At 36.3% G+C, this 72,089-nt stretch overlaps 1 pseudogene; it reads right to left on the bottom strand.

Annotated features, from left to right (window-relative positions):
- Positions 1-31,304: 31,304 nt before the first annotated feature.
- LOC123787785 (glyceraldehyde-3-phosphate dehydrogenase pseudogene) lies at positions 31,305-32,153 on the bottom strand (annotated as a pseudogene).
- Positions 32,154-72,089: the final 39,936 nt, after the last annotated feature.

Here is a 72,089-nt window from a genome sequence, read left to right as displayed (position 1 = left end):
ATCCATTGATACAGATAGAGGTGGGATGATGGATGTTAAGTCTCTTTGGGGATTTTTTTGTTAATGATTTAGCCTCAGCCTCATTTACCTGTGAAATGTGACCACACTCATCACAGTTCTTTGTTCTTTGACTTCATGTCACTCCCCACATGTGAGGAAAATATACTAAAGGTTTCAACAGGAAGCTTTATATAAGACCTATTAAAGCACAGGGTTCACACAGAACTGAGTCCCTGGGATCAATATTACAGACAAGTTAATACTAAAAGGTGAGGCCCAGATGTTATTTAATGTAATCCTCTCATTATTTTATTCATATTTTATTTTATCTAACCAATATTTCCTTCTCCTCTGGAGTATTTTGTACAGGCCACTAAAATGAATATGAAACTGTCCTGGGTCCACTCTGTGCTAAGTGGTCAGAAAGTGAACTGAGAGATCAAAGTCTGGTATCCTCTTATGGAGCCTAGAATGAATTGCAGTATCATGATGTTTCTTGAGCTTTACACATTCTGCTTTGTGGTTATTCAATGTTCTATAATTTGTGTTATATCATATAATAGTGTATCAGATGATGATACTCCATGGCATATGTGTACATTTTAGAATAGAACAGAAATGTTTTCCTTTATAGTTTCTTTCAGTTTAGTTGCACTTTTCATCCACTTTTGGTTGTTTAGGGGGCTGAATTTTGCTTGAGTACAATGCTTAGCTTGATACTCTGCTAACTTCTTGTTCTTTCACACCTTGGGATGTATTCAACTTAGAGTTTAGCTATTTATCTATCACTTTTGTCAGATCAATTTCAGAATCTGTCTTTTTTGATAAGAATGATTGCTAATTTCATGTTGATAATAGCTTCCACAACCTCCAATAACAGTTCTATCCACTCTATTTCAGCACTGCTATGAATTAGTTATATTCTATAATAGCAGCATTTAGCTTTTAAAGTGTTAAAGCAAAATCATTAAATTGAAGTGTTTACCTTTGCTCAGTCTAGCTTTTTTTTTCTCCAGTAGTTTTGGAAGTTTTTGATGACAGAGTTCTGCTGTTGGTCTGGATGCAGTGCTCTTTCTTTTGCAAGCTGATAACTAAACACTGATAATATGGCACTTGTATAAAAAAATGAGACGATTCAACCTGTGTTGCCTCATGCACTGTCTACCATCAATATTTACTTGAATGATTGATTTAAGAGTGACTCCACTTTCATGAAACTGATATTACATAAAGCCTGGCTTGCTGGTAGGACAGCATTTTAGACTGGTTGCAGGCAAGCATGCTCTCTTGAATTTATCATTATTTTTTGTACAACTAACTGGCTGCTGGTTTAAGTCGACCACCACCTTCAAAGGTCAGCAGAAGTAATATTTTCCCTTCACAATTATGAAAATGTGAATTACTCACAGCTGCCACAACACACACACAAAAAACAAGGATAACAAAACCTGTATTTTTTTTATTCATCTCTTCATTCCCTTGGGCTCTTGCCTCAACCTGAATTCCCAAGGATATACCTGTTTTCTATTTCTTTTTCCTAGTGCCTAAACAGAACTGTGTCATGTTGCATAAATATCCCTAGGTGGTGAAGAATATAGTAATTTCTCTGGAATATGTTTGTAACAAAATAAAATCTATAGCAGTGAGTCAGGTGTGTCTTAGCCAATTATTCTAATTATCTTGGGCTAAATCTTATAAATCAAGTGAGAAATAGGAAAAAATACAACTGCAATTTTTACTGGGATTGTGCTTTATAGATTAATGAGAACTGATTTTTTATTGAGGTATAAATGACATATAACATTATATTAGTTTTAGGTATAAAATGTAATGATTTGATACTTGTATACACTGTGAAATATTCACAATAAGTCTAATTACTGTCCATCACTATGCAGTTACAATTTTTTAATATAATTTGAACTTTTAAGGTTTACTCCCTTAGCAACATTCAAATATATGCTATACTATTATTGACTATAGTCACAATGCTGTATATTATATCTCATGGATTATTTTATGCCTGGAAGATTGTACCTGTTGACCCCCTTCATTCCTTTCACCTAACTCCTAACCCCCTGTCTCCAAGCAACCACCATTCTGTTCTCTGTGTCTGAGTTTATTTTGTTTGTTCTTTCATTTTGTTTTTGAGATTTCATATATAAGTGAGACTGTATGGTGTTTGTCTTTCTCTGACTTATTTCACTTAAAACACTCAAGGACCATCCACATTGTAGCAAATGGCAAGATTTCATTCTTTATTTGTGGCTGAGTATAGTCTATTATGTGTGTGTACATCCTCTTTATCCATTCATCCATCAATGAACACTTAGCTTGTTTTCATATCTTAGCTATTGTAAATAATGATGCAATAAACATAGAGGATGCGTACATCTAGTGTTTTTGTTTTCTTTGGGTAAATACCTAGAAATTGAATTGCTCAATCATATGGTAGTTCTATTTCATTTTTTTGTGGAGCCTCCATACTGTTTTCTGAAGGGACCGCACCAAATTACTTTCCTACCAACAGTACACAAAGGTTCCCTTTCCTCCATATCCTCACCAACACTTATTATTTCTTGTCTTTTTGATAATAACCATCCTGACAGGCATGAGGTGCTATCTCATTTTGATTTTGATTTGCATTTCTCTGATGATTAGTGATGTTGAGCATCTTTCATGTGTCTGTTGGCCATTTATATGTCTTCTCTAGAAAAATGTCTATTCAGGTCCTCTACCCATTTTTATAACAGAATGATTGTTTCTTTCCTATTGAGTTATATGAGTTCTTTATATATTTTGGATATTAACCCCTTATCAGATACATGGTTTGCAAATATTTTCTCTCATTCAGTAGGTTGCCTTTTCATTTGGTTGATGGTTTCCTTTGCTGTGCAAAAACTTTAAATCTGTTGTGTTTCTATATATTAACAACAAAGTATCAGAAAGAGAAATTAAGAAAAAAATCCCATTTACAATTGCACCAAAAAGAATAAAATACCTAGGAACAAATTTACACCAAGAAAGTGAAAAACCTGTACACTGAAAGCTATAAGATATTGATGAAAGAAGTTGATTTAGAGACAAATAAATGGAAAAAGATTCTGTGCTCATGGATTAAAAGAATTAATATTTTTAAAATATCTGTATTACCCAGAGTAATCTACAGATTCAATGTAGTACCTATCAAAACCACACTAGCATTTTTCACGGAAATAGAACAAACAATCCTAAATTTGTGTGGAAACACAAGAGACCCTGAATAGTTAAAGCAATCTTAAAAATAAAGTATGAAATGGTTAAAATAGTAAGGATTCTATAAATATACTATACATATAGTATTCTATACTTTGGATGTAAGACTAAGTCTATTCCATACTCCAGGGTGTGAGATATTAAGATTTAGCTTTTGGGGGGGGAGGAGTTAAGACGGCGGAGGAGTAGAGGACCCCTTTTTCAGCTGGTCCCCTGAGTTGAACTGGATAGGTACCAGACCATCCTGAACATCCACAGAATCAGCCTGAGCTGCAGGAAGATACATCTGGATCTCTACAAATGAACATCTCCAGCAATGAGTATTGAGGTACAAAAGGGGAGCCGTGAAACCAAGAAAAGATATCAGAAGATAAACGGAAGGGGGAGGGAGCCACCATGTTCGGGCACCAGGAAGCGGTAGCCACCTGCACAGGGGAGCGGGCGGACTCATGGATGGCACCCGCAAGAAAGCAGACTGAAACTGTGAGCCAGGAAATGCACACGACCAGTCTGAGGGCCGGAGCTTTGGAGCGCCCACGAGGCACACTGAGACGGAGCTCCGGAGCGCGCGGGGGCGGCTGGCGGCTGGCAGTGTTAGAAACACAAAAGACAGAGATGCGCTGGCCCTGGAAGTGAGGGCTGGGACACCAGGTGTGGGGCGCACATCCCAGGACCCTGCAGGGTTGAGCAGCACCAACAGAAACAGAGTTAAAGTGGCCAGAACTTCAGTGGGAAATAGTCTGCGATCCTTCTATTCTGAGACAAAGGCTGAGATTCAGCTACTGCTGCTCTGACTCTCAGAAGAGGCACAGCAAACAGCCAGGGAAAGCCGCCAGAGAACAAAAGCCTGGAAATACTAGCTCACAGTGTGCCCATCCCCGTCCCCCCTCCCAGGGGACATGGATACTCTACCCAGACAGGGTTGCCTGAGTATCAGGGTGGCTGGCACCTCCCCCAGAAGGTAGGCTGAAAAATCAAGAAGACCATATCCCTAAGGTACCTATAAAACAAGTGCACAAAGCCTGGATCCTGGTCAATAATTTGGGCTCTGGACAACCCCACAACCTCTCCTCATCAGAATGACAAGAAGGAGAAATCACCCCCGCAAAGAAAAGACAATGAGTCTGTGGCCTCTGCCACAGAGCTAGTGGATATGGATATAACCAAATTATCAGAAATGGACTTCAGAGTAACAATGGTCATGATGATGTGTAGACTTGAAAAAAGTATTAACGAAAATGTTAATGAGAATATAGATTCTCTAAGGGTGGAAATGAGAGCGAATCTGGCAGAAATTAAAAATTCTATGAATCAAATGCAGTCAAAACTAGAAGCTCTGATGGCCAGGGTGAATGAGGCAGAAGAATGTATCGGCGAATTGGAGGATGGGTTAGTAGAAGAGAAAGCTAAACTAGAAACTTGGCTCAAAAAAATCCAATCTCAAGAATGTGGCTTACAGGAGATTACTGACTCAATGAAAAGTTCCAATGTCAGAATCATGAGCATCCCCAAGGGGGTGGAGAAAAACAGACGTCTAGAAGAGATATTTGAACAAATTTTAGCTGGAAACATCCCTAATCTAGCAAAGGAAACAAGCTTTCATGTCCAAGACGCAGAGAGGACCCCTCCCAAGCTCAACCAAAACAAACCTATGCCACTCACGTCATAGTGCATTTCGCAAATATTAGATCCAAGGATACAGTATTGAAAGTGGCCAGGACAAAGAAAATTTTCACGTACGAAGGCAAATGTATCAGAATGACGTCAGACCTGTCTACACAGACCTGGAATGAGAGAAAGGGTTGGGGAGCATTTTTAAAGTTCTTTCAGAGAAGATCATGCAGCCAAGGATCCTTTATCCAACAAGGCTGTCATTCAGAATTGATGGAGAGATAAAGACCTTCCAGAATCGCCATTGACCAATTTCATAAGCACAAAGCCAGCCCTATAGGAGATATTAAGGGGGTTCTATAAAAGTAAAAAGGCCCCAAGAGTGATACAGAACAGAATGTCACAATCTATAGAAACAAAGACTTTACTGGCAACATGGCATCATTAAATTCATATCTTTCAATAATCAGTCTCAATGTGAATGGCCTAAATATCCCATAAAACGTCACAGGGTTGCAGATTGGATAAAAACACATGACCCATCCATTTGCTGTCTACAACAAACTCACTTTAAACCTAAAGATACATCCAGAATGAAAGTAAAGGGATGAAATACCATCATTCATGCCAATGGACCTCAAAAGAAAGCTGGGGTAGCAATTCTCATATCAGACAGATTGGATTTTAAACTACAGACTATAGTTAGAGACACAAAAGGACACTATATTATTCTTAAAGGATGTATCCAACAAGTGGATATGACAATTATAAATATATACGCCCCCAACAGGGGAGCAGCAAGATACACAAGCCAATACTTAACCAGAATAAAGAAACATATACATAAAAATACGTTAATAGTAGGGGACCTCAACACTCCACTCTCAGAAATAGACAGAGCACCCATGCAGAAAATTGACAAAGAAACAAGGGCTTTATTGCCATACTTGATGAGCTGGACCTCATCGATATATATAGAACACTACACTCCAGAACCAAAGAATACTCATTCTATTCTAATGCCCATGGAACATTCTCAAGAATAGACCATGTTCTGGGACACAAAACAGTTCTCAACCAATACCAAAAGACTGAAATTATCCCCTGCATATTCTCAGACCATAATGCTCTGAAATTGGAACTCAACCACAAGGAAAAAATTGGAAGAAACTCAAACACTTGGAGACTAAGAACTATCCTGCTCAGGAATGACTCAATAAACCAGGAAATCACAAATCAATTTAAACAATTTACAGAGACCAACGAGAATGAAAACACAATGGTCCAAAAACCTATGGGATACTGCAAAGGCAGTCCTAAGGGGGAAATACATAGCCATCCAAGTCTCACTCAAAAGAATAGAAAAATCTAAAATGCAGTTTTTATATTCTCACCTCAAGAAGCTGGAACAGCAACAGAGGGACAGGCCTAATCCACACACAAGGAAGCAGTTGACCAAGATTAGAGCAGAAATCAATGAATTAGAAACCAGAAGTACAGTAGAGCAGATCAACAGAACTAGAAGCTGGTTCTTTGAGAGAATCAATAAAATTGACAAACCGCTGGCAAGACTTATCTAAAAGAATAGAGAAAGGACCCAAATTAATAAAATTATGAATGAAAAAGGAGAGGTCATGACCAACACCCATGAAATTGGAAGGATTATTAGAAACTTTTATCAACAGCTCTATGCCAATAAATTAAGCAATCTGGAAGAGATGGAGGCCTTCCTGGAAACCTATAAACTACCAAGACTGAAACAGGAAGAAATTGATTTTTTAAACAGGCCAATTAATTATGAAGAGATTGAGTCAGTGATAAACAACGTTCCAAATAACAAAACTCCAGGCCTGGATGGTTTTCCTGGGGAATTCTACCAAACATTCAAAGAAGAAATAATACCTATTCTCCTAAAGCTATTTCAAAAAATAGAAACAGAAGGAAAGCTACCAAACTCATTCTATGAGGCCAATATTACCTTGACCCCCAAACCAGGCAAAGACCCCATCAAAAAGGAGAATTACAGACCGATTTCCCTAATGAATATGGACGCCAAAATCCTCAACAAGATCTTGGCTAATAGAATCCAACAGTACATTAAAAGGATTATCCATCATGACCAAGTGGGATTCATCCCTGGGATGCAAGCATGGTTCAACATTCGCAAATCGATTGTGTCTTAGATTTTATCCAGAAAGAAAAATTCAAAAATCATATGATTCTCTCAACAGATGCAGAAAAAGCATTTGACAAAATACAGCATCCTTTCCTGATTAAAACCCTTCAGAGTGTAAGGATAGAGGGTACATACCTCAATCTCATAAAAACCATCTATGAAAAGCCTACAGCAAATATCATTCTCAATGGGGACAAGCTGGAAGCCTTTCCCTTAAGATCAGGAACACGACAAGGATGCGCACTCGCGCCACTATTATTCAACATAGTACTAGAAGTCCTTGCAACAGCAATCGGACAGCAAAAAGGGATAAAAGGTGTCCAAATCGGCATAGAAGAAGTCAAAATGTCTCTCTTCACAGATGACATGATACTCTATATGGAAAACCCAAAAGAATCCACTCCCAAACTATTAGAAGTTATAGAGCAATTCACTAATTTGCCGGGATACAAAATCAATGCTCAGAAATCAGTAGCATTTCTATGCACGAATAATGAGACTGAAGAAAGAATAATTAGGGAATCCATCCCATTTACAATAGCACCAAAAACCATACATTACCTTGGAATTAACTTAACCAGAGATGTAAAGGACCTATATTCTAGAAACTACAAATCACTCTTGAAAGACACTGAAGAAGACACAAAAAGATGGAAAAATATTCCATGCTCATGGATCGGAAGAATTAACATAGTTAAAATGTCCATGCTACCCAGAGCAATCTACACTTTCAATGCTATCCCAATCAAAATAACAATGACATTTTTCAAAGAACTGGAACAAATAGCCCTTAAATTTGTATGGAACCAGAAAAGGCCCCGAATCACCAAGGAACTGTTGAAAAGGAAAAACAAAGCTGGGGGCATCACAATGCCGGATTTCAAGCTGTACTACAAAGCTGTGATCACAAAGACAGCATGGTACTGGCACAAAAACAGACACATAGACCAATGGAACAGAATAGAGAACCCAGAAATGGAACCTCAGCTCTTTGGGCAACAAATCTTTGATAAAGCAGGAAAAAACATCCAGTGGAAAAAAGACAGTCTCTTTAATAAATGGTGCTGGGAACACTGGACAGCTACATGCAAAAGAATGAAACTTGACCACTCTCTCACACCATACACAAAGATAAACTCTAAATGGATGAAAGATCTCCATGTGAGACAGGAATCCATCAAAATTCTAGAGGAGAACATAGGCAGCAACCTTTTTGACATCAACCACAGCAACCTTTTTCATGACACATCTCCAAAGGCAAGAGAAACAAAAGATAAATTGAACTCGTGGGACTTCATCAAGATAAAAAGCTTCTGCACAGCCAAGGAAACAGTCAAAAAAACTAAGAGGCAGCCCACGGAACGGGAGACTATATTTTCAAATGACACTACAGATAAAAGACTGGTATCCAAGATCTACAAAGAACTTCTCAAACTCAATACATGAGAAACAAATAAAGAAATCATAAAATGGGCAGAAGATATGAACAGACACTTTTCCAATGATGACATACAAATGGCTAACAGACACATGAAAAAATGTTCAAAATCATTAGCCATCAAGGAAATTCAAATCAAAACCACACTGATATACCACCTTACACCCGTTAGAATGGCAAAAATTGACAATGCAAGAAACAACAATTGTTGGAGAGGATGTGGAGAAAGGGGATCCCTCCTACATTGTTGGTGGGAATGCAAGTTGGTACAGCCACTCTGGAAAACAGTGTGGAGGTCTCTTAAAAAGTTAAAAATTGAGCTACCCTATGACCCAGCCATTGCAGTACTGGGTATTTACCCCAAAGATACAGACGTAGTGAAGAGAAGGGCCATATGCACCCCAATGTTCATAGCAGCTCTGTCCACAATAGCTAAATCGTGGAAGGAGCTGAGATGCCCTTCAACAGATGACTGGATTAAGAAGATGTGGTCCATATATACAATGGAATATTACTCAGGTATCAAAAAGAATGATTACTCAACATTTGCTGCAACATGGACGGCACTGGAGGAGATAATGCTAAGTGAAACAAGTCAAGCAGAGAAAAACAATTATCACATGGTTTCTCTCATCTATGGAACATAAGAACTAGGAAGATCGCTAGGAGAAGAAAGGGATAAAGAAGGGGGTAATCAGACGGGGGAGTGAAGCATGAGAGACAATGGACTCTGAGAAACAAACTGAGGGCTTCGGAGGGGCGGGGGTCGGGGGAATGGGATAGGCTGGTGATGGGTAGTAAGGAGGGCACATATTGCATGGTGCACTGGGTGTTATACGCAACTAATGAATCATCAAACTTTATATCAAAAACCAGGGATGTACTGTATGGTGACTAACATAATATAATAAAAAATATTTTATAAAAAGATTTAGCTTTTGGGGGAGTATTTATGTATATTTGGAATTTTCATCTAAGTGATTATCTTCTAATCCACTTATTTATTTATCTAATAACTTGTGTCAGTGTGGGGTCCTGTATACTTATTTTATGCTTTTGATTAAAATCTAATTTTTGTTTTGCCCTTCAAAATAAATTAACTTTTATATAATAAAATATAAATATAATATATAATAATATGGAATACTCTATAATGATCTATAATGTATATTTCATATAATAAAATATAAATAATAAAATATTTGCATATAATACTATATTGTTTATTTTATTCTAATTTTGGACATCGGGAGGTCTTTCAGATTGATTCCTGTGTCCCTTTAACATGCCTCCATTCTCGTGTATCTTGAGCACAATCTTGTTTTCTGGCACTATAAGATGCTTCAAGCCGCCTTCAGTTTCACTTGCTCCACCTTTAAAATCAGCCATTTCTTCAGTGAAATCTAGTTTCTTTCATTGGAAAGTGGTATTTAGAAACCAAGATCTATGCACAGGGTATGCTTTACTACTGGGTTGTCACTGTTTCTAAGTCTTTTCAATAGACACAACTAGGAAATGTTTGTATTTATACTAACCCATGCTTATATCTTTTTAAAAACATGAGTTTAGTTCCCTGTCCCCTCTTTTCTTATTTAACTTTTTACTCTCTGGTTTGGTTGTTTGGCTTTTTGTTTGGTTGCATTTGGTTTTGGTTTTAGTTTAGTTTTGTTTTTTTCCAATATTCTTTAAAACCCACCCATGCTATACAACTATAAGTATTTTCTACTTTCCTTTTTCCTCTTCCTTTTCTTTGATTTTTTAAATTTTTTATATATTTTTTAATGATTTTATTAATTTATTTGTCAGAGAGAGAGAGAGAGCACAAGCAGGGGGAGGGGCAGAGGGAGAGGAAGAAGTAGGCTCCCCACTGAGCAAGGAGCCCAATGTGGGACTTGATCCCAGGACCCTGAGATCATGACCTGAGCCAAACACAGGGGCTCAACCAAGTGAGCTACCCAGATGTCACATTCTTTGTTTTTTTTAGATGCATAATTTTAATTTTCTTGTAATACATAACATTTACAAATTAGTTTTTTACTTTCATCTTCACCTAGGTTTTAGTCTTATAACATACACTTATGTTTTTATTATTCAACATTAGTCCTTTTGCTAAAGTTATCACTGTCATCACTTGTCTAACAATTCATCATCTAGTAGATTTCTCAAGAAAGGCTAATGGGTGCAGAATTCCTTAAGTTCTTTTAAAAAATCTTTCCATTTATACTGAGGTATAATTGGCAAATAAAAATTGTATATACTTAAGGCGTATAACATCATGTTTTGGTATATGTATTTATTATAAAATGATTGCCAGTCAAGCAAATTAACATATCTACTGCCTTTCATAATTACTTTCTTTTAAGTGGTAAGAAAACTTAAGATCTACTGTCTTAGTAAAGTTCAAGTATACAATTCAGTATTATTTTTTCAAGATTTTATTTATTTATTTGACAGAGAGAGACAGCAAAAGAGAGCATGAGCATGGGGAGTGGCAGACAGAGGGAGAGGGAGAAGCAGACCCCCCACTGAGCAGGGAGCCAGACATGGGGCTCAATCCCAGAGCCCTGGGATGACCTGAGCTGAAGGCAGATGCTTAACCAACTGAGCCACCCAGGTGCCCCTTAATAACATTGATATTTAAAGGACACTTGGCTGGATATAAAATCCTTGATTCACACTTTATTAAATAGTTTAATGTTTTAAATAAACTTTATATTTTATGGGTGTTTTAAATTTGTAGAAAAATTAGGAAAATGGTATGGAGTTCCTATAAATCCCATATCCAGTTTCCTGTTATTACATCTTTCTGTACCATGGTATATTTGTCATGATTAATGAGCCAATATTGTTACATTATTATTAATAGAAACAAATACTTTATTTATATTTCCTTAATTTTATTTAACATTCTTTCTGTATTCTAGGATCACATCTAGAGTACCATATTACATTTAGTACTCTTGGTTGTGATAGTGTCTTAAACTTTTCTTGTTTTTGATGGCCTTGACAGTTTTCAGGAGTACTGGTCACGGATTTTGTAGAATGCCCCTCCATTTTCTCATGATTAGATTGAAATTATGGACTTGAGGGAGGAAGGCCATAAGAACTAAAATGCCATTCTCATCGTATCATATCAAGAGTACCTACTACAATATAACTAATAAGTCTGATGTCAACCTCAGCCGCTTAGCTGAATTAATTTTTGTCATGGTTCTCCACTGGAATGTTACTCTTTTTTTTTTCTTTGTTGGAAAGAAGTAATTATGTGCAGTCCACACTCAGGAGGGGAGATTAAAGTCCATCTTTACACCCCCTCACAAAAATCTTGTGATTCATCTATTCAACCCTCCCCACAGTAAACCCATGGCAACCACTGATCTATTTATTATCTCTAGAATTTTGCTTGTATCCAGAATGTCATATAAATGGAGTCATATAGTATGTAGCCTTTTAAAGAGTGGTTTCTTTTACTTGGTAATGTGTACTTAAGATTCACCCATGTTTTTTTTTTTTTTTGTAGCTTCATGGCTCATTTCTTTTTATTGCTGAATAGTATTCTCTTATATAGATATAGCACAGTTTGTTTATCCATTCGTGTATTGAAGTAAAACTTGGATGCTTACAAGCTTTAGAAGTTTTGAATAAAGCTGCTATAAACATTTCTGTGTGGGTACTTGTATGGACATAAGTTTTCAAACCAGTTGAAACCTAGGATCATGATTGCTAGATCATATGATAAGACTATGTTTAGTTTAGTAATAAACTGTTGTCTTCCAAAGTGGTTCTATCATTCCATTTTGTATTCCCAATAGCAAAGAAGGAGATTTCCTGTTGCCTGTGTTTGTTCATTTTGAAAGCTTTTCATATTGTTAAGTGCTTGTTTTAATATATTTAATTCTTTTTGTAGTGTAGACTTGCAGTTTTATTGTTTTTCAAGGGTGTTTTTCAGGGTTGGTTTGCTCAGTTGAGTGAAATTTCATTCCCAATTTTGCAAATATTGCTCTATGGATATTACATTCCTCCTCCTTATTTTTATGACATTGGTGTGATTTACAAGATTCCTTGTTTAATGCTGCCCTTTATTGTCAGTCTAGCAAAGTCCAGTTTCTGCAGTAATGTTTTATTTCTCTGTTTTATTTTGTTTACTTTAATGGTAAAAGAGGGGTTTTGAGTGTTGTGCATGTTTGTTTTTAAGTTTATCTTATATTTTTCAGGACTTTAAATTTTCATTTATTTCTTATTTTTTCCCATTATCATCTAGTTGCCACAGGCTGATTTTTCCTTCCTTTTACCCTCTATTCTTCCCCAGAAGCTAAGACTGTAAAACTGTCCTCTCAAATTTTATAGATCTCTATATAGTGCCTCTGGCCCTTTAAATCAAACTTATTTTGAAATTTTCTACCTGTACTCATGCTCTGTTTTGCCTGGATACTTTATCACTGTGTTTAGATTTAGGGTTGGTTTAATCTTTTAGGTGCACATTCCAAATCACCCTTAGGACCCTTTGTTAGCACCAGTCCTCCTCACAGCTTTTCCCAGTCTGCATTTGCTCATTATAAAACTTTGTAGTGGGGCAGAGGTGTGAGGGAATGAGTGTGAGTAACTGTGTGCTAAGTATTGTTGATTTCACTTCGTTTCCCTCAGTCATTTTGAAGTTTCATTTTTCTGTCTTGAAGTAAGGCCGAGGTGTGATTTTGGTGTAAAATGTTCATAGTTCTGAAATTATTTCACATACTTAGGGGAGGAAATTTGGGGAGTTGATAACTACACTATCTGGAAGTTCCAGCTTCATCTACCTGTCTCTCAGACTGTTTCTTTTATTAATTTCCATTGCAGTATTAAATTTTTCAGGGATAATTATAAGATAAAGAATGCAATTTGGTAGTTGTGAGTGGAAGCCTTGGACTCAGGTTTGAATTATAGTTTTGGCTTTTCTGTTTATCTTGGGCAAATTATTTAACCTGTTTGAATCTCTTTTATAATGTTATTGTGAGGAATAATCAAAAATATAAGAAGTGCCAGGTGTAAAGCATGCCACCTATAAAAGTTTATTGAATATCAAATCTTAGTGGCAACACATCAATGTGAAAGTTACAGTTGGTCTTCGTGTCTTCTATTTTTGGATAATTTCTGCATTAAAAACTTACAAGCTCCATTTAGTAAATCCATCCATTACTAAAATATTGTATTAGAGTCCAACCTGCCTATTACATTATAGATAGAAAACACAATAGACTTACGAACCATAGGAAACTTTGTATTTAAATTTAATATCACAGACTAAAATACAAAATAATAGTAATAATCAGCCAATACCATGAGCTTTAAAATCTGTCAGAACCTAGGTTTTTGGAGAGAGGAAGATGGCAGCAGAGTAGGAATATAGTAGGCTTACCTCATCCCACGAATACAATTATATCACTATCAAATCATCCTAAAAACCCCAGAAATCACCATGGGACTGACAGAACAAACTTCACAACTAAAGAGAAGGAAGAGGTCACATCGAAGAAGACAGGAAGTGCAGAGACATGGTTTAGGGGAGAAATAGGATCCTGGGTGCTGTGGAAGGGAGGGAGCTGTGGTTGTGAAGAAGGGAGAGAGAGAGAGAATGACAGGAACACACAGGGGAATACACAAGGAGAATGTTTACCTGTAACCATTGGCTTGGAAAACAAGATGGGCTGAATTTCATAAGTTCTTGCAGCCTGCAGGACTTAAATCATGGCAGTGGGCTTAGCTGGGACAGAGCCAGGAGGGCACTGTGCTGCTCTTGGAGAGAAGGCAAGCCAACGACCCCAGGGGCATACAGTGTGGAAACAGCAATCAAAAGAGCACCTGGGGCACACAGTGGGAGTGTATTTGTTCTTCTTGGAGCATGTCCCTGAGAGGCGGCATTTAAGGAGACACTGCTCTAGGAACAAAGGAACTGGCCAGCAGCATTTCCCTCCCCTTCCCCTCTGCATAAACACAGAGCTGCCTTTGGGAATCAGCACAGTGGGACACTGGCTGCCTAACTTGCTTATAGGAAGTCCTACTCTGCTGCACTTGGATGGAACAGCCTTTTTCAGTCATGCTTACCTTGGTCCCAGGGCAGTGGGCCCCTCCCAAAAAAGACCAACACAAACCTCTGCCCACAAGATGTCTTCCCACGAGAGTTTGCAGGGCCTCAGTTCTGGTGGAGGTAATGACAGGTCTCATTTTACAAGCAGACCAGAGCACACCTAATGAAAACTTACCTTATTCAGGCCAGAGACCAAACACTACTGACAGCAGGCAAGGAGAGCCTCTGCAGATGACTGGCCTGAAGAATACAACAACCAGAACACAGCAGCAATGGTCACAAAGCACATGCTGGAGGCACTCCCTGAAGCACAAAGCCCTGGGCACTATAGGACCTCTTCTTCATAAGGCCATTACTTTCAGGAGCAGGAGACATAAATGGCTTTTCTAATACCAGAAGAAGGCAGAGACTTGGTAAAATGAGAAGACAAGAGGAATTTATCCCAAATGAAATAACAGGATAAGGCCATGGCCAGATATCAAAGCAAAATAGATATAAGTAACATGCTTGATGGAGAATTTAAAGCAGCAATCATGAGGATACACACTGGGTTTGAGAAAAGAATTGAAGACATCTGTGAGACCCTCACCACAGAGATAAATGTACTAAAAAAAGAATCAATCAGAGATGAAGAGTGCAATAAATGAGATAAGAAAAATGCTTGATGCAGTGAAAAAGCAGGATGGAAGAAGCAGGAGAATGAATTAATGACCTAGAAGACAAATTAAGTTAACCAATGAAGCTGATCAAAAGAGTGAAAGAAGAAATATGGAACATGAATATAGACCTAAGGAACTCAGTGACTCCATCAAATAATAACATTCATATTATAGGAGTCACAGAAGAAAAGAAAAAAGGGACAGAAAATTATGTGAAGAAATAATTCTCTAAACTTCCCTAACCTGGAGAAGGAAACAGACATTTAGATTGAGGAGGCACAGAGAACTCCTATCAAAATCAACAAAAGCAGGCCCACACCAAGACATACTGTAATTAATTTGCAAATTATAACAATAAAGAAAAAGTCTTAAAGGCAACAAGACAAAAGCAGTCCCTAACTTACAAGGGAAAACCTATCAGGCTAGCAGATTTTTCAACTGAAACCTTGCAAGCCAGAAGGGAGTGGCATGATATATTCAAAGTGCTGAATGAGAAAAGTCTGCAGCCAAGAATCGTCTACCCAGCAAGGCTATCATTCAGAATAGAAGGAGAGTTACAGTTTCCCAGACAAACAAAAACTAAAGAAGTTCATAACCACTAACCCATCCCTGCAAGAAATATTAGAGGGGACTCTTTGAGTGGAAAGGAGAGACTGAAAGTGACAGTAGAAAGGTAGAAAACATAAAAGCAGTTAAAAGGAATATTTTTGTAAAAATCAGTCAAGGAATTCACAATATAAAAGGATATAAAACATAATGGTATACCTAAAACGTGGGTAGGAGAGGAGAAAAGAATGGGTTCAAACTTAAATGACCATCAACTTAATATAGACTGCTATTTGCAGAAGAGGTTATATACAAACCTAATGGTAACCATATATCAAAAAATACTAATCAACATGCAAAGAATGAATAGAAAGAAATCCAAATATATCACTAAAGAAAATCAGCAGAATGTGAAAGAGAGAAAGAAAAGATCAGAGAAAATCTCCAGAAACAACCATAAAACAAGTAATAAAATGACAATAAATACATATCCATCAATAATTACTGTGAATGTAAAAAGACTAAATGCTTCAATCAAAAGACATGGGGTATCAGAACAGATTAAAAAAAAAAAAGCAAGACCCATCTATATGCCACCTACAAGAGATCCATCTTAGACCTAAAGACACCTGCAGATTAAATGTGAGGGGAGGGAGAAACATTTATCTTGCAAGTGGATGTCAAAAGAAAGCCAGAGTAGCAATACTTATATGGGACAAACTAGATTTGAAAACAATGACTGTAACAAAAGACGAAGCATGACACTCTAATAATAAAGGAGATGATCCAACAAGAAGATATAATAATTATAAATATTTATGTACCCAAATATGGGAGTACCCAAATATATAAAACAATTAATAGCAAACATAAAAGAACTAATCAATAATAGTACAATAATTGTAGAGGACCTTAACCCCACTTATATCAATGGACAGATCATCTAAACAGAATTTCAACAAGGAAATAATGGCTTTGAATGACACACTGGAACAGATGGATTTAACATATATACTTAGAACATTCCATCCTAAAACAGCAGTATACACATTCTTTTCAAGTGCATATGGAGCATTCTCCAGAATAGATCACATATTAGCCCACAAAACAGGCCTCAACAAATACAAGAAGATTGAAGTCATACTATGCACCTTTTCCTACCATAACACTATGAAATTGGAAGTGAATCACAAGAAAAAAATGTGGAAAGACCAAAAATACATGGCAGTAAAACAACATGCTTCTATACAATGGATGGGTCAACCGGGAAATAAAAGAAGAAATAAAAAAATACATGGATACAAATGAAAATGAAAACACGACAGTCCAAAGCCTTTGGGATGCAGCAAAAGCGGTCCTAAGGGGGAAGTATATAGCAATACAGGCCCATGTCAAGAAGCAACAAAAATCTCAAATACACAACCTAACCTTACACCTAAAGGAACTATAAAAAGAAAAATAAACAAAGCCTGAAGTGAGCACAAGGAAGGAAACAATAAAGATTAGAGCAGAAATAAATTATATAGAAACTAAAAAAAACGGTAGAATAGATCAATGAAACCAGGAACTGGTTCTTTAGAAAAAATAATAAAACTGATAAATCTCTAGCCTGACTTATCAATAAAAAAAGAGAAAGGACCCAAATAAAGAAATAAAACCACAAATGAGAAAGGAGAAAAACAACCAACACCTCAGAAATACAAGCAATTATAAGAGAGTATTATGAAAAACTATATGCCAACACGCTGGAAAACTGAGAAGAAATGGATAAATTCCTAGGAACATATAAACTATCAAAACTGAAAAAGGAAGAAATAGAAAACTGGAAAAGACTGATAACTAGCAAAGAAATTGAATCAGTAATAAAAAAAAATTCCCAACAAACAAAAGTCCATGCCAGACAGCTTCACAGGCATATTCTACCAAACATTTAGAGAAGCATTAATATCTTTGGGGTAAATACCTAGTAGTGCAATTATAATAAAAAAAATTATGTCTGCCTAGAGGCAATTTTTTAAAATACAGAAAATAAAGAAATGATCTCTCCTCTTTAAATAAATTAATTAAGTAAGTAAGTAATAAGCATTAATAACTATTCTTCTCAAACTATTCCAAAAAATAGAAAAGGAAGAAAACCCAAATTCATTCTATGAGACCAGCATTACCCTGATGCCAAAGCCAGATAAAGACACCCTAATAAAGGAAAACTACAGGTCAATATCTGATGAATGTAGATGCAAAAATCCTCAACAAAATAAAAGCAAACCAAATTCAATGAACATTAAAAAATCATTCGCCATGATCAAGTGTGATTTATTCCTGGGTTTCAAGGGTGGTTCAATATTCACAAATCAATCAATGAAATACATCACATTAACAAAAGAAAGGATAAGAACCATATGATCATTTCAATAGATATAGATAAAGCATTTGACAAAGTATATGTATTCATGATAATAACACTCAACAAACAAGGTTTAGAGAAAACATACCTCAACATAATAAAGGCCATCTCTGAAAAACCCACAGCTAATATCATCCTCAATGGGGAAAAACTCAGAGCTTTCTTCATTCAGGAACAAGACAGAGATATCAACTCTCACCACTGTTATTTAATGTAGTACTGGAAGTCCTAGCCACAGCAATTAGAGAACAAAAAGAAATAAAAAGGCATCCAAATTAGCAAGGAATAAGTAAACCTGTCACTATTTGCAGATGACACGATACTATACAAAGAAAACCCGAAAGACTCCACCAAGAACCTGCTAGAGCTAATAGATAAATTCAGGAAAGTTGCAGGATACAAAATCAACTTGCAGAAATCTGTTGGATTTCTATACACCAATAATGAAGCAGCAGAAAGAAAACTGAGGAATCAATGCCATTTACAATTGCACCAAAACCCATAAGGTACCTAGGAATAAACCTAACCAGACAGGTGAAATGGTTGTACTCTGAAAACTATAAAACGCTGATGAAATAAATTGAAGATGACAGAAAGAAATGGAAAGACATTCCATGTTCATGGACTGTAAGAATAAATATTGTAAAAATGTCTATACTACCCAAAGCAATTCAGAGATTTAACGCAATCCTTGTCAAAAGACCAACAGCATATTTCACAGAGCTAGAACAAACGATTCTAAAATTTGTATGGAACCACAAAAAACTCCAAATAGCCAAGTAATCTTGAAAAAGAAAAAACAAAACAAAACAAAACAAAAAAAAAAAAACAAAGGTGGAGGCATCACAATTCCAGAATTTAAGCTATATTACAAAGCTATAATCATCAAGACAATATGGTACCAGCACAAAAACAGACACATAGATCCATGCAACAGAATAAAAATCCCCGGGGTGCCTGGGTGGCACAGTGGTTGAGCATCTGCCTTCGGCTCAGGGCGTGATCCTGGCGTTCTGGGATCGAGCCCCACATCAGGCTCTTCTGCTATGAGCCTGCTTCTTCCTCTCCCATTCCCCCTGCTTATGTTCCCTCTCTCTCTGGCTGTCTCTATTTCTGTTGAATAAATAAATAAAATCTTAAAAAAAAAAGAATAAAAATCCCCGAAATGGACCCACAACTATATGTTCAACTAATCTTCAACAAAGCAAGAAAGAATATCCAATGGAAAAAAGATAGTCTCCTCAACAAATGGTGTTGGGAAAAGTGGACAGCAAGATGCAGAAGAATGAATCTGGACCACTTTCTTACACCATACACAAAAATAAATACAAATGGATTAAAGACCTAAATGGGAGACATGAAACCAGGGAAAGCCTAGAGGAGAACACAGGCAGTAACTTCTTTGACATTGGCTGTAGCAATTTCTTTCTAGATATGTCTCCTGAGGCAAGTGAAATAAAAGCAAAAATAAATTATTGGGACTTCATCAAAATAAAAAGTTTATGCACAGTGAAGGAAACAATCAACAAAATGGAAAGACAACCTACAGAATGGGAGAAGATATTTGCAAATGACATATCCAATAGAGGGTTAGTGTCCAAAATATATAAAGAACTTATAAAAGTCAACACCCCAAAAAGGAATAATCCAATTAAAAAATGGACAGAAGACATGAATTGACATTTTTCCAAAGATGACATGCGGATAACTAAGGGACCCATGCAAAAATGCTCAACATCACTTATCATCAGGGAAATGCAAATCAAAACTACAATGAGATATCATCTCAGACCTGTCACAATGGCTAAAATCAACAACAGAAGAAACAACAGGTATTGGAGAGGATGTGGAGAATGAGGAACCCTCTTGCACTGTTGTTGGGAATGCAAAGTGGTGCAGCCACTCTAGAAAACAGTATGGAGTTTTTTCAAAAAGTTAAAAATACATCAGGCTATTGCACTACTAGGTATTTACCCAAAAAATACAAAAATACTCATTCAAAGAGATACATGCACTCTAATGTTTATAACAGCATTTACAACAGCCAAATTATTGTTCATTGATGAATGGATAAAGAAGAGGTGGTACACACACACACACACACACACACACACATATGTATGTATACACACACATACATATATATGTATACACACACAATGGAATATTACTCAGCCATAAAAAAGAATGAAATCTTGACATTTGTAATGATGTGAATGGAGCTAGAAAGCATTATGCTAGGGGAAATAACTCAGTCAGAGAAAGACAAACACAATAGGAGCCAAAGGGGAAAAAAGAGAGAAAAGGCAAACCAAGAAAGAGACTCTTAGCTATAGAGAACAAACTGGAGGTTACCAGAGGGGAGGTGGCTGGGGGGATGGATGAAAGAGGTGATAGGGATTAAGGAGTGCTCTTGTTGTGCTGAGCACAGGTGATGTATGGAAGGGTTGAATACTATATTGTACACCTGAAACTAATATTACACTGTATGTTAACTACTGGAATTTAAGTAAAAACTTAAGAAAATATAAAGTTATCTAGCAAACAAAAAAACCAAGTTTTTTCTAGTAGGTGCTTAATTGGAAAAATAGATTATTGAGATAAAACATTCATTAATTTTTTTCATTTTATAACTCTGGAAACAATATTTACAGAAAAATTGACCAAGAGAAAATTTCAGAGCTTCTTATTTGACTAATGTCCTGGGAATGAAATTTCGTGTGCATGGGTAAATTCATTCTTTTTTTCTGTCCTAGTCCATTTGAAACTACCATCATTTTACTCTACTGATTTTATTTAAATTATTATTCATGTAGTAAGGAAATAAGTAATGTTCTAATTCCACTATTTTGTTCTTGGTTCACTGATAATTTATCCATTAAAATATTTTTTCTCACAAATCCAAGCTTCGTAATTAATATGGCAGAATTTTAAATTGATCTAATAGTGATTTCATGAATATTTATTTTGGGCAAAAAATATAATGAGGTACAGTTGGAATTTCTAGTTAGAAGACGATATGATAAAAATTAAAAATCAGCTTTTGAACAATCTTTTTCTTTGAATTGAAATATGTTTTGATGGTTCCAAATAATATTTGAATTGAAAAATTCCTATCTTTTGGGAATTTAAATTTTATGAATGGTGGTTTTTTTCAGTCTACTTGAAACATAATTTTTTATGGATATACAAGCCACTTAAGAACATAGAATTTTATAAGAATACCAATATGTAGTTTCTGAAAAGAAAAAATCAGGTATTTACATTTGGCTGTATTTGCACAAATGTATTAAATTATGAATCAAAACATCAAAGTTTTATAGCATAGTCCACCATAAAGTTTGACTGATGTATCTGGTATGTTTTATATAAATCAAACTGGCACTACCAAATGTTTATGACCCCAAGTTAAGGCTTTATTGTCTGCCCCACGTAGGTACAACAAAGTACTCAGATGTGATGTGTAGCTGCTGTCGGCAGGTTTTAAAGATAAATACCTAGATTCAGAACTTTAGTAGAGACTAGCAGAACATTTAAACATGTTTATTTTTTCAAAAGATACATTAATAAGCATTCTGTTTTATTTTGTTCCCTAAAGAAAATATTTTCTCTCTAAGCTAGGGGAACTAAATAACTGCAAGATTTAGCTAAAAATATGCCACTGTGTCCAATAGAACTACTGCATAAAAGCAGATATATATTCATTAAATATAGCAGAAAATCATATTCATTAGTCTGAATATATCATGAATGAACTACCTTATCCAAAGCAAATAAAGGTTTTTCTGCAATTTATAACATGCAAAATTATGTTGGTGCTCATTAACAAGATACCAATTTCAGCTTGGCCGCTGACTTAAGATCCCACTAATACAGTTAAGGTTTTGACTTTTTATCATATCTTGCCCTAGCATGAAATTTTAAAAATTCTGCATTTTTTGTAGCCTGAACTTGCACTATGGAAAGCTGAATGTCCATTATTGAATGCCAACATTTTTGGTTAAATAGATGCTATGTGTAAAAATAGAAGCTACATAGCACTGGTTACAATTTTAATTTTTTCTTTGTTTTTCTTTTATGGTCTCTGAACATTGATGACATTTTTGGAAAAATTACCAAAGGTACAAGCCAATTCTCTTTAGAATATCTCTGAATCCCCTCATAGCCTAACCCAGTCAACAGAGTACTCTAAATCTTGATTCAAATGTTCACTAATAATTGATGTGACTACAACCAAAATATATTTTGAACCTAATAAGGAGTAAAGTATACCTTCTAACTTGATTTTCTCCTACCTATGAAGTAACAGGTGGTTCAGTGCCTAATAACTGATTTTGGGCCAGGAGGTCTTATTTTGGATTTCACAGATCCTGGGTTTTTGCTAATTAAATTCAACTGGTATGTGAATTTGGCTACGGAAAATTACGTCTCTTTTTTCCCCATCCCCCCAAGTTAGCTTTTCCTTTGATTTTGAAAGTAGGTAAAAGACCGCTGTAATAAAAAGACCTTACCTGTGGCTTTGTCAGCAATAGACAACACAGATAATTCCATGTCACATAAAATGTTATAATTGTATTGAAATAAAATTTGAGCTCATCTTATTTCAAATTTATGATAATTTTTAGATCTGATAATCTTGTTATCAAATATGTTAAAATGAAGAAAATATATTACTGTATAATATAAATTTAAAGATACTTTGATAACTGTATTTCAATATAACTGTTTTTTCATTTGTAAATGAGTATATTAAAAGTACCTACTTCAACTGGTTATTCTAAGGATAACTAGGTTAATATATATAAAGTGCTTAGGATAGTATCTGAGAAACAGTATATGCTATTGTTACCCGTTCTTAGAGATTTTGTAATTCTCCTGGACATACAGAACATGCTTCCATGAAAGTTACACATATGAGACAGGTTGTAATGTGTACCAAAACGAATAGAAATGATAATTATTTTAGGAATCCAAAGAAAGGGAGAAATTAGTTTTCTAGCATTCTTCTAGGATGGTCATGAAGGAGAGATTGGGTTCAGCTGGGTTTGATGAAGGAGCCCCCCAGTGTCCTCAAACTCATGAAGGTTGATTTACTATCCTGTATATGTGCATCGGTGAGTGTAAGCAATGGCTCTGGAATGGATTTTAGGGCCACTTGTGGGGGGGGGGCTTGAGATGGTATACAAAAAGATGAATTGCTTCTTTGACAGTCTCAAATTTTGCCTATGTGATTACTGCTGGTGCTATTACGGAAAACTGATATAGTTCCATAGGAGAACAAGAAAAGTAGTGTGGTGGGGTATGGAAAACATGGTTTCCTGAATCAGTTGTGCATGGCTTTAAATCCTGCCTCTGCAGCTTTTGGAAAATTTCTTAAATTCTCTAAGTTTTTTCACGTGAAATTCTGTTTGCTCATTCATTAAGCAAATGTTTATCACTTTATTTTGTGCCAGGTACCATGCTAGGTTCTGACGATAAGGCAAACAAGATACATAAATCCTCATGGAATTTAAAATCCCTAAAATGAGAAAATTATACCTACCTCGTAGGGTTGTGTTGGAGATTAGGAATATTATGAATTCTTTTCGTAATATTGTGAAATGTAAAGAAAGCAATATATTTAAACTCTGTGGCACCACACCTGACCTATGGTAGGTTCCCAATAAATGGTAGCTGGTTTGACTAGTATAAACTCTGAAAAGTATTCAGGTGAGTTTAATACGCAGCCAAGTTTGACAACCACTGATCTGGAGCCGTAGTTCTCAAGCTTGGCTGCATGTTGGAATCACCTGGGGAGATTACCGATCACGGGCCCCACTCCCCAGAAATTCCTGTTTATTTGATCTCAAGTGTGGCCAGGAAGTTGGGATTTTAAAAGCTCCTCAGTGATTAGAATTTGCAGCCAAGGTGGAGAACAACTGAGAAAATACCAAGCATCCAAATATGCTAAATATAAAGAATTTGACTTTTTATTTTCACTCTGTTCTAAATTTTTGACGATAGCATTCATTAGAGATTTTGGCAAATGCAACTTTACAAGGACAAGACTCCTTATATGACGTAAAATTGGAGAAAGTAAGAAACATGAAAACATTCATTTATCATGTTTTTTTATAGCATTACAATCAAAGAAAACGTGGAGCCAGGCTTGAAGAGCAGCACTGGAGGACATCTACTTATTTACACTGTAACAGGAATTAAGGTGAGTGTGTTACGTCATTGTGTACGATCCTTGCCATTATCATGTCAGCATTATTTATTGGGTTTTACAGCCAGAAACTAAGAAAGTATGTGTGTGTTTAGATTTGAGTAAAGACGTTTATGAAAAATGACTTGACCATGGTAATGAACCTATAATGTCTTAAAGCCTTGGTTTAAAACCAATTCTGCTAGGCTCCAAAACATATATGCTTAATTACTTTATACTGTCTCATAAAGAGATAACCCTGTTCCTGTATTTTAGGAGTCTTTCCTTGCTTTGACCAAGAAATACTCCCTCATGCTCTTGGCTGTCATTTGGCTTTGGATTTGTTGCTTTTCTAGGTTCCCGATGTTTATGTATGCTATCATCGTGGCTCTCAACTTAGTAGTGACCTGCAACTTTATGTGACAATTTGAATCTGTTTCAACACTTGCATGATGGTAAATACAGTGGTTGTATATTACATATGAGAAACCTGAGGCTTACAAGTTAAGTAACTTGCCATAGGTAACAACTAGTTAGTATTGAAGCCAGTACCAGAATTCAGGAATACCAAAGTGCCTTCCTTCAACCACTACAAGGTAACGCTGCAACTATTCCACCCTGCTCCCCTTTCACTATCATTTACCATCCCCCTCCCAGACACCCAACAACTATCTGCAACAGAACCACACACGGAGGGGGTGGAACTCCCCATCAAGGCCTCAGCTACTTAGGAGAAACTAAAGCCCATCAGTTTAAGATCACATGAAAATTAAAGTTAACTTGATAAGGAAGCATTGATCCTGATCTTAAAAGGGATAGCTGATCCAAAGAAAGGAAATAGTGCTATGCCACTCATTTTGTGCCTCAAGTAAGAAAAAGGCTTAATACAATTTGTTAAATGAGTTGAGTTTTAGAAGTTTCATTTCAGAGGTGACTAAATAAAGGGGGGAAATGGTTTTCAGCTTAAATGTATAAGTTGCTATTATTTAGAACATTAATTTACATTTGCTACTTTATTCTCTAATAAAAGTAATAAAATAAGCATATGTGTAATGCAACAAATCCCTTTTGGTAGATACACATTTTTTCTTTTAGGACTTCTCAGTGACTTTAATGTGCTAGTGCACATGTTGATTTCCCAAAAGGAGAAGATATTATGCAACATTTCCCAAGTTTATTTGACCATTTAACCATTTGTTTACAGGGTATCTCATAAACACAGAAGAGAAAATGTTGCTTTAGATATTTTAATGAATAATGAAGGTTTGGGGAATTTGTATTGATGCTGAATTAAAGGAAAAGAAAGGAAGTAGAATCGTAGCAAGACTTACTTAGCCTGCTCCTCTCTAATCTGAAACAGCTATTTTAATGGCTTTGAGGGACATTAAAATATTCTTTTTTGGTCAGGGCTGATCTGTATAAGAGCCAGATTACAGGTCCATACGGAATAGACACAACACAGGAATGAAAAGCACCATGGGACTTCATCTCAAAAGAATGGAAGGAGCATTTCTAAATACAGATTTCTTTTTTCCTTTTTCTTTAATCATTGAATGATTCAATTTACACAATGAGCAAGTTAGAAAAAAACTAATCTGTTGATAGAAGTTAGAGTAGTAGTAGTTACCTCTGTGCGTTAAGTATTGACTGGGAAGGACACAAAGGGAACTTCTAGGTGATGAAAATGTCCTATATCTTGATCTAGGTGAAGATTATGTGTATAAGCAACTTGACACATTTTTTACACACACACATATATATATAAACTTATATTTATAAATGCATATATGTAAAAATGTATCAAGATGTTTACTGAAGATGAGTATACATTATAAGATGTAACATTTACACCAGTAAAAAGTAAAGTTTAAAAACTTGGATAAGTATGTATATATACCTGTCTACATTTTTTCTTGCCTACTCAATACAGATTTCTTTTTTTTTTTAAGATTTTATTTGAGAGAGAGAGTGTGAGAGAGAGAGCATGGGGGGAGGGTCAGAGGAAGAAGCCAGACTCTATGCTGAGTGGGGAGCCTAATGTGAGACTTGATCCTGGGACTTCAGGATCATGACCTGAGCTGAAGGCAGATGCTTAACCCACTGAGCCACACAGGTGCCCTGAATAAAGATTTCTCTTTTTTTTTTTTTAAGATTTTATGTATTTATTTGACAGAGAAAGAGAGAGAGAGCACAAGCAGGGGGAGTGGCAGGCAGAGGGAGAAGCAGGCTCCCGGCTAAGCAGGGAGCTAGATGTAGAACTCGATGCCAGGACCCCGGGATCATGACCTGAGCCAAAGGCAGACAGACACTTAACTGACTGAGCCACCCAGGCATCCCTTAATACAGATTTCTTAATAGAAATTTCTTAATACAGATATGTAAAGGGAGCTCTGCACTGCCCTGGCAACCATATCAGCACAAAGAATGGAAGAATGAGTGCACATTCATAAGTAATATTTACATGTTAGCACATATATTTGCCATTTACTGTTAGAGGGTAGCATACCAAAGGAACAATGGGCAGTGGGAACAGTCTGCCTCAGTGAGGAAGATGTTTTCACTGAGGTTATTTGTAATTGCTGGTGCGTGGTGCTACTTAAAAAAAAAAAAGAAACCTTTCAGGAATGTTATTATTTTTAAATTCTCTAAAAACAATGCACCCCCTTAGTGCCTGCACCTGGAGTAAACGACTTCCACTAGCCTATACTTGGTATCTCACTGCTATTAGAAGTTGTCTTTAAATAAATCCCCACTTAAGACATTGAATTGCGAACAAACTCACATAATAATGATTCATTCGTATGTCTTTGGAAACATCTAAAACCAATTTCTGTCAATACCCAACATTTTCACATATGCTACGATTTATTCAAAACTAAAAAAAATATAGAAAAAATTCAGTAGAACTTCTAAAAAAGTGGCAGGAATGTGACCAAAGACGTGAGTAGTTATAAACCTTGGAATGCTTATTTTGAAATTCACTCAATAAACCTATCAAAATCAAGTGCCCTGGAAATTTTAGTTGTATAAATTTACCCCCACATGATCATCTTCTTCATTATAGTAACACTTAAGTTGATTATAACCTGCATCTCTTATTTCTTGTATTTTGAATGTACAACATATTTAAAGTGGACCAAAATGATATCTCTAGCCAGACACCAAATTAAAAGGGCCATTTTAATTTCACTCTCTAAGATTTCTATTTCTGCCTCTTCTCTCCTACAACCCTAATTCTGCTTGGAGACCTTATATTTCCTTCTCTCTCCAGAAGTTTTCACTGGCTTTGTGTTATGCCCTCCAGTCTCTGATCCAAAATTACTTTTGCCCCTATGAGTACATCCTCTTTGTGTCTCAGAAAGAAACGACACAGTATAAGCTTATTACTTCTTTTATCTGCTGAAAACTGGGGAAAAAAAACCCTCAAGGCCTGTTAGAGAAATAGAGGGTTCAAAAGTCTTTCAGCAATATAGCACACAATCCAGTATGTGAAGAGGACAGTAGTGGTGCTTTACTAGAGGTAGTAGAAATGTAGAAAATATAATTGATAAATAATGATGGGATCAAGGCCAATGTTTGCTAAAGACAAAAATTTATTTGTATTCTGCATTTCGTTTCTTGAGTTGCTATTAAAAGAATGAAAAAAATCCATCTGGTCTATTTAGTTCTGATATTAATATACTATTCTCTAAAAGATCAATATTATAATAATTATTTATAAAATAGAATACTCCAGAAACGTATCAAGTTAAGGAATTTGGCATTTAAAAAATCTTAAACCCAACTTCCAACAGTATACAAAAATTAAGGTATATTAGAAACTGATAATTATACTTTCAGAATCTAGATGCAATTGACATGGGTATGCTATTTGGAAAATAGGATTCCTGTCTCACATCCTTCTGTTTTCCAAATAGTATTACCTATGTCAATTGCATCTAGAATCAGAAAGTATAATTATAAACTACTAAATTACCACACACACGCAAGAGAGGTACCATTATTTAAAATAAGTCAATAAAAATGATAAAATGTCAGCTATTAAAAAACACAAATAATCACTTGTTGAAAGAAGACTGAACTGAGAAAGTGTATTTCTACACATTCTGTCAGGAACCAGCTATGCGACCTTGGGCAAGTCTCTTTGCTCTGGCTTTTGAATTTCTTATCTATAAATGAAAGCATTTGACTAGATCATCTTTAAAGTCATTTTCAGCTCTTACAACAAATGTTAGTGAGGATGTGGAGAAAGGAGAACCCTCTTATACTGTTGGTGGGAATGCAAGCTGGTACAGCCACTTTGGAAAACAATATGTAGTTTCCTCAAGACGTTAAAAATAGAGCTACCCTAGGACCCAGCAATTCCCCTACTAGGTATTTACCCAAAGATACAGATGTAGGGAAAAGAAAGGGCATATGCATCCCAATGTTCATAGCAGCAATGTCCACAATAGCCAAACTGTGGAAGGAGCTGAGATGTTCTTCAACAGATGAATGGATGAAGAAGATGTGGTTCATAGATACAATGGAATATTACTCAGCCATCAGAAAGGATGAATACCCACCATTTGCATCAACATGGATGGAACTGGAGGGGATTATGCTAAGTGAAATAAGTCAAGCACAGAAATACAATTATCATATGGTTTCATTATATGTAGAACATAAGGAATAGCATGGAGGATATTAAGAGAAGGAAGGAAAAAAACGAAAGGGGGGAAATCAGAGGGGGAGATGAAGCATGAGAAACTATCAACTCCAGGAAACAAACTGAGGGTTTCAGAGGGAAGGGGGATGGGGAAATGGGGTAGGCTGGTGATGGGTATTAAGGAGAGCATGTGTTGTGATGAGCACTGGGTGTTATACACAACTATTGAATCATTGAATACTACATCAAAAACTAATGATGTACTATATGGTGGCTAACCGAACATAAAAAAAAGAAATATAGGCCTAATGTAAAGGTGATTTTAGATGGTCCCCTCAGAGAACAAGCCCTTTTCCTGGTGCAGTGACTTGGACAGTTCAAGCGGCTTCCATGATGTTTCCCTAGTTCTTGGGCTCACAGATGGGTGTCTTAAAAAAAATTGTAAGGAGCTATTTGTTAATAAATTTAGGCTTAAACTTCAAAAAACTAAAATATATAATTTGTAATGTGATCACTGTTTGACCTGTAACACCTCATTTATGAAGAGTCAACTGTTTTCTGTTTCTTCAAAGATAATTTTTCACCTTAAAATTTTCCATGCTATCCATGGAAATTTTTTTAGCTTTTTAGGCATTTTATTAATGAACTTCTGGTATCATTCTAACATATAGATAACAGTGTTTAGGTTAATTCTCTAGGATACATGATAGTATTAATAGGAACAAGAATATTAACAAAATTCCTAGGAGTTAATCATTTACATCTCAGTTTGAACTATGGTACACTACATTCAATTTTCTGGTTAAAAGACCACCACCTCCTTCCATCTCGGACTACTGCCAGTCAATTTCATATATTCAGTTCTGAAACTTTACAAGAGACACAAAGCTAGCCTAACCATAAATTTTTTTGTCCTTAGACGTAGCATGGTTTAGTTCTTCATACCAGGCACCTCGATAATTACTGATACCTGGCTTAAGTGTGCTTCAATTTGGAATTTACATCAGACTCAAAATTTTCTTTATTAGCTCTTAACTTTTTTTTAAGGTAGGCCTTTCTCATTTACTTGTAGGAGAAGTATATTTTATCAAAATTTTGGCAATATGAACATGTATATTAGAAATATTTCTCTTCCTAGATTTGGCTTGATGTAGCAAATGTTTACTGAAGATCTCCAAAAGCCGGAGGAAGCTCCAGTGCTAAATATAAGTATTTGCTATGGCTGTATTTTTTTCTCTATATACATTATATTAAGTGAAAACTTAAGTTTCAGTTGTTTTCTATAATGTGAACATCAATGTTAGGAATCACAATTGTCCCACCCCTCCAATCACATTTAGAGTACTAACTTTGTTATTTCTACATATCTTGATGATTTTGAAGTGGAAACTTTATTCAAAGAATCACATCTTAATAGCTTCTAAAGGGTAGTATTTGAATTTACTGGTAATTTTTTATTTATAGAAGAATATGCTTAGAAAACATCTTGAAGCTATTAATAACTCCTCTTCAATTAGAAGTCATAGATTAGAATTCTGTGAGTATACTTGTCAAGTGATTTCTCTCCTTCTGAGAATAGTAGTATGTAGAAACAGAAACCCAAACCAAATAAATAAAATGTGAATGTTTCACTGAATTTCAGAGATAGAAAAAAATTGATGTTTATTGGCTCCAATTCTATATGTTCTAGGCAATATGCTACTCTAGATAAATGAAAATGACTTCTTTTGCAGATCTAGGCTTTGAGATTTTTCCTAGTCAAGCAGGATAAGATATATAAGTAGAAATACACATACACACATATACACACACAAACACACGCACAGACACACACCCCTTATAGGTTATTGGAATCAAATTATGATTCTACTCTTGGATCTGTAATTTTCCAACTTCAGATAACTTAACTCATCATTAGTTTTCTAATCTTTAAAATGGAGACAATGAATGATACCTGGTTCACTGGGTTATCATAAAAAGTAAACTAAAGAATATGGATAGCAGAGTGAAAATACATAATTTAAACCGTTGGTAACAGAATTCCTCTTATAAAAGGAACTGTATTTAGAAAAAGTAAAACTATTTAGGCTGGGTATAGTATACTTTATTGATGGTACCTGACAAAGTAGGGCTCCCTAAGCTCTTCTGATTTGTGGGTCTGAGATGGAAACTGTCAAAGTCAGGATATTCCCAGTGTGTTGGGGGGATTGAGTTGAGTCAAGAACTCCCCAGCAGCTGAGGGCCTCTCCAGTGCTCTCACTGGGGCTGGTGGTCCAGAGAGTTCTTACTTTTTAGAGACTATGTGGACAATAAGATTCACCTGTTGCCGTAGCCAGATTTATTGTCATTCCACAAAATAAGCTTGAAAAAGTGGTTGTTGAGGGCAATGCTGCTCCAGAATCTGAAGTGGAAAAGTGGGTGTCACTCTTAAAGTTGCAGGAGACAGCCTAGTCCTCAGTGTGGTCCAGGATGCTCTTTAGGGAGCCCTCTGATACCTGTCTCACCACCTTCTTGATGTCACTATATTTGGCAGCTTTCTCTAGGCAACAGGTCAGATTCAAGTTTGACACATTGGGGGTGAGGACACAGAAGGCCATACAAGTGAGATTCCCATTCAGCTTGGGGATGACCTTGCCACAGCCTTAGTAGTGGCAGTAGAAACAGGGATGGTGTTCTGGGCATCCCTTTGATCATCATGCCACAGCTTCCCAGAGGGGTCATCCACGGTTTTTTTGGTGGTAGTGATGGCATGGATTGTGGTCATCAGTCCCTCCACAATATAGTTTTCATGGATGACCCTGGCTGGGCAAGGGCAAGCAGGTGGTGGTAGTACAAGAAGCATTGCAGTCATTCTTGAGGGAGTTTCATTCTTCTCATGGTTCACACCCATCACAACCATGGGGCATCAGCAGAAGGGACAGGGATGATGACCCTTTGGCTCCACCCTTCAAGTGAGCCCCCCAGCCTTCTCCAAGGTAGTGAAGACACAAGTGGACTCTGCAACATATTGAGTACCAGCATTACCCCCATTTGATGTTGGCAGGATCTTGCTCCTGGAAAACAGAGATGGACTTTCCATTGATGACAAGCCTCCCATTTTCAGCCTTGACTGTGCCACTGAACTTGCCATGCTAAAAATTACAGTAACATGTAGACCATATAGTTGAGGTCATTGGTGGTGACAGTATCCACTCCATCAGAATTAAAAGCAGTCTTGGTGACTAGGTGTCCAATATGGCCAAATCCATTTACTCTTTCACCATTACGTCTCAGGGATACAGCTGGCATTGCACAAGAAGATACAGCTGTCTGTTGAACAGGGAGGAAATGGAGCCTAAATTATTTATTTAGCTATGGAAGACAAGGTCCTGAAACCATGATTTAGAAAAAGACAGTAAGAAATAATTAACTCCTCTGCTTGAGAAATGAATAGATTTCTTAGTCATGAAGAGAAAGAAGAGAGAGAGGTAATCAATTGAAATTATGGAAGTCTGAACTATGAATAAATAAGTGGCTGGAAATGTTCAGTATCGGGATGGCCAAAATGCTTAAGAACACAAATAACTAATTTTAATTTCTTGGTATTCTTGAAATGTAAAATTCTTCTACCTGCTCAAACCTTTAGTAAAGTAAGTGACACACACAAATGTCTTTTGTAAATAGTTCCTATAAATGGTTTAGTACAAAGAAGAGAACGTTGGTATGATATTAGAGAATAAGATTCTGACATCGGTGAAAGGAGGGACCTAGAGCCAAAAGTGAAGAAGTCCATAGAAGAGCAGGAATCTTGAGGAGAGCACTGGGCTCCAAAGAATGAGTAACACATGCTTTAATTAATATGTCTAAATGTCAAAAGCCAGAGTTACCTCTGCCAATATTTGGATTACTTGTATAATTAATCTTTATAGGGGCATATATTAAGTGCTCAGTAAATATCAACTATTATTGTATAAATTGTAAATAAATGTTGGATTGTATTCTAGGAATTATTGAACTGAAATGAGAAAAAAGACGAGGACAGTTTCAAATAGTACCTTCTGTTTACCCCATAGTTGAAATTAGTTGCTCCCTCCTTGATACTTCCAAAGGAAATTTCATATGCATGGCTGCCTCCTTCAGAACACATTAAGTTTCTTGAAGGTAGAGGACATTCAATATTAATTGCTAGATTGCTATTGCTCACTGCAAAATCTGGCCTGCAATAGTCAAATGAAACACCGTGACCAAATGTTTAGAATGAAATTCAACATGAAAAGACAGAGAAAACCTAGAAATGCAGTGATATGAATATATATTTATATTATATGATCTTCTGCCCCTTATGGCAACATTGACAGTCACTTTTATTATTTTTATTTTAGGGTCACCATTTTATTTATGCCTTCGAACTTTCTTCATCTTAGATGAGTAAACGTGATATTTTAATTTTGTCCATTTTATATTTCATTTATGTTGCTTAAAGCCTTGTTTCAGTGGTTGTTTCAGTATTCCAATTGACTCTTTTCAATATTGAAGTGCCATTTTAGCTTGACTGTCAGAGAAAGTTAAAATAAATACATATATTGAGAATATGCAGGAAGTGATTTATAACTATTTCAAGTCTTGCTTTTCATGTGTTTGGACTAATAAAATAAATTATCAAGGTAATACAAAAATCTTCCAACAAAGAGAAACTCGAGACCAGATGGCTTTACTAGTGAATTCTTCCAAAAGTTTAAAAAAAGAATTAATACCAATCCTTTTCAAAATTTTCCAAAAAATGTAAAAGGAGAGAACACTTCCAAACTTATTTGATGAGACCAGAATTACCTTGATACCAAAGCCAGATAAAGACACTGCAAGGAAAAAAAATAAGCTACAGTCCAATAATCCTGATGAATATTAATGCAAAAGTCTTCAACAAAATACTAGCAAACCAAATTCAACAGCACATTAAAATAATCATATACCATGACCAAGTGGGATTTACCTGTTATGCAAGAAGATTCAACATATACAAATCAATCAATGTGATATAACACATTAACAAAACAAACAATAAAAATCACATGACCATCTCAGTAGAAAAAAATCATTTGACAAAATTCAATAGCTTTTCATGATGAAAACACTTAAACTACTTATAAAAGGAAATTGCCTCAACATAACAATGATAATATATGAAAAGCTTATAGCTAATTTATACTCAATAGTGAAAGACTAAAAACTTTTCCTGTAAAACCAGAAACAAGCCAGGAATGCCCACTCTTACCATCTTTTTTTTTAAGATTTTATTTATGTCAGAGAGAGAGAGCACACAAGCAGGGGATGTGGCAGGCAGAGCAGGCAGAGCAGGCAGAGGAGGCAGAGGAGGCAGAGAAGGCAGAGGAGGCAGAGGAGGCAGAGCAGGCAGAGGAGGCAGAGCAGGCAGAGGGAGAAGCTGGCTCCCTGCTGAGCAAGGAGCCCATCACAGGGCTTGATCCCAGGACCCTGGGATCATGACCTGAGCCAAAGGTAGATGCTTAACTGACTGAGCTGCCCAGGTGTCCTGAAGTATAATAATCTCTTTCCAAAATGACATGACCTTAAATATAGAAATCCCTAAAAATTTATGAAAAAATTTGTTAGAACAAATAAGTCAATAAATTTGCAGATTAGAAATCACTCAAATCAGTTGCATTTCTATAAACTAACATCAATCTGAAAAAAATTTAAAAAACAATCCCGTTTACAATAGTTACAAAAAGAATACAATACTTAGGAAACCAAAGAGGAGAATGTAAGCCAAAGAGGAGAAAGACCTGTCAACTGGAAACTAAAAAAAAAAAATTTAATTAAAAAAATTGCTCAAAGAAATTAATGAATACACAAATAAATGGAAAGATATCATATGTTCATGGATTAGAAGATTTAATACTGTTAAAATGACCAAACTACTCAAAGCAATCTGCAGAGTAATGCAATCTCTATCAAAATTCTAATGACATTGTTTTTAAGAAATAGAAAAAAAATCCTAAAATTCATATAAAATCTCAAAGGACTCTGAATAGACACAAAACAGTTTGAGAAAGAAGAACAAAGCTGGAGGCCTCACACTTCCTGATTTCAAAACATATTGTAAAGCTACAGTATGGGCCACATGGTTGGCTCAGTCATTTAAGAGTCTGCCTTCAACTCAGGTCATGATCCCAGGGTCCTGGGATCAAGCCCCACATCAGGCTCCCTGCTTAGTGGGGAGCCTGCTGCTCCCTCTGCCTGCCACTCCCCCTGCTTGCACTTCCTCTCTCTCTCTCTCTGTCAGATAAATAAATAAAATCTTAGAAGAAGAAAAAAATAATGCTACAGTAGTAAAAACAGTATGATATTGGATAAAGACAAACATACATCATTGGAACAGAAGAGAAAACTCAGAAATAAACTCTCATATATATGGTTAACTGGTCTTCAACAAGGGGGCCAGGACTGCACAATAGGGAAAGGATAGTCTCTTCAACAAATGTTATTGGGAAAACTGGATATCTACATAACAAAGAATGAAAGTGGACCCTTGTATATACCATACACAAAAATTAGCTCAAAAATGAATTAAAAACCTAAGGATAAGCTCTAAAATGATAAAACTTCTAGAAGAAAACGGGGAAAGCTTCATGACATTGGAATGGGCAATGATTTTTTTTGGATATAACACCAAAAAACACAAGTAACAACAGTAAAAATAGACAAATGGGACCTCATCAAACTTTAAAACTTCTACACAGCAAAGGAAATAAGAAAGTAAAAAGGTAACCTATGGGATGGGAGAGAATATTTGCAAATCATATACCAAATAAAGGGTTAATATCCAGAATATATAAAGAATTTTTAAAACTCAATAAAAAAGATCAAACAATCTGGTTAAAAATGGGCAAAGAAATTGAATCAATATTTTTGCAGTGAAGTTCTATAAGTGGCCAACAGGTATATGAAAATGTGCTTGAGGCACCTGGGTGACTCAGTTAGTTAAGCATCCAACTCTTGATTTTGGCTCAGGTCAAGATCTCAGGGTTGTGAGGTCTAGCCCTGCATTGGGCTCCATGCTCTGTGTAGAGTCTGCTTGTTTCTCTCCCTTGGCTCCTCCCCTCACTCTCTTTCTCTCTCTCTCAAATAAATAAAATCTTAGAAAAAAGAAAAAACGTTCTCAACATCATTAATCATCAGGAAATGAAGAACAAAACCGCAATGATAAGTCAGCTGACACCCTTTAGGATGACCACTATTTAAAAAAAAAAGACTCAGGAAATGACAAGTGTTAGTAAAGATGTATAGAAATTTGAACCCTTGCGCACTGTTGCTGGGAATGCAGAATGGTGCAGCTGCTTTGGAAACAGCATAGAGGATCTTTAAAAAATTAAAATTAGAACTGTTGACCTAGCAATCCCACTTCTGGGTATGTATCCAAAACAACTGAAAATAAGGTCTTGAAGAGAGATTTGCAGCAGTATTCACAAAGCCAAGATGAGGAATTTGGAACCTAATTGTCCGTTAATGGGTGAATAGAAAAAGAGAATGTGGCATATATATGCAATAGAATATGTATACAATTCAGCTTTTTTAAAAAGGAAATTCTGTCATATGTTACAACATAGATAACCTTAAGGACATTGTGATAAGTGAAATAAGCCAATCACAAAAAGACAAATATTACATGATCACACTAACATGAGTTACTTATAGCAATGAAACTCACAGAAACAGAAAGTAGAATGATGTTTTCCAGGGACTGTAGGGGAGGGGGAAACAAGGACTTGTTATTAATGGCTATAGACAGTTCAGTCATGCAAGATAAAACAGTTCTAGAAATCTATGGTCAACAATTTGCATATGGTTAACAGTACTGTAGTGTATGCTTAAAAGCTATTAAGAGGGTATCAAAAAGTTAAAAATAGAGCTACCCTATTACCCAACGATTGCACTACCGGGTATTTACCCCAAAGATACAGATGTAGTGAAGATACATATGCACCCCAATGTTCATAGCAGCATTGTCCACAATAGCTAAATTGTGGAAGGAGCCGAGGTGCCCTTCAAAAGACGGATGGATAAAGAAGATGTGGTCCATATATACAATGGAATATTACTCAGCCATCAGAAAGAACGATTTCTCAACATTTGCAGCAACATGGATGGGACTGGAGGAGATAATGCTAAGCGAAATAAGTCAAGCAGAGAAAGACAATTATCATATGGTTTCACTCATTGATGGAACATAAGAACTAGGAAGATCGGTAGGGGAAGAAAGGGATAAAGAAAGGGGGGGTAAACAGAAGGGGGAATGAAGCATGAGAGACTATGGACTCTGAGAAACAAACTGAGGGCTTCAGAGGGGAGGGGGATGGGGGATTGGGATAGGCCGGTGATGGGTATTAAGGAGGGCACATATTGCATGGTGCACTGGGTGTTATACGCAAGTAATGAATCATGGAACATTACATCAAAAACTAGGGATGTACTGTATGGTGACTAGCATAACATAATAAAAAAATTTTAAAAAACTATTAAGAGGGTAAATTTATGTGTTTTTTACCCCAGTAAAGAAAATATGATGCAGATGTTCAAATTGTGCTACATAATTAACTTTACTCCTTACCAGAAGCCTTTCTGTGATTAAATTGGAAAGCCTTCCATTTTGGGAAAATAGCTATCACATGACCTTCTATCCTCCTCAGGGGTTGCCCAGTCAGTGCCCTGTGCCTGGACCGTTCCTTTATATGGAGGTCTACTGCCAAGCTGTCTCTTGGTTTAGGTTCCTTCTTCCTTATTAAGAGAAATTTTTCCCTGTGTTGGGTACACAGTGAACTTCCTTGTATTACTTAAACATGTGTTTCATAATGCACTTAGCCAGCCCCGCCAGTATATCTGTCCCTACCTGGAATGGAACATGGTCTTTTTGCTGCAGCAGAAAAGGAATATGTGCAGTCCCTTGCCCTGCCTTGGTATTGGGAGGGAGCCACTGGCCACAGGGGACCAGTGCACAGTAGAGATGCTGATCTTATTGCATCTATTCTTTTTGTGAGTAAAGCATTGTTCCAACCAGCACCTTGTGGGCCAAGATCTGTGAGCTCCTACTTCTGGTGGTTGGCATTGTTATTCTTTGCTTCCTCTGCCTAGTGGGAATCCTCACCTATGATTGGTAGCTGGATCTTCCCATTCAACAATATCAGTGGCTAAAAGAAATGTACTGAGATTTGATGTGATGAAGTTAAAAAGTGAAGTGTGTCTATGTATTTGAAATAATCTCTTTTGAATCTATGCTGAAACTTAATCAAGTTAATCGGTCATCCTTTTAAGACTAGCTCCTCAAATGTGGGTTTGTTAGAATGTACCTTTCAAAATATTGTCAATATAAAGGGAAATTGGTGGCAAAACCAAACTATAATCTATGTTTTCTTCTGCTTTATGAGTTAGTAATAATTTGTAAAGGAACATAATGCTTTGTGAAAAGATGCATTTAAAGCAGTGAGTACATACAGTCTACTTGATTTACATTCTTTTCTCTATTAGGAAGAACATAGATATTGTGAAATGTGGACTTCAGTGTTTCTGCAAAAACAATATCTCTTGCCTATATATCACAGAGCTATGGAATTCAGCAGTGGAATGAGTACAGGATTATAATCAGCCAGATTCTTCTGTACTTTTCCTCAGAAAGTCTTTAATTTTTTTAAAAGATTTCATTTATTTATTTGAGAGAGAGAGAGAGAGTATGAGCAGGGGGAGGGGCAGAAGAAGAGGGAGAAGCAGGCTCCCCGCTGAGCAGGGAGCCCAGCGTGGGGCTCAATCCCAGGATCCCGAGGATCATGACCTGAGCCAAAGTAGATGCCCAACAGACTGAGCCACTCAGGCACCCCCTCAGAAAGTCTTTATTTTCAAGACTGAGTCAGTTTATTGTAAAAATCAGTTTCTAGTTTCTTATTAGTGCATAGGCTTTTAAAGTTTAGGCTTTTAAAGTGTATGTATTGTCTGTTTTGACTAAAGCTGAATATTTACCTATTCTATTACTCAGCTATTCTATTTCTAGGTACATACATATCCAAGACAAGAGAGGGCATATGTCCACCGAAAGAAAAGTACCCAACTCTTCATAACAGTTTTACTCATTGTAGACCCAAACTGGAAATAATCCAATTGTTCATCAAATATAATGTACAAATGTGGCATAAATAATACAATGTTATATAGCAATGAAATTAATTAAATACTGCTTCATTAAAATACGTGAATTGGTATTACAAATATAATGTTGAGTGAAAGGAGTTACTCAAAAGAGTGCATATTATATAATACCATTTGTATAAAATTCAAAAACTGGAAAAATTAATCCATTGTAACTGAAGTCTAAACAGTGGCTTCTTCTGGAGAGGCTGTCTATAATGGCAAAGGGAGTGTTTATAATCAGAAGGGACACAAAGGAACTTGATGGAGTATGAATAATGTTCTATACCTGCATTGGTATATGTGTCCTAGAATTGTATACATACTAGCTGTGCATTACTCACTTTACTGTATAGAAGTGCTTTACTCACTTGCCCATATATAAATCCAAATTTAAAAAGTAAATACCCAAAGGATACAAAAATACGGATTCAAAGGGGCACATGCACCCCTATGCTTATAGATACATTTTCAACAACAGCCAAATTATGAAAAGAGCCCAAATGTCCATTGACTGATGAATAGATAAAGAAAATGTGGTATAAAAGAGAATGAAATCTTGCCATTTGCAACAACAGAGATGGAGCTAGAGTATATATGTGCTAAGTGAAATCAGGCAGAGAAAGACAAATACCATATGATTTCACTCATATGTGGAATTTAAGAAACAAACAGATGAACATAGGGGAAGGGGAAAAAAGAGAGGGAAGCAAACTTTAAGAGGCTCTTAACTATAAAGAACAAGCTGAGGGTTGATGGAGGGAGGTGGGCAGGGGATAGGCTAAATGGGTGGTGGGTATTAAGGGGGGCACTTGTGATGAGCACTGGGTATTATATGTAAGTGACGAAAGAACAGCATATTTGCTAAGACAAAAAACCCACAAAACCTAACTAAATTTGAAGTAAAAAATTGTGCCTATTAATTTCATCCATATGCTCAAGAAATTCTTAAATTCATTCAGACACTCACAGCTTTGACTCTGTAACAGCCTCTTTTATGGATGTTATTGTTGCTATTTTGATATAATATGAACATTTTCCACCAGTGTTTGTTCTCCCATAGGACCCTTTGTGTTGTAGAAATAACACTAAATTCAAGTCCCAAAGACCTAGTTTGAATAGTGGATCCTCCACATACAAGTTGGTTTAACATCATGTTAAAATTAAAATTCATATTAATTTTTTCTCATTGTGTAGAAGAGGAAAATCTGCCTAATTATAGTGCCTTAAGATGAATAGTATAAACATATTGGTATATTTTCTTCCAGCCTCCTTTTTTCTGTGCATTACATTTTACTTAGCTGTTACAATGTGCATTCAATGCTGCTTTACCACCTACATTTTTGGCATTGTCACTTTGACATGTCACTCAGTAGTCATCTCAATTATTGTTTCTGTATCAAACAGCTTTAAAACTACCATTTCAGTCATCACCTAACCCTATCCCCATTTCCTTTTTTCTTTTCTTCTTTTATTTTCACAGAGACCTTGTTATATTCTGATATATTCTTGCTTATTTATTTATGTATTTAATTTTAATTCCTGACTCTCCCCACACGAATGTAATTTTCATCAGAGCAAAGGTATTATATGTCTTATTCAGGGTTTAAGTATTGAGTAGATCTTTGACTTTTTAATTTTTGTTGAAAAATAATCCACTGGAAATATATTTATTCTTTTGACACTATTGTAAGAAACATTGTGGTCAACATGTTCTAGCTTTCTCTGTATTTTGAAATAGTTTGCAGAAATGGTTAGATTTATCAAAGGACGTGAATTTTTAAATTAGCAAGTTTTTTAACTTTTGAAAATTTCATCATCTTCATTTATAAAATGAGTATAAAATTTTAAACCAATATCATCATCTGGGCTTATGAGATGTTCAAATGAGGTAATAGATGGGAAGTACCTTGGAAGTTCTAGAGTAATATATTCATAAAAGTACTATTATTATATCTTAAAAGTGTTTATTGCCATATATTCCTTTTTTTAAGATTTTATATATTCATTTGAGAGAGAGTGTGTGAGAGCATGAGCAGAGAGGAGGGGCAGAGGGAGAGGAGAAGCAGGCTCCCCACTGAGCAGGGAGCTCAATGAGGGGCTCAACTCCAAGACCCTGGGATCATGACCTGAGCTGAAGGCAGATGTTTAACCAACTGAGCCACCCAGGTGCCCCCATATATTCCTTTTTGTATGTGATATTGATTTGGTAAAATTGAACTATGATACTGCAATATGGAAGGATCACCCAGGATAACAATGCTGTAAAAAATCTTAACACTACTGCCTAAATAAGAGTTGTGGGTGGAGCAGGGGTCCATGTTACCAAGTAGCTTATAGTCTTTTTAAAGAAGCACTAGTGTATGAATATATGCTATTAGTGAACAAAAGGCTAACTGGTAGTAAGATAGCAGTATGTAACTGGTGCTGGTATGTTCATTGTTTTAGTGTTCATAGGAAAGAGTAAAAGGATGTTTTATCATTGGGCCCATAGAAATGGGTGGGTAGGAGTGGCATGACATAAGATTAGGGAAATGTGACTAGTTAAATTTGCGGTCACAGCATGATCTGAGATATTATTTTGTACTCTGAAGTACTGAGAATTTGAAGGTGGGAACTATAGATACATATGAGAAATGAAGAGGAAGGATTGACAGGTCTGGATAATTGAATCATTATGTAAGGGATGAACAAAATGGATGAGTTTCCCATTGTCTGAGAGAATTAGCATGTTCAAGGGAAAATGAGGAGGACATTCATAGACATGTTCAGTAGGCTATTTACAACAGAGAACTAGAACTCTGATGATAGGATGGGTCAAGCCTACAGATCTAGAGAAGGTGATTGAAGGTATAAAATAGAATTCAGAAGGATAATTAGTTTAGAATAGTAATTCCATGGTCAGGAACTATGCTTTAGTAATGCTTACATTTGGAGAAAGTTTGGAGAAAGGTAAAAACAACAGAGATTTAAAAAAACAACAACAGCAGCAATTCAAGTAGACAATAAAAGAGAATAATGAAATATCTCCCAAACTGAAAGAATGAAAGTGCATTCCAAGGTAGCCTTGAGGAACCAGTCAACAGTATCAAATGCTGCAAAAAAATTTGAGTTAAAAGTAACAAAAACAATTTTAAAAATAAAGTACAAAAAATTGACTAGATTTTATACTTATGACATTAATTCCAAAAGCAGCTTTTTGGAATTGTGAGGGTTAGAAATAAATGTTTTTATGAAATCATGGAGTGGAAGAGTGGTGGTTTAATGAGGACAAATAACATAGTTAATACTTATCAGAAATATTTTAACATTTTAATCAAATATTCATACACAAACTAAATGTGAATTCTAAAACTCTGGTAAGTGGTATGAGGGAGAAACATGGTTTCATGAAAGTGTTGGATATGGAAGTTAGAACTATGCTCAGAATGATTGCTAAAGGGAGGTAAGAAAAGTCTTTAGGGGAATGTAAAGCATCAAAATAGAAGCTAGACTAAACAGCAATGTCAATTTATTTAATTTTTAAATAAGCATTGGGGAAGCTTACACATGTTCAAGGGAGAAAAAAGGAGCTACTATAATATTTGTGTGTGTGTGTGTGTGTGTGTGTGTTGGGAGGGGGTCAATTTGACTGCTTTTAGAAATAGCCTCAAAGAATATTTGTACTCTGATAGGATTTTCATAATTTCAGGGTCAGAAACTCAATTTCATCAGTTTATCAGAGGAAACTTTATTCTTAGAGATTGCTAACTGAACTTCTTTTTTTAAAAAGATTTCATTTATTTATTTGAGAGAGAGAGGGGGGGAGAGAGCATGAACTGGGCAGAGGCAGAGGGAAAGGGAAAAGCAGACTCCCCTCTGAGCAGGGAGCCCAATGCTGGGTTCGATTCCAGGACTCTGAGATCATGACTTAATCCAAAGGCAGACACTTAACTGAGTCACCCAGGTGTCCCGCTAACTGAACTTCTAAGAAAATGATTCTTAAAAGCAAAGACTATCAATATATTTGTTAATATTAAGCAATAAAACTGCCAAGTGGAAGAGAAGATTCCTATTGGCTAACTAGTGTGATGCCTGTCCAGGGGGAAACCAAGTCAATATTAGAGACCTTATTGATGACAGATCAATTAATGATTTAAAGAAAGTGTGTCCACTAATGAATCATCGAGCCTTACATCGGAAACCGGGGATGTACTGTATGGTGACTAACATAATATAATAAAAAATCATAAAAAAAAAAAAATAAAGAAAGTGTGTCCAAATTTGAATTACCAACTGTGGAAATAAACTTCTAGAGGAGGTAGAAAGAATAAGAGGGAAAACACTAAGGCAGAGGAGTTAAGAGCACTATCAATAGATTGTACTACAACTTGATTAACTGAAATTTGCCTTTATTTCCAGTGCTGAGTAAAAGTGAATATGGATTGAGAAAATAGGTTCAGTGAGGAATATTTTCCCAGGGCAATAATTGACTATCACTTTAGTAAATATCAGTATTTATGCTAACTTAAATTACTGTAGTGCTATTCAATTTGAAGTATTCACACATAAGTACACATTTGATACTGATATGCTGATATACTGATATATACCCACATACATTTATTCCCAGAGAACAGCCATAGAAGAAAAGTTCCAAATCTTTTATCTGAATATGTTTAGATCACTGTTCTCCATGCCTTTTAGAAACTATTCAGGGGTACCTGGGTGGCTCAGTTGTAAGTGTCTGCCTTTGCCTCAGGTCATGATCTCAAGGTGGTGGGATAGCCCTGCATCAGGCTCTGCACTCAGCAGGGAGTCTGCTTGAGGATTCTCTCTCCTTCCCTCTGCCCCTCCCCCTGCTCACTCTCTCTCTCAAATAAATAAAGTCTTCAAAAAAAAAAAAAGAAATTATTCAGCAGCATCAGGGCCTAGATGGAGTGTAACCAAGCATGCCTAAAAATTATAAGAAATTCTTACACTTATTTTTCTATTTTGACTTGGGATATCTCACCATTTCCCCCTATTTTGACTCTCTATCTTTAATTATAGATGTACCAGGAGTCAAGTTCCACCTGCTGGTGATTTTCTCCTTCTGGTAGATTTCCCAAACATGTGCCCAACAGGTATCACATTCACACAGATGTTAAGCTTCCTAAACATACCATGTGAGAAGCAAGTTACATTTGAAGAGTCTGTTCTCCCAGCTAAATTTACTCCATCTCATATTTCTAGTCAGTCAAGCTTTATCTGGGATTCTTTGGATTTTGAGACCAAATTTAGCTCTCTTTTATTCTAGCAAATATAAGGAAACATGTCTTTTCTCTTTACACTAGCAAACACAATGCTGAAAATATAAAAAAACAGAAAAAACTCTGTATAAAAATGAATTGATGATGTTACAGAATATGTCTCAGCACACCTTAGACAGCATGTAGACTAGTTCCTTTTTCATCCTGTAACCTTGTCTAGGCTGGGTGCAAAACATAAATAATATAAATTGTGTAAAGGAAATATGGGTAAACTCAACTACATAGACTGAAAGGAGCCATAGATCCTCCCACAATCTCCTTATACTCATATGTTAATGAGTGAATAGGAGAAGGATAGATACTAATTTAGCTCTGAACAGGTCTACAAATGAACAGGTCCAGCTTACACTCTAATCTCTCACTATCAAGTTGTCAAAAGTATCTTTGGATCTGATTCAGAAAAATTACCTCCATTCAATTTCAAACTGCTCTAACCTAATTTTTGGTATATTAGCCTTTTCCCTTTTGTAAGGTGTCATGAAAATTCTATCTCATCCATGGCTCATCACTTCTGATAAATAAAAGTGAAAAACAATATTTCTCAAAATGTGTTCCACAGACCCTGTAAGAGACAAATTTGGTGCTCTACTGAAATCATCTTGGACCTCTCCCTGATCCCCAGCTTAAAAGTGACTTTGTTTATAAGGATCTTCAGGTAAAACTCTTAAGGGGACTGATTGAGTTACTGGATCCACACACAAAGCATAATGCATACAGAGGTGGAAGTACCTGGGAATTAATTAATTTAATTAATTGGGTTGCCCCTAAACCTATGACTGAATGGAGGCAGAGTATGAAAACCTAGCTTTCTTGATTCAAGCTGGGGCAGACTCTGAGGTTATAATTTATGTTCCAGAACTTTCCATGGGATCAGACTGAGTCTGGGAGTTGACCTAAAATGTCACTCCTATTTGACTTCTTCCTTTTTACTGTTTTCTCCTTCTCTTATTTTTCTCCTGTGAGCATCCTTTTAATAAATGAATCCTTTACTTAGGATCCATTTCAGAAACTAAAATCTAAGAGAGACCCCTTTATCACAGTCATCTGTGATGCCTGTCATAATTGTTGGTTCCTGGCCCAACCCCAAAGATTAAAATCAATTTTTAACACAAATTCTGGATAATGCATATGTACAAAACTTAAGAACCAGTGGTCTGAATCATAATTATTATTAAGCAGTTATGGGCGATTCTCAATCTGAGTTTCTAATCCAGCCTACTGACTTAACTTCCCATCTTCCCTAGATACCTGCCTTCATATCACTCCCTCAATATCCAGAATGACAAACATAAATAGACATTTTTCTATGTATTTTATTTTACAAAATAAATTCCAAACTTCAAATAGTTTATACACGGTAGAGGCTTTAAAGTGAAATATAATATAATATTCACTCTTGAATTTCTGAGTTTATATAAAGTTATGCAAAATAACTATAAAATGGGAATAAATCTAATCTTGATTTTGAATGCACTTTCAGAACAAGGTCTAAATTCCTGAGCTTGCTTAATTTTCAAGTTCTTCTACAATCTTATGCTAGTCTAACTATAATATATTTGTATATCAATCTAATTGTCTATGTGTTACTTGGTGTTTTCTGAGAGAACTATTGGAGACAATGACCAGAATTGTATAAATTATAAAATCTCTTCAACTACTCTTTACATAAGGGAATATCACTACCCACAAAGTTCTGCAACAAAGCCTTGGAATGTGGGAAGGACTATGTCTCAATTTTGAAAGGGTAGAATAAGTCATGAGGACATGAGTTGTGTTAATCTTTTTACATACTGGATTCAATTTAGGTGAAGGCAGAGGTGGATTTTGATATTCCTGTACATATGAACCTGCACATAATTTTGTAGGGTGGGTCACAAGGCACTTTAGTGGTAGAGATTAATTTACTAGCTTTATAAAAAGTCCTTTTTTTAAAAAAATCATATAATCTTTATTTTATGAGGGAGCAAATCTCCTCCATTCCAAAAAGCTTGAAATTACATTTATAATTAACACTTTTTATCGTACCAAACCTATTCTAGAATCCTTGTTGTTTGGAAATATTGTGGAGAATTAATATCATCTCTTCCTTAAATCTTTGGTAGAATTCACCAGTGAAACCATCTGGGACTACTGCTTTCTTTTTTAGAAGGTTATGAATTACTTACTCAATTTCATTAGTATGTATGTCTATTCAGATTACCTACTTCTCCTTGTGTGAGTTTTCGTAGTTTGTGTCTTTCAAAGAATTAAAAAAAAAATCTCATGTAAATTACCAATTTTTGGACTTAGAAAGGTTCATACTATCCCTTTATCATCCTTTCATGTCCATGGGATCAGTAGTGATAGCCCCTCTTTTGGTTCTAATATTAGCAATGTGTGCTTGCTTTATTTTTTTCTTGGGTAGCCTGAATAGAGATTTACCATTTTTTAAAATGATTTGGCTTTGCTGTTTTTTTTTCTTTATTGACTTGTTTTCACTTTCACTGATTTTTGCTCTAATTTTTATTTTTTTCTTCTTATTGCTTTGGGCTTAAATTGTTCTTTTCTAGTTTGAGATGGAAGCTCGGATCATTGATTTTAGATCCTTTTTTTTATTATGTACATTTAGTGCTATAAATTTCCCCTAAGCTCTGCTTTCTCTTCATCCCACAAATTTTGATAAGTTGTATTTTCATTTTTATTCAGTTCAAAGTATTATTTATTTAATTGTGAGATGTTTTCCTTTAGACCCTTGTCTTATTTATGTGTGTTGTTTAATCTTCAAATATTTGGTGATTATCCAGCTCTTTCTGTTATCGATTTCTATCATAATTCCCTCGCAGGGGACATATTGTATATGATTTCTATTTCTTTGTGTTTATTGAGGTGTTTTATGGCCCAGAATGTGGTATATCTTGGTAAATGTTCCAGCAAGCATGAAAAAAATGTGTATTCAGCTGGTACTGGATGGAATATTTTATAAATGTCAATTAGAAAAAGTTGATTAATAGACCTGTTCAGGAAAACTATGTCCTTACTGATTTTCTGCCTGCTTGTTCTGTCAATACTGAGGTGTATTAAACATTTCAACTATAATAGTGGATTTGTCTATTTCTCCTTGCAGTTTTAGCAGTTTTTGCCTCACATATTTTGATGCTCTGTTGTTAGGTGCATATATATTAATGATTATTATGTCCTCTTTGGTTAGGCTTATTCCTAGGTATCTTATTGTTTTTGGTGCAGTTGCAAATGGGATTGATCCCTTAATTTCTCTTTCCTTTTTAAAAAAGATTATTTATTTATTTATTTATTTATTCATTCATTCATTCATTCATTCATTCATTCATTTATTTGAGAGAGAGAGAACGCAAACAAGGGGAGGGGCAGAAGGAGGGGAGAGAAATCTTAAGCAGACTCCCTGAAGAGTGTAGAGCATGATGTGGGGTTCAATCTCACGACCCTGAGATCATGAACCAAGCCAAAATCAAGAGCTGGAAGCTTACTGACTGGGCCACCCAGGTGCCCCATTAATTTCTCTTTCTGCTGCTTCAATATTGGTGTATAGAAATGCAACAGATTTTGCAAACTGTGACTTTACTGCATTCATGTATCTGTTCTAGCAGTTTTTTGATGGAATCTTTCTGCTTTTCTATATATAGTATCTGTCATCTGCAAATAGTGAAAATTTGACTTTTTCCTTGCCAATTTGGATGACTTTTATTTCTTTTTGTTGTTCGATTGCTCAGGCTAGGACTTCTAGTACTATGTTAAATAACAATGGTGAGAGTGGACATCCCTGTCTCTCATTCCTAACTGAAGAAAAGCTCTCGGTTTTTTCCCATTGAGAATGATATTAGCTGTGGGTTTTTCCTAGATGGCCTTTATTATGTAGAGGTATGTTTCCTCTAAACTTCCTTTGTTGAGGGGTTTTATCATGAATGGGTGTTATATTTTGTCAAACGCTTTTTCTTCATTTATTGAAATGATTGTATGGTTCTTATCCTTTCTCTTATTGGTATGATGTATCCCATTGATTGATTTGCAAATACTGAACCACACTTGCAACCCAGGAATAAATCCCACTTGGTCATGGTGAATGATTTTTTTAAATGTATTGTTGGATTTAGTTTGCTAGTTATTTTGTTGAGGATTTTTGCATCTATGTTCATCAGGTATATTGGCCTTTAATTCTCTTTTTTAGTGGTGTCTTTATCTGGTCTTGGTGTGAGGGTAATCTGGCCCCATAGAATGAATTGGGAAGTTTTCCTTCCTTTTCTTTTTTGGGGGGGAATAGTTTGAGAGGAATATGTATTAACTCTTATTTAAATGTTTGGTACAGGGGCACCTGGGTAGCTCAGTCAGTTAAGCACCTGCCTTCAGCTCAGGTCATGATCCCAGGGTCCTGGGATCAAGCCCCACCCACATCTGGATCCCTGCTCAGCAGCATGTCTGCTTCTCCCTCTGCTCCTCCCCCTGTTCATGCTTGTGCTCAGGCACACATTCTCTCTCTCTCTTTCTGAAATAAATAAATCTTTAAAAATAAATAAATACATGTTTGGTAGAATTTGTCTGTGAAGTCATCTGGTCCTGGACTTTGTTTGTTGGGCGTTTGTTTTGTTTTGTTTTGATTTGATTTGATTACTGATTCAATTTCTTTGCTGGTTATCAGTCTGCTCAAGTTTTCTTTTTCTTCCTGTTTCACTTTTGGTCGTTTATGTTTCTAGGAATTTATCCATTTCTTCTTAGTTGTCCAGTGTGTTGACATATAGTTTTTCATAATATTCCCTCATAATCGTTTGTATTTCTCCTCTCTCATTTGTCGTTTTATTTATTTGAGTCCTTTCTCTTTTCTTTTTGATAAGTCAGGCTAGAGGCTTATCAATTTTATTGATTCTTCTCAAAGAAACAGCTCCTGGTTTTATTGATCTGTCCTATTGTTGTTTTAAGTTTCATTTATTCATTTATCTCTGGTATAATCTTTATTATTTCCTTCCTTCTGCTGGTTTTAGGTTTTGCTTGTTGTTCTTTTTCTAGCTCCTTTAGGTGTATGTTTAGGTTGTTTATTTGAGATTTTTCTTGCTTCTTGAGGTAGGCCAGTGTTGCTATAAACTTCCCTCTTAGAACTGCTTTTGCTGTATCCCAAAGGTTTTGGACAATTGTATTTTCATTTTCATTTGCTTCTATGTACTTTTTAAATTTCTTCTTTTATTTCCTGGTTGACCAATTCATTGTTTAACAGCATATTATTTAGCCTCCCTGTATTTGTGGTCTTTCCAGATTTTTTCTTATGGTTGACTTCTAGATTCATAACATTGTGGTCAGAAAAGTTTCATGGTATGACTTCAATCTTCTTGTATCTGTTGAGGCTTGTTTTGTGGGCTAATATGTGATCTATTCTGAAGAATATTCCATGTGCACTTCAAAAGAATGTGTATTCTGCTGTTTTAGGTTAGAATGTTCTGAATATATCTGTTAAATCCATCTATTCCAGTGTGTCATTCAAAGCCATTGTTTCCTTGCTGATTTTCTGTTTAGATGATCTGTCCATTGATATAAGTGAGTTTAAAGTTCCCTACAATTATTGTATTATTATTGATTAGTTCCTTTATGTTTGTTACTAATTGTTTTATATATTTGGGTACTCCCAAATTGGGTGCATAAATATTTACAATTGTTATATCTTCTTTTTAGATTGTCCCCTTTATTATTATATAGTGTCCTTTGTCTCTTGTTACAGTCTTTGTTTTAAAGTCTAATTTGTCTGATATAAGTATTTCTGTCCAGCTTTTTTTTTATATCCATTTGTATGATAGATGTTTCTCCATCCTCTCACTTTCTATCTGCAGGTGTCCTTAGGTCTAATGGGTCTTGTCTGTTTATCCATTCTGTCACCTTATGTCTTTTGATTGGATTGTTTTATTCCACTTACATTCGAAGTAATCATTGATAGGTGTATATTTATTGTCATTTTATTTGTTTTGTGGTTGTTTCTGAAGATTTTCTTTGATTTTTTTCTTGTCTTTCATGTTTGGCTGATTTTCTTTAGTGATATATTTGGATTTCTTTACATATCTGTTAGTGGTTTTTGATGTAGGTTACTATTAGGTTTGTATATAACCTCTTCTGCATATAGGAGTCTGTATTAAGTTGATGGTTGTTTAAGTTTGAACCCATTCTTTATTCCTCTTCTCCCCAGGTTTTAAGTACATGTTGTTATATTTTATATCCTTTTTATTGTGAGTTCCTTGACTGATTTTTTACAGAAATATTCATTTTTACTGCTTTTGTGTTTCTTACTTTCATACTGTCTCTTTTGTTCTCTCCTTTCCACTCACAGTCCCCTTTAGTATTTCTTGCAGGTCTGGTTTAGTGGTCACAATTCCTTTAGTTTTTGTTTGTCTGGGAAACTATTCATTTCTCCTTCTATTCTGAATGATAGCCTTACTGGATAGAGGATTCTTGGCTGCAGATTTTTCCCATTCAGCACTTTAAATATATCATGCCACTCTCTTCTGGCTTGCAGTGCTTTTCTGTTGAAAAATCTGCTAGCCTTACGGGTTGCCCCTTGTAAGTTACTATATTCTTTTGTCTTTCTGCTTTTAAATTTTGTTTTTTATCATTGTTTCTTGCCAATTTAATTACAATATGTCTTGGTATGTATCTGCTTTTGTAGATTTTGGTGGGAGTTCTCTGTGCCTCCTGGACCTGGATATCTATTTCCTTCTCCAGGTTAGGAAAATTTTCAGCTATTATTTCTTTAAATAAAATTTATGCCCCCTTTCCTCTCTTTTCTTCTTCTGACACTCATATAATATGAATGTAATTACATTTGTTGAAGTCACTGAGTTTCTTCAGTCTATTCTTGTTTTGCATACTTCTTTTTTCTCTCTTTTATTCAGCTTAATTACTTTCCATTACTCTGTCTTCTAGGTCACTAATTCATTCCTTTGCTTCTTCAATCCTGCTGTTCCTTCCGTTAAGTGTGTTTCTCAATTTGTTTATTGAGCCCTTTATCTCTGCTACGTTATTCCTTAGCTCTGAGTTAAGTGGTCACTCATGGCTTTCACCCTTTTCTTAAGTCTAGTGAATATTTTTATTATTGCTTTAAATTCTCTATCAGGCATGCTACTTATATCTCTTTCACTTAGATTTCTGACTGTGGCCTTGTCCTGTTCTTTTGTTTGAGATAAATTTCTTTGTCTCTGGGTGTTAAGAAAGTCAGCTATGTCTTCTGCTCTTGAAAGTAGTGTCTTTATGAAGAAGCAGTTCTGGAGTGCCCTCCATAGAGTGTCCCCTCTTCATCAGAACCTGACACTTCAGGAGAGTATCCTATATATTTTGCCTATCCCCTTCTGTTGTATTTGAGTTACTTTTCCTTTTAGTGTAATTGTTTGTACTGACTCTCTGTTAGTTATGGGCTGAACTTGCTCTCTGTGATGTTAGTGGAACACAGGCATGCCAGATATGAGGGGGTGTGCCTACCAGGGAGGCACTTGGGAGTGGGTGGCAGTGTTAGCAAAACTTTCCCACTCAGCCAGTAGTCCTATGCCAGGTTCCCCAAAGCCCTGCGGTGGCTGGAGGATGCTGCAGCAGCTGGGGGTGTGTGAGGCTGGGCACAGCATATGGTGATGGCTGGATGTGTCTGGGCCAGGTATGCATGGGACACATGGCTGGATATGACAAGGTGCAGCAGCTGGGCATGGCTCAGCAGCTGGGCCTGGCAGCAGCTGTGTAACTGGCATGTGGGCACAGTGTGTGGTAAAAACAAATCATTGTTTTAAAACAAACTACTAACCAGGTCTTGCTCTGAATTCCTTGGAATGAAATAAGTATGTTTTTATGATAGTTTATTTCCACACAGTGGCTTGATTGTTAGGCAACAACTGATTAGAATAATTGTTGGGTTTTTTGGAGGAAGAGAAGAAAAGCCATATTGGGCTCCTGGCTTACTAATGGGGAGATTTGGGTTGAGAGGAGACCAAGGAAACAGGAAACTTATTGCTGCTTAGGCTTTGTGCTTTTCATGCTTGATTCAATTACAGCAGTAATAATAATTTATTTTTTTATTAATAAAAAAGGGTCAGGAATCACCACTAGACAGTTATCTAATTATTAAATTCAACTGAAGAGGTGAATGCATCATAGGTCTCTGTTTTCATTTATACAGACTTATTACTCCCAAAGTGGCTGATTCTTCTAGAAATTGTTCAGGGTTAGCTATATAACAAATTGCTAAAACAAAAATTCACTTTATTTATTATTTATTATCTAATTATTATCTAATTTTTTCTAATTCTCTATGTGATGCTACTTTAAATAAAACTGTGTAGTTAATGGGTTAAAACTTAAACACACCAGATTTTATTTGGGACAAGTGATCAGGTTTATGATATCACCCTTATTTAACAGGAGATTTCCTAGTTTCTGTGTTTTAACTGAAATCCTTTGAGACTGAGATAAACATCCCAAGAGAAAAAAAAAAAAAACTTCCCAGAATGTTGCAGATTTCTCCTTAAAGATAGTCAGGATTTAAATAATGACAATTTCTATGGTTAAAAAAAGAGCTAATGAGGGACGCCTGGGTAGCTCAGTCAGTTAAGCGTCTGCCTTCAGCTCAGGTCATGATCCCAGGGTCCTGGGATTGAGTCCCACATCAGGCTCCTTGCTCAGCAGGGAGCCTGCTTCTCCCTCTGCCTGCTGCTCCCCCTGCTCCCGTTTGTGCTCTCTCTTTCTCCCTCAACAAATAAATAAATAGAATCTTTTAAAAAAAGAACTAATGATTAAATGGATGGGGTACTGGCATTGCCATATTCAAAGTATCAATAAATTATTTTTTGTACCAAATTGTGGGGAGTATAACAAAGTAAAATATAAACAAATTGATGATTTTTTTCTTAAACCACAGTGTATGACTTCAATCAGTTCCTTACATATCACTGTGATGTTTGAGATTTACTGTGATGTCCCTGAGGTCCTGTAACTAGATCATGAGGTGCCTTCTCAGTCATTAAAGAATATAAATTGTGCTCAGTGTTGCCTTACAGTGAAATGCTGTTTTGTTGAAACGGAGTAATCCATATGATGTATATATGGAAATTGTCAGCTAAATAGAAGAGCAAATGAACTGAATCATCCAATTAACCATGTAGACAAGTGAAGATATATTTGGGTCAAATAAAGGTACTCAGCTTACTCTCAGGAATCACTTAGAGGGCGTTTGCTCACTATGGTGTAAATGAGCACTTAATACTTTTAGAGGTGCCCTCGGAGATAATACCTCCTCTGTCTCGGCAAGGAACTATATCTCTGTTGCTTAATTCAGATGACTAAAGGCTGCAAGGAGTAATTTGCCCTGAATTACCAGAATATCTTATTATCTATATTACAGTAAGATTAAAAAAAAACAAAGTTAATACTTTAATATCCATCATATTACCCTGATGTCTTAAGCACCTGTCAACCCCTGTACAATGAAGAAAAATGGTTTACTCTTTTAAAATATACCTAGGACTAAATTAAAGTTAAGTAAGGGGGCACCTGGGTGGTTCAGTTGGTTGAGCATTTGACTTTGGCTCAGGTCATGATCTCGGAATCCTAGTATTTAGCCCTAAGTCCGGCTCTCCACTCAGCAGGGAGTCTGCTTGTCCCTCTCCCTCCACTCATGTTCTCTGTCTCAGATAAATAAAATCTTTAAAAATAAATAAATAAAATAAAGTTAAATAAAATCCCTTTATATTTAACTATTATCCTAACTTCCCAAACCCTAAATAAATAAGTAAATAAGAATTTACAGATTGCCAAAGAGTAATTATTTTTATGATTGAGTTATTTAAAATCATTTTACCAGTCTTCTTACCAATCAAAAACTCATCTCCTTTCAGATTCACAATGCTTTTTAAAAATAAGTATGTTAATCTAGGATCAATTAAAGTACTATGAGATCCTTTATGTATCTGGCTATTATGGACTGAATGCTTGTGACCCTCAAAATTAATTTGTTAAAGCCCTACCCCCCAGTGTAGCGGTATCAGGAGGTGGGTTCTTTGGAGGTAATTAGATTTAAGGGAGGTCATGAGAATAGGGTCCTTCTGATGGGATTACTTCCCTAGTAAGAGATCAGAGTTTGCTTTTGCTTGCATACTTTTGATCATGTTTGTTCTCTCTCACTCCCTACTGTTACCACTGTATGAAGAGATGACCATCCATAAGACAGGAAAAGTGTTCCCAGCAGGAACTGAATTGGCTAGCACCTTGATTTTCCCAGCCTCCAGAATTATGAGAAATAAAAGTCTGTTGTTTTAGTCACCCAGTTTATGGTATTTTGTTAGAGCAGCCTGAGCAGACTAAGATACTGACTAATTTTATTTTCTCATGATGCAAAGTATATGTGAATTTATTCGTTTATTGATTGACTGCACAATTTTTTCTAGGAAATCTGGTAGTCACTGGGAATACAAAGTAACTTAAACATAGTTCTTAACCTTTGGGAGCTTACAGATTAAAGGAGTGACTGGTAATGACAAATCCAAAGTAAAAAGTAGAGGATTCTATGAGAACATGTAAGTGGGGCATATAACTTGAACTGCAGTGTATAAATGAATCTATTGTCCTACCTAGCAAGGTAAAAAGCATCTTACATATGTGAAATTTCCTCTACCTCAACACCTTGTAATTGCCCATCAACAGTATTCTGGAACTTGAGGTTTTTATAATTATCCAACTTAACTGAAAAATTAAGACCATATAAAAATAACAGATAATTAAAAGTCAGTCCTAAAAAGTTAATTTTTGGATATGAAAGAGTAGTATTTGATATCTGGAATTAAAGTTGTAGTGATATTAAATGGTAGTATATCCAGATTATTTAGGGATACCTAAATCCTGCCTCTACCCCAGTTCATCCCTGGAGGTTTACTAGAAAGCTGTATGCATGTCTGAAAATGCTAAATTAAGATATGAACTGCCACTCTATTATTATCCAGGTCACTACAAACTGAAATGCAAGGCTCTCTCATAAGACTAAATTAGACCATGTAACTTAGCAATGTAGAAAAGACCATACATTTGCCTCATTTCAAATCTGTAGTTTACAACCAGCCTTTCACTAAACTCAAAGTAACAAGATGGCCTAAATTCCAGAAAGCACATGAGAGAGAATATGCTACATATCTTTAATTTCTCTCAATGCTACATAAAAAAAAAGAAGAGGAAGGATAAAGAGATTCATGACCATTTGTGACACTTACTGCTCATAGTAATTGCAACCTAATCAGTTTCCAAGTATCTCACAAATCAGATTATTATTTCACCCTTTTCGGTTTGGAAAGTTGGGTGGGAAGGAGGTACAGACAAAAGTAGATAGGGAAGCTGTCAAAAGGGTAAGAGGCTTCTCCCTGATTCTCCCACTTCCCTTTCTTATTAAGCCATTAAGTTTAATGGGCAAGCCCATAATATGGTTGTTTCCCTCTGGAAAATATAGATAAAAGGCCTACAAAAAATAGGATTTCTATATTCTGTTTATAACTTACCAGAGCTTGATCCTTCTTGGACCAGTACAATAGATATTCTAGTTGATTGTCCTCAAAAGTTTCAGAGGTTGGTCAGGACGTAACTTAAATTACATCTAAGACCTCCCTGTTCCTGAAGCTGACTGTTTGACTCCTATTCTTTAGTACAATAAATTAAAGGTAAAGTTATACTATCTTACCTAGTTCTTCATAAAGGGTTATACAATAAAACAGAATAGAAGAGGGCTGAATTTTAAATATAATAAACCTCTATCACATTATTATAATTTCCCAAAGAGACTTAAAAAAACCCAAATATGAAATCTGGGAGAAATCTTGTACATAAATTAAACTTCCACAGAAGTCAAAACCCAATAATCTCCCCTTTTATAATTTTTATTCTGTGACTCTCAGCCAGGTTTTAGGGATCTCACTTACTTGCCAATGTGGAAGTGGGCTAAAACGTGGGTTATCTTCCAATAAAATTACTGTCATTTCCCTGTAGAAATTTGAAATGTGGATTAGCCAACCCCTTATTACTGAATATTTGCATTTTAAGTATTTTTGTTCCATAAAATATTACACCTGATATGTCAGAAGGAAATTCTTTCTTGTGACTAATTATTTCCTCAGAATAAATTTCTTGAAAATAAATTTCTCTGTAAAGTTATTCATATTGTCTTAGCTTGGGTTTCTTTCAAATAAAACCTAGAACAGGGGCTTACATAAGGGTGTTTTTATAGAAAGTTATGTGAGATTGCAGGATTGAGGGCCCATGGAGAGCGAAACCTAGGACAAAGGAAAAATAACACTTGGTTACCTAGTGCTTTGTTCTGTAAGAACTTCTAAGAAATCTGTTTCAGATGCATTTGTAAAGTTTCTGCTGGAGCATAAAAGGCAAAAGCACTTATCCTTTGACTCTCATCTTCTTTTGGTTAATAGTTGACCCATTAGGGTATTAACTCTCCCACACTTCTTGGTAACACATATACAAGTGCTGAGGATTCTTCCATAGGTGACCCATGCTGCAGCATCAGAGAAATCCTAGAGCCATAAATGAGAGAAATGTGGAACCCTTTTAGGGCAGTTGGTGTGAAGTAGGATGAACCCTGAACAAAACTGTTCACCACAAGCATGGTGAGATTCCGAATTGATGTTGAGATTATGTGAGGTGATATGCAAGAAGTGCCTGACAGAATTATGCCATTTATTAATGTCTATTAGTCTTGAAGTTGATGGCCAGTCACAATCTCTAAAAAGGTTTTAATTCAGGAAAGGCAGTAGAAGAAGCTACAAGTCTTACTTGTTGTCGCTGATTCTGATGACGTGATTAACATTCACTCTCATCTTTCACTATACATTCTAAATTTCTCTCACCCATAACTAACCCTTTAGCAAGTCTAATTTTCTTGTTTGGAGGTGGTCGTGATGGAGACATTCAACACTGAGGCACCTGAGACATTAGTTTCTTCATCCTTGTTGGGTCTTGTTGGCTATAATTACATATTACGAAGTATTTTCCTTTTCAGTAATCACTAGATAGATAGGTAGATAGATAGATGATAGATAAAACTATACCACTTTATATTTCTATCAAAAGTGATGAGGGTGCATTTCCCAAACTCTTATCAATAATAGATATTATTAGTAAAAACAAAATTACCAGTATTATAGATGAAAAATGGGATCTTATTACTTTAATTTGGCTATTTGATTTCTAGGGAATTAAGCATGTTTATACACAATTCTTATCCTTTTGCATTTCTTCATTTTTGAAGACCCTATTTTTCTCCTTCTCTTATTATTCTGTTGTGCATTTATATAAGTTGTATTGATTTTTAAGAGCTCAAAAATATTTAATAAGTAATATGATATGCCTCAAATGTGAATGACCCTTGGTAAAGATATTTGAGGGAATAACAATTTCCTAGTGCCTTATAAATTGTGCTGGGTAGATTGTTACTCATTTCTTTGCACCAGTTGTAAAATAGACCTGTTACAATGAAGAGCTCTTAACCATCAAACCTTAGTTTTAAACCTAGGATTATGGTGAGGAGAACATCCTTCCTATAAAAACTGAAAGGAGGATATTTTTTGAAGTTTTTATTTAAATTCTAGTTAGTTAACAAAGAGTGAAATATTAGTTTCAGGTATACAGTAACATACAGGTGTTACATACAACACCTGGTACTCATCACAACAAGGAGAACACTTTAAAAGTATATTATATCAATATTTCTGGATTAAAGTGTTATTAATTACTTGAAAATATTTTCTGGTTCTGCTCAGATAATAGAATCAAAGTATTTGAATGAGATGCTCATGCATATTACTCTAATTTTCCCCACCGGTTATCACCAAGGTAAGGTATCAATTGAGTTTACAGATTTATCAGTCACTTGCAGCACTGTTTATATTATGTGGGCTTCCTTAAAACCCATGTCATAGAACAAATTTAATTTTCTGCTCAAGAGCACTGTTTAATTTACATCCAATGTGTTCTGTTGTTTAGGGTTTAGGCTTTTCAGAAAATAGTTTCAACAGAACACTTCCTGAGGCATATTATAAATTCTAAGTCGCAGAATATCACTGAAGAAATTTAGAAACATACCTTTTCATTAATTAAGCCCAGTATGTAAATTCGCTTTTGAGTAGAAATTATAAAAGGCAAATTTTGGTTCAAAATAAAAAGAACAGTTTAATAATTTAACTACTTAAAAATGGAGAACGCTACCACAAGACAGTAAGTTCTCAATCACTATCAGTGTTAAATGTCCAGAAACTCCATTGTTTTAGAAGGGGATTGTGCTGGAAGTGAGAGGTTGACCTAACCCAGTGTCTGTATAAGGACAGACTTGGCTCTGCACAAAACAAATCACTATAAAAGTAGGCTTAGGGGGCGCCTGGGTGGCACAGCGGTTAAGCGCTTGCCTTCGGCTCAGGGCGTGATCCCGGCGTTATGGGATCGAGCCCCACATAAGGCTCTTCAGCTATGAGCCTGCTTCTTCCTCTCCCACTCCCCCTGCTTGTGTTCCCTCTCTCGCTGGCTGTCTCTCTCTCTCTGTCAAATAAATAAATAAAATCTTTAAAAAAATAAATAAATAAAAGTAGGCTTAGGACAAAATGTTTCTCACAGAACATCTGGGTGGCTTAGTTGGTTAAGTGTCTGCCTTCAGCTCAGGTCATGATCTCAGCATCCTGAGATTGAGCCCTGTGTTGGGCTCCCTGCTCAGTGAGGAGTCTGCTTCTCCCTCTCCCTCTCTGCATGTGCACATGGTCTTCCTCTCAAATAAATAAATATTTTTTAAAACGTTTCTCACATGCTAACAGTACAAGGGAAGTTGGGGGGTGGGTAGTGTGCAGTTGGATCTGCAAGATCTCATTCTTTTTTAGGGGCACCTGGATTGCTCAGATGGTTAAGCGTCTGCCTTCGTCTCAGGTCATGATGCCAGGGTCCTGGAATCAAGCCCCGCATGGGACTCCCTGCTCTGCCAGGAGCCTGCTTCTCCCTCTCCTTCTACTGCTCCCCCTGCTTGTGCTGTCTGGCTCTCTCTGTCAAATAAATAAGTAAAATCTTTTTTAAAAAATCATTCTTTTTATGACTGAGTAATATTTCTGTGTGTGTGTGTGTGTGAGAAAGAGAGGGAGAGGGGAGAAAACTTTGTGTGTTTGTGTGACTTCTTTATTCATTCATCTTTTGATGGACACTTAGGTTGCATCCATATCTTGGCCATTATAAATAATGCTGCAATAACACAAGGGTGCATATATCTCTTTGAATTAGTGTTTTTGTTTTCTTTGGTAAAATACCCAGTAGTGAAATTATTGGATCATATGGTGTTTCTATTTTTATTTTTTGAGGAAATTTTATGCTGTTTTCCATAGTGGCTGCATCAATTTACATTCCCACTAGCAGTACGCGAAGGTTCCCTTTTTTCTACATCCTTACTAACACTTGTTATTGTCTTTTCATTACTAGCGATTCTGACTGAATTGAGGTGATAGCTCATTGTGGCTTTGACTTACATTTTTCTGATGACTAATGATACTGGAGCATCTTTTCATGTGTCTGTTGGCCATCTGTGTCTTCTTTGGAAAAATATCTATTCAGGTCCTCTGCCAGTTTTTTAATTGAACTGTTTATGGGTGTTGTTTTGTTTTGTTTTGTTTTTGATGTTGAGTTGTATAAGTTCTTTATGTATTTTGGATATCAACTGCTTATTAGATATATGATTTGCAAATATTTTCTCCCATGTAGTAGGTTGTCTTTTCATTTGGTTGATGATTTCTTTTGCTGTGTGAAAGCTTTTTACTTAGGTGTAATCCTAATGTTTATTTTTGCTTTTGTTTTCCCTGCCTGAGGAGACATATCTAGGAAAATGTTGCTAAAGCCAATCCCAAAGAGATTACTGACTATATTTTCTTTTTTTTTTTTTAATGATTTTTTATTATATTATGTTAGTCACCATACAGTACATCCCCGGTTTCCGATGTAAGGCTCGATGGTTCATTAGTTGTGTATAACACCCAGTGCACCATGCAATACGTGCCCTCCTTACTACCCATCACCAGTCTATCCCATTCCCCCACCCCCCTCCCCTCTGAAGTCCTCAGTTTGTTTCTCATAGTCCATAGTCTCTCATGTTTCATTCCCCCTTCTGATTACCCCCCCTTTCTTTATCCCTTTCTTCCCCTACCGATCATCCTAGTTCTTATGTTCCATAGATGAGAGAAATCATATGATAGTTGTCTTTCTCTGCTTGACTTATTTCACTTAGCATTATCTCCTCCAGTGCTGTCCATGTTGTAGCAAATGTTGAGAACTCGTTCTTTCTGATAGCTGAGTAATATTCCATCGTATATATGGACCACAACTTCTTAATCCAGTCATCTGTTGAAGGGCATCTCGGCTCCTTCCACAATTTAGCTATTGTGGACATTGCTGCTATGAACATTGGGGTGCATATGGCCCTTCTCTTCACTACGTCTGTATCTTTGGGGTAAATACCCAGTAGTGCAATGGCTGGGTCATAGGGTAGCTCAATTTTTAACTTTTTAAGGGACCTCCACACTGTTTTCCAGAGTGGCTGTATCAACTTGCATTCCCACCAACAATGTAGGAGGGATCCCCTTTCTCCACATCCTCTCCAACAACTGTTTCTTGCCTTGTCAATTTTTGCCATTCTAACTGGCGTAAGGTGGTATCTCAGTGTGGTTTTGATTTGAATTTCCTTGATGGCTAATGATTTTGAACATTTTTTAATGTGTCTGTTAGCCATTTGTATGTCTTCATTGGAAAAGTGTCTGTTCATATCTTCTGCCCATTTTTTGATTTGTTTATTTGTTTCTCGTGTATTGAGTTTGAGAAGTTCTTTGTAGATCTTGGATACCAGTCCTTTATCTGTAGTGTCATTTGCAAATATCTTCTCCCATTCCGTGGGCTGCCTCTTAGTTTTTCTGACTGTTTCCTTGGATGTGCAGAAACTTTTAATCTTGATGAAGTCCCATAAGTTCATTTTATCTTTTGTTTCTCTTGCCTTTGGGGATGTGTCATGAAAAAGGTTGCTTTGGCCGATGTCGTAGAGGTTGTTGCCTATGTTCTCCTCTAGAATTTTGATGGATTCCTGTCTCACATCGAGGTCTTTCATCCATTTGGAGTTTATTTTTGTGTATGGTGTGAGATAGTCGTCAAGTTTCATTCTCTTGCATGTAGCTGTCCAATTTTCCCAGCACCATTTATTGAAGAGACTGTCTTTTTTCCACCGGATGTTTTTTCCTGCTTTATCAAATATTAGTTGCCCAAAGAGCCGAGGGTCCATTTCTGGGCTCTCTATTCTGTTCCATTGGTCTATGTGTCTGTTTTTGTGCCAGTACCATGCTGTCTTTGTGATCACAGCTTTGTAGTACAGCTCGAAATCTGGCATTGTGATGCCCCCAGCTTTGTTTTTCCTTTTCAACAGTTCCTTGGAGATTCGGGGCCTTTTCTATTTCCATACAAATTTAAGAACTGTTTGTTCCAGTTCTTTGAAAAATGTCCTTGGTATTTTGATCGGGATAGCATTGAAAGTGTAGATTGCTCTGGGTAGCATGGACATTTTAACTATGTTAATTCTTCCGATCCATGAGCATGGAATATCTTTCCATCTTTTTATGTCTTCCTCAATGTCTTTCAAGAGTGATTTATAGTTTCTAGAATATAGGTCCTTTACGTCTCTGGTTAAGTTAATTCCAAGGTAACGTATGGTTTTTGGTGCTATTGTAAATGGGATGGATTCCCTAATTTCTCTTTCTTCGGTCTCATTATTCATGTATAGAAATGCAACTGATTTCTGAGCATTTATTTTGTATCCTGCCACGTTACTGAATTGCTCTATAACTTCTAATAGTTTGGGAGTGGCTTCTTTTGGGTTTTCCATATAGAGTATCATGTCATCTGCAAAGAGAGACATTTTGACTTCTTCTTTGCCAATTTGAATACCTTTGATCCCTTTTTGTCGTCTGATTGCTGTTGCAAGGACTTCTAGTACTATGTTGAATAATAGTGGCGAGAGTGGGCATCCTTGTCGTGTTCCTGATCTTAAGGGAAAGGCTTCCAGCTTTTCCCCATTGAGAATAATATTTGCAGTAGGCTTTTCATAGATGGCTTTTATGAGATTGAGAAATGTACCTTCTATTCCTACACTCTGAAGGGTTTTAATCAGGAAAGGATGCTGTATTTTGTCAAATGCTTTTTCGGCATCTATTGAGAGGATCATATGGTTCCTGAGTCTTTTCTTGTTGATATGATGTATCATGCTGATTGATTTGCGAATATTGAACCACGCTTGCATCCCAGGTATGAATCCCACTTGATCGTGATGGATAATCCTTTTAATGTACTGTTGGATTCTATTAGCAAGTATCTTGTTGAGGATTTTGGCGTCCATATTCATTAGGGAAATTGGTCTGTAATTCTCCTTTTTGATGGGGTCTTTGCCTGGTTTGGGGATCAAGGTAATATTGGCCTCATAGAATGAGTTTGGTAGCTTTCCTTCTGTTTCTATTTTTTGAAATAGCTTTAGGAGAATAGGTATTATTTCTTCTTTGAATGTTTGGTAGAATTCCCCAGGAAAACCGTCCGGGCCTGGAGTTTTGTTATTTGGAAGGTTGTTTATCACTGACTCAATCTCTTCATAATTAATTGGCCTGTTTAAGGAATCGATTTCTTCCGGTTTCAATCTTGGTAGTTTATAGGTTTCCAGGAAGGATTCCATCTCTTCCAGATTGCTTAGTTTATTGGCATATAGCTGTTGATAAAAATTTCTAATAATCCTTCCAATTTCAATGGTGCTCGTCGTGACCTCTCCTTTTTCATTCATAATTTTAATAATCTGGGTCCTTTCTCTTTTCTTTTGGATAAGTCTTGCCAGTGGTCTGTCAATTTTATTGATTCTCTCAAAGAACCAGCTTCTAGTCCTGTTGATCTGCTCTACTGTACTTCTGGTTTCTGCTTGATTGATTTCAGCTCTAATTTTGGTCAACTGCTTCCTCATGCGTGGATTAGGCCTGTCCCTCTGTTGCTGTTCCAGCTTCTTGAGGTGAGAATATAAAAACTGCATTTTAGATTTTTCTATTCTTTTGAGTGAGGCTTGGATGGCTATGTATTTCCCCCTTAGGACTGCCTTTGCAGTATCCCATAGGTTTTGGACTGTTGTATTTTCATTCTCATTGGTCTCCATAAATTGTTTAATTTGATTTTTGATACCCTGGTTTATCGAGTCATTCCTGAGCAGGATGGTTCTTAGTCTCCAAGTGTTTGAGTTTCTTCCAAATTTTTCCTTGTGGTTGAGTTCCAATTTCAGAGCATTGTGGTCTGAGAATATGCAGGGGATAATTTCAATCTTTTGGTATCGGCTGAGACCTGTTTTGTGTCCCAGAACATGGTCTATTCTTGAGAATGTTCCATGGGCATTAGAATAGAATGAGTATTTTTCGGTTCTGGGGTGTAGTGTTCTATATATATCTATGAGGTCCAACTCGTTGAGTATGGCATTCAAAGCCTTTGATTCTTAGTTTTTGCCAGGGTGTTCTGTCTATTTCTGATAGTGGAGTGTTGAGGTCCCCTACTATTAATGTATTTTTATTTATATGTCTCTTTATTCTGGTTAAGAGTTGGCTTGTGTATCTTGCTGCTCCCCTGTTGGGGGCATATATATTTATAATTGTCATATCCACTTGTTGAATACTTCCCTTAAGAATAATATAGTGCCCTTCTGCGTCTCTAACTATAGTCTGTAGTTTAAAATCCAATTTATCTGATATGAGAATTGCTACCCCAGCTTTCTTTTGAGGTCCATTTGCATGAAAGATGGTAATCCATCCCCTTACTCTCAGTCTGAATGCATCTTTGGGTTTGAAATGAGTCTCTTGTAGACAGCAAATGGATGGGTCATTTCTTTTTATCCAATCTGCAACCCTGTGGCGTTTTATGGGATGGTTCAAACCATTTACATTAAGACTGATTACTGAGAGATATGATTTTAATGTTGCCATGTTGCCAGTAAAGTCTTTGTTTGTATTGGCTGTGACTTTCTGTCCTGTATCACTCTTGGGGCCTTTTTACTTTTATAGAACCCCCCATAATATCTCCTGTAGGGCTGGTTTCGTGGTTACAAAATTGGTTAGTGACTGGCGATTCTGAAATGTCTTTATTTCTCCATCAATTCTGAATGACAGCCTTGCTGGATAAAGGATCCTTGGCTGCATGTTTTTCTCTGAAAGAGCTTTAAATATGCTCCCCCAACCCTTTCTCTCATTCCAGGTCTGTGTAGACAGGTCTGACGTAATTCTGATGCTTTTGCCTTGGTACGTGAGAAATTTCTTTGCCCTGGCCGCTTTCAATACTGTATCCTTGGATCTAATATTTGCGAAATGCACTATGACGTGACATGGCGTAGGTTTGTCATGGTTGAGCTTGGGAGGGGTCCTCTCTGCCTCTTGGACATGAATGTTTGTTTCCCTTGCTAGATTAGGGAAGTTTTCAGCTACAATTTGTTCAAATATCTCTTCTAGACCTCTGTTTTTCTCCACCCCCTCGGGGATGCCGATGATTCTAACATTGGATCGTTTCATTGAGTCAGTAATCTCCCGTAACCTACATTCGTGGGCGTGGATTTTTTTAAGACCATCTTCTATTTTCATTTTTTCCTCTATTAACCCATCCTCCAATTCACTAACTCGTTCCTCTGCTTCTGCGACCCTGGCCGTCAGAGCCTCTAGTTTTGCCTGCATTTGGCTCATAGAATTTTTAATTTCTGTCAGATTCGCTCTCATGTCTGTCCTTAGGGATTCTATATTCTCAGTAACCTTTTCGTTAATAGTTTTTTCAATTCTACTCATCATTTTGACCATCGTTACTCTGAATTCCATTTCTGATAATTTGGTTACATCCATATCCATTATTTCTGTGGCAGAGGCCACAGACTCACTGTCTTTTCTTTGCTGGGGGGGGCTTCTCCTTCTTGTCATTCTGATGAGGAGAGGTTGTGGGGTTGTCCAGAGCCCAAATTATTGACTGGGTCCCAGGCCGTGCCCCTTGTTTTATAGGGATCTTAGGGATGTGGGCTTCTTCTTTAAAGATTTTATTTATTTATTTATGTGGCAGCTAACCAGCGAGAGAGGGAACAGAAGCAGGGGAGTGGGAGAGGAAGAAGCAGGCTCCCAGCGGAGGATCCCGATGACGGACTCCTTTCCGGAACGCCGGGATCACGCCCTAAGCCGAAGGCAGGCGCTCAATGACTGCACCACCCAGGCACCCCGGGTTGTGGGCTTCTTGATTTTTCAGCCTGCCTTCTGTGTTCTGGGGGAGGGGCCTGCCGCGCCGATACTCAGGCAGCCCTGTTTGGGTAGAGTCTCCGTGTCCCCTGCGAGGGGGGATGGGGATGGGCACACTCTGAACCGGTATTTCCAGGCTTTTGTTCTCTGGCGGCTTTCCCTGGCGGTTTGCTGTGCCTCTTCTGAGAGTCAGAGCAGCAGCGGCCAAATTTCAGCCTCTGTCACAGAACAGAGGGATTGCGGCCCGTTCTCTACTAATGTTCTGGCCACTTTAACTCTGTTTCTGTTGGTGCTGCTCAACCCTGCAGCGTCCCGGGATGTGCGCCCCACACCCTGCGTCCCAGCCCTCACTTCCAGGGCCGGCGCGTCTCTGTCCTTTGTGTTTCTAATGCCGCCAGCCGCCAGCCGCCCCGCGCCTGCTCCGGATCTCCCGGTCTCAGTCTGGATCCAGTGAGCGCACCGGGATTCCGGTGATCCGCGAGATGCCTGGTGGCGCGCGCACCCGGCTCACGGTCTCAGTCTGCTGTTTTGCGGGTGCCGTCCGCGAGCCCCGCCCACTCTCCCGGGCAAGTGGCTACCGCTTCCCGGCGCCCGAACACGGCGGCTCCCTCCCCCTTCCGTTTATCTTCCGATATCTGTGCACAGTTTCATGGCTCCCCGCTTCGTACCTCAATACTCAGCGCTGGAGATGTTCATTTGTAGAGATCCAGATGCGTCTTCCTGCGTCTCAGGCTGGTTCCGTGGTTGTTTAGGCTGGTCTGGTACCTATCCAGCTCGACTCGGGGGACCGGCTGAAAACGGTGTCTCCTACTCCTCTGCCATCTTAACTCCCCTACCCTGACTATATTTTCTTTAAGGAGTTTTATGGTTTCAGGTATCATATTTAGTTCTTTAACTCGTTTGAGTTTATTTTCATGTATTGTGTAACAAAGTGGTCCAGTTTCATTATTTTGCGTGTAGCCGTCCAGTTTCCCCAGCACCATTTGTTGAAGATACTCTATTTTCTCCATCATATATTCCTGCCTTCTTTGTTGCAGATTAATTGATCATATAAACATGGGTTTATTTCTAGGCTCTCTGTTCTGTTCCATTGATCTATGTGTCTATTTGTGTGCCAGACCCACACTGTTTTGATTACTACAGTTTTGTAGTGTGTCTTGAAATGGGGGATTGTGATACCTCTGACTTTGTTCTTCTTCCTCAAGACTTCTTTGGCTATTTGGGATCTTTCATGTTTTCATACAGATTTTAATATTATTTGTTCAAGTTCTGTGAAAAGTTCTGTTGATATTTTCATAGGGATGGCATTGAATCTGTAGGTTGCTTTGGGTAGTATGGACATTCTAACAACATTCTTCCAATTCATGAATATGTAATATCTTTTCATTTGTGTTGTGTTCAATTTATTTCATTAATTTTTATACTACAAGTAGTTTTCTTTGCACTTATCCTTCTTGGGGTAGCACATTCTGAATCTGTAGTTTGATATTACCTCTCAATTTTGGAAATTCTTAGGCATTGTCTGCAAGGATTTTTTCTGCCCAAATTTCTATTGTTCTCCTTTTATGATGCCAATTACATGTATGTCAAAATTCTTCCCCATATCCCATATGTTTCTTGTACTTTTTTCTGTTATTTTATTTCATAATATAGTTTTTCTTTAATTCTCACACATATTTCAATTTTTTCTTCTCCCTTCACCTCTAATATGTTATTAAACCCAACCATCAAGTCTAGTTATAATTTTTATAATTTTTCATTCTAGAATTCCTATTTGTCACTGAACTTCTTAAATCATTGATCATTCTTTTCTTTTAAGATTCATGTCTAAAAACTACAATTTCCAGACTTTATATGAGTTTGATTATATAGTCTATTTTTCTTGGGTTTTAGTCAAAAATTTTTTATATGTTTTATTTTTAGTTGAGTGCTGATTATTGTGCATGAAAAGTAGCTGAGATTATTTGAGGCTCCATCTATGGTGTTCTATGAGGGCAGCCTGAATGGACTAAGACAATCTTGGTACTAATTATAAATATTTCATTACACATTTAAGAAAAAAACAATTTATTTTAATATTTTTATGTATGCAATCACTTTGGAATATAAAGTTCACCTCAAAATTAATTGCCATAATTATCTATTGTAAATTTACTCAACTGCAGATATCCTCAGAAATCTTTGCTATAGACAGAAACATTAATTTGCTTTTAGCTACTGTACTATGAATAATGAATCTTTCTCATTAATTATGGCCAATAAGAGTAATACTTTTTTTCTTGTTTTCTTCTTCTCTGAGAACTAATTGAAATTGCTTTTTGTGCTTTCCTAAATTAAAGCTAGTTTGTGCTTTCCTAAATTAAGATATCTTGCTGGGCTACCACAATTTAAATACTTGATGATTATTCATTTATTGGTTGGTTTATTGATATATTTACTCATTCAACATTTATTGAGCATCAACTTTGTGTTAGGCACATTGCTAGCATGGTGCATATATAGGAGAGAGTGAGGTAGGTAGACAAAGAACTAAAATGCAACAGTTAATGCCATAATTGAGAAATGTGCATAGTACAAAAGGAGCAATGGAAAAGAAACTAACTCTGCCTAGGAAAGTCAAGGAAGGATTCACAGAGAATAGTTAGCCTTTTAACTAACCTTTTAAAAATCCTTAGGAACTTTCAAGTCTAATGTACCCTACAAGATCACACAAAATGTGTGCTAAATTGTGCCTTGAGAGAGATATTGAAGAGATTAGGTGCTTAGGATGTGAAAAGGGTCCAGAGCTGAAGACAGAATAATAACACTGAAGGATTCTGATCAATTCAGTATGACCAGAACTTAAGGGTATGATAGTGATAGTGGTCGTAAGCAGAAAGATGGTGAGGTGTAAGGCTGGTGAGAAAAGTGTGAGTATGATGGCTCTTAAAAGCCATGGTCATGAATTGGTCTTCACTTTGTAGGAAATGGATAGTCATTAAAACATTTTAAACAGGGGTGTGACATGATCATATTTACATTACAGAAAGATTATTCTGGTTGCAATCTAGAGAATGATTTGGAGAGGGGCAAAACTTAGAGGCATGGAAGCCAGTGAGGAGACTGTTGCAGTGATCTAAGTGAGAGCAAGTTTTGAGAAAAGTATTAAGAATGGGAAAAGAGAGATGATCATCTAACTGCTATCTTTATTACAATATTACCTCTGCTTCTCTCCATACATCTTTTTCTTTTCCCATTCATAACCAGAATCCTTGAGTCTACTTCTTCTTTAGTGAAAAGAGTATTTAATGGGCAACTATGTTTCTATTTTACTCTCTCAAAGTAATTCCTATCATGACACTTTTCAAATACCTAATTTCACTGAAAAAAAAAAGACTCTCATTTAAATTTTGGTAAATTTTAAGTATTTTAAATATTTAAATTTAAACATGTTAACACATTTGAACAGTACAGATTTTACAAAGAGTTTTATGAAGTGGATGCCTCACAAATATATTCAGACTATGATGAGGCTCAATTTTGTTAATCTATTTTTTAAAAGATTTTATTTATTTCTTTGAGAGAGAGAGAGAGAGAGAACATGAGCCAGGGGAGGGGCATGAAGGAGGGAGAAGCAGATTCCCCGCCGTGTACAGAGCCCAATGCAGAGATGCAGAGCCTATACAGAGCCAAGATGGAGGCCAATGCAGAGCCTGATATGGAGCCAACTCCATGACCCTGGGATCATGACCTGAGCGGGAAGTCAGACACTTAGCTAACTGAGCCACCTATGTGCCCCTTGTTAATATGTTTTAGATCCTACAATATGAACACAGTTTTTCTCTCTCATCTATGCATATATTTCACATAAAAGACATTCCAAATTCATCTTAAAATATGAACCAGAGAAATAATTTAATGAAAAAAATCTAATTGTACTCAGAAAGGAAACAATAAATGAGCCAAAGACAAAAAAAAGCCTTCATTTAAAAAAAAGTCATTTATCAACTCATTAATTGTATTAATAACATACTTGTAAAGGACTTTGTAATTTAAAATGGTTTCACATTAATTTTCTAATTTTAATTAAAAGAAAAACACTTAAAAATTTAGTCAGTAATAAGACTACAAATCTTAATGTGGAGTTAATACTCATTATTTCTAGGATGGTTTGTTTAATTATAAGGGAGATACTTGCTGAATACCTACTATGTGTTCGTGATTATTCTAAATGCACTGGCAAATAGCAATGGGTTTGTATAGAGTTTCTCCCTTGATTACACTATGGTTCTCTCTATTTCCCAACTAGGGAAGGACAAATGATTGAATAAACATAATTTAGTGTTAGCAAGAACAATAGTCTAAATATCTAGAGATACAGTTTTTATTAAGTTTGGGATTTTGAGTCTAGAAAAAGGTCTGGATTTATATTATATATTTTCATTTCTAAACAATGCCTAGGGGAAAAAATCCCTCCCCAATTTTAAGAGAACTGCTTTAATTCTCATGTATAATATTGCCAAGAGAGAGTTTTACTACATTATATATGACAATGTATTTTATTTCTAAAATGATAACATATTGTTATGCTTAGTGGAAATATTAACTTTAATAGTTCAGACAGATCTTGTTTTCTCATGGCCTTATATTGCATTAATTCCAGCCATATTTCTGTTTCTTATTATATATTTCTACTACCAAGTGGTTAGAAAAATGAAAAAGGTTTTAAGAAGTCAGTTGCATGCCTTCCATTTTTTTTCTTGTATTTTTACTTTAAACAATGCATATTCCACTGAGGGGTGAAGGGATGTGTGAGCATCTGGGTCCTTGTCTGCTGCCACCTGTGATAACCTGCATTAATCTTTAAATCCTTTCCCTGTTTCCTGAAAAACACTGACAAAGTTAATCAGTCACAAAGTTAATTAGAATTTAGTTCCCTTAAAAATGGCTCATCATCTTCAGCAATTCTCTGTACCACTGGAAGATACAGTTTAGAGAGAATGGTTGCAGTGATGCTTATCGAAGTAATTGAAAAATGGGGAGGTATATTTTAGATTCAATCATTTTTTGAGTTCCGACTTTGGAATATGTTACGAATTAAACTCTATAACACAAAAAGATACGCTGAACTCTTAACCTCCAGTACCTATAAATGTGATCTTATTTGGAAATAGGGCCTTTGCTGATATACTCAAGTAAAGATTAGGTCGTTAGGATGGGCCCTAATTCAATATGATTGATGTCTTTATAAGAAAAAAAGGCATGGAGACTATACAGGGAGAATGCCATATGAAAAACAGAGGCATAAATGGGAGTAATACAGCTGAAAGACAAGGAATGCTAAGGGCTTCTGGTCATTAGCAGAAGGCAAGAAAAGATTCTACACAGTCACAGAGGGAGAATGGACCCGTTGACCCTGTGATTTCAGACTTAGAAGCCTCTACAACACTAAGAGGATAAATTTCTGTTGTTTTAGGCCATCTAGTTTATGCACTTTATTATAGTCATCATAGGAACCAATATAGAATGTAAACATATTTTTTTTCTCCAAGGGAATAAGGAACATGTAGGCATGTTGACTACAAGATACAGGGTTGAATGAAGCCAAGAGGCCAAATGTCAGTGACTCCGTGCTTCTAAAATACAGTCTGGTTCAAGTAAAGGAGTGATTACTATTTTCTAATTAGCTGCAAGGTGGTGGATAACCCTTGTTTTTTTCTAACTCACTTTTTCTTTAAACTTTTCATTTTAAGAACTAAATGATGTCATACCTAAGTAGATTCACATGCAATAAAGTATTTGGATACTACTGTATTTCCTTGGATTTCAGAAAGAAAGAGTCCAAAAATGTTAAGCAAACAGCTATGTCTGATCCTACTTTAAAATATAAGATAATGATTGAAGAGGGATAAATGTTCTCAAAAATGGAGTTATGACTATGATTATGAATAATAATATGAAGGAAGAAAAGATTAAAGCACCCAAAGCAATCAGTGAAACTACAAATGAACTTTTTGTGAACCTAGATTTGTAAAGATTTCTGATTGTATCAAAAGAGACCATGAGAAGACTGTTTACGCAGGTAATGGCCAAAATGAACTGAAATTTGAGGTTGATGGTAATATTGATGAGTGACAACAAAGAACAAAAAAACTTATTGTTAAAGCTTTTTCAGAATTTGTGATCATTGCAGAGCATTTTTAAAATGTCATTAAAAGAGGGGCGCCTGGGTGGCTCAGTCATTAAGGGTCTGCCTTTGGCTCAGGGCGTGATCCTGGCGTTATGGGATCAAGCCCCGCATCAGGTTCCTCTGCTGGGAGCCTGCGTCTTCCTCTCCCACTCCTCCTGCTTGTGATCCCTCT

This window comes from Ursus americanus, chromosome X, assembly GCF_024610735.1.
Source record: "Ursus americanus isolate L20-20 chromosome X, mUrsAme1.1.p, whole genome shotgun sequence".
In the NCBI taxonomy this organism is placed as follows: Eukaryota; Metazoa; Chordata; class Mammalia; order Carnivora; family Ursidae; genus Ursus; species Ursus americanus.
This window is presented reverse-complemented; position numbering and strand designations above follow the sequence as displayed.